Source organism: Haemaphysalis longicornis, unplaced genomic scaffold (genome assembly GCF_048455015.1).
Source record: "Haemaphysalis longicornis isolate Haplotype H1 unplaced genomic scaffold, Haemaphysalis longicornis Haplotype H1 scaffold_7, whole genome shotgun sequence".
Taxonomy (NCBI): Eukaryota; Metazoa; Arthropoda; class Arachnida; order Ixodida; family Ixodidae; genus Haemaphysalis; species Haemaphysalis longicornis.
Window position 1 is genome coordinate 97,024,125 of NW_027526422.1, and position 72,089 is coordinate 97,096,213.

Consider the following 72,089-nt stretch of genomic DNA (forward strand, 5'->3'; position numbering starts at 1 on the left):
GAGCTCAGAAATGTGTTCCTGAGTTTTTTATTGAAACGCTGGCCCCTCCATCGCTTCAAAAAATTGCGCCCACCTCCCCGCGAGGGGAACCCTGTTTAGATGCGACGCATCGTGGGGTTCACTTGGTGTTTCCGTTGGATTGATTCTGAAATCGCGTGAAACGTGTCGGGAACGCGTATGATTATGTTTTATGATTATTATTATGTTTTATTGGCCAATCTTGGTCACCAATTTTGGTCAATCTCTCTAAGTGATATGCTTGGGGCTTCGTTGTCGCAGCGACCTTTACTCCATCATTGTTGCTGTAAGTGGGAGCTTCTTTTCTTTTATTGCAAATGTTAATCATTGCCCGCTCATGCGTTGTATCAGTAGCATCTCGACGTAGTTTGAATGAGTCAAGGATATAAGGCGCGTTCGTAGCATTTGATTCTGTCTCGGTTTTGTGGGGCAGGGAAACTGGCCCGAATAGCTTAAAGTCCCACCCTAACTACAATAACGGTACATTCACTAATACATTTTAAAAGTCAGGCAGGCACACACACGCTTCAAGAAGATGCAACCAGTCCGGCGGCTGCGATTGCGCCGCATAGACACTGTACGCAAGCGCACATGTACCTCGCGTTCCTCCCACAGGGTCGTGGGATCGAAACCGGGCGCCGCTAACTATTATTTTTTTTATAGTGTAGGGGGAGGGGTGTGGACGGACAACAACGCCGAATGGAGGGACAAGGCGAGTGAATGAGATGCAGTCGCATCGAAAAGCCTCGCCGGGCTTCCTACATGTGCAGGAGGCGCGCGTCCGCGTTGGGAGTTCAAGTTGAAAGAAAGTGTTCGGTATGTAATTTAATGTCTTAGTTCAGTTGCTGGGTCCATTCTTGCAGTGTCAAAATGTTATTCTCAGATCTCTGGCTGCGTTCTTCGTGACATTTAGACCAATCCGCGACCTTTTCAGTGCCTGCAGTAGTTTTGAAATGCGTGCCTTAGATGTTGGTAGCTAGGATTGCCTGGTCACTTCCTTGATATTTTTGTAAGTTGGTACAGGAGGCTTGTGTGAAATTTATGGTACAGGTCAGATCAGGGTCGGTATCCCTCGCCGTGCTCGTACCTAATATGGTAGAACACAGGGGGATTGTGAGGATCGTAAGTTCGAGTTCCCCTTTGAGTTATACCGCATGTCGCCTCGAAGATTCGAGTATATGTACTCCCATAGCTGATATCCACATAAAAGCCTTCAGTGATGCGAAGAGGGTTAGCAGCCGTTTTGGAGGTAACCTGATCCATAACATTTTTTAGGGTTGCTTGACAACATCTTCGCCGGCAGTAGCTATTCAGATAGAAAATAAGTGTGCTTGCGACCTCCTGGTGTAATTTCATGCAGTATACCAATCTGTTCTGCTTGTTGGAGAGGGTGCGGTATGGTAGTCAGTCTTTGTCGACGAGCATAAGAAGGCTCGTGCGCGCGTCCGTGCTGTACTTGGTGTAACCTGGTAGGTGTGCCCTTGTGTTTGTTTCTTATATTTCTAAAATGTCAGGAGGGTTGGTGGATGAGGTGATACTTCGTGCAACGCAAGCGTACTTTAATTTAAACCCACTACAATCCAATTGCCAAATTGTGCTCGTCTAGTTATCTAGGTGGCCAGTGTCACATTGCTGAAGTTGGAAACCCATCTGGGCTACTGTCATTGCAAGGAGGTAGATCTTCTTAAAAGTAGTAGTGCATTTGATCACTGGTTAGTATGGCTGCGGCCTTCCAGGTGCTTTTCCGCTGCAGCCTCGAACACAGCTAACCTTACTCTATTTTAAGCCGTGATCTGCAAACACCACCGAGAACTGCTGCAGTTCACCCTTACCCTGTGTTGCAAACGGCCCTTGCTTGAGTGAAGTTAGCCTTACCTTTATTTTAACGCATTCGTCTGAAAACTCCACCGAAAACTGCTGCTGTTGAAAACTAGCCTGTGTTGTATACCGCAATGCTGGTCTTCTATACGGGAAGCGAGTTGGTCGAATTGCTACTGCAGTTGGGTGTGCATGGCTCCAAATTATTGCCGCATAATCTATTGAATCTCCTGAACTGCTGTCTTGAAAGTGTCGTCTACCGGTTGTATTGTAGCGTACTGTGAAAGGGGAGCGTTTTGTTCCGATTTAGAGATTGGTGTTGCAGTAGCGCCATTCACTGCAGGGTCAGTTGTGGATGCATCTGGTCTTTTCCTTTTGATCATGTGGGGCGCTTCCACATTTGTATTGGGTGTCTGGCCTACTTTGCGCGTTTCTTACTTGAATGATGTGAGGTCAGCCCGAATGCGAGTAATTTCTGTCTTCAGAGAGGCATTTTCCCCCTCAATTCCGGCTAGTTTGGTCTCGGTGCCTAACCTAAATGCGCGCTAGTGTGCTGATTGAGGGGATACAAGGGGGTTCCGAGATCCAGGATAGACGCACGGGTCCTATTTTGCGATGAAAACATTTTATGGAGCCATGCAGCAAAGAAAAGGTTAGGAAAGGCCCCGAGCCGGGGCATTACATCCGGTCGTCACCTCTATACTGAAGGCGGAAACGCGATGTTTGGATGTTTGGAGGTCGCCCTTTTAGTGCGTACCACTTACGCGTTCGCTACTGTGGTTTAATGGCATCGCCAACTTTGTAACCAAGCGAACTAAGGAAGCACAGAAGGCAGAAGTAAAACGGAGGGAGAAAGTGTGGCGAAAGTGTGAGGGACGGGCCGGTATGTCTCGGCGGCGAAGGCGACGCGCTACGAAATAACCGAGATAAAAAAAGGTGCAACCGAATATGAAGCCGCAGGAAACAAGAATGTGAGCCCGCAGCGCTACATAAGTCCTGCACGCGCTGCGTGATGCACGTGCATTGGTCCTTCCGCGTTCCCTTCGTTGCGTGCTCACCCGAATCACGTGACATTTGCGAAGGAGGTCCAAACAAGATTTATACGCGGCGACGTGCTGCGAGATAACGGCTAGTGGCTACCCGCTGGGCCGCGCAGTGACGTAAGGCTTTGGTGGACCGGCCTTCGGAGCCGTTACCGGGCGTGGTTGCCAGCGGCCTCCAGTGAGCGTGAAAAAAAGCATGCGACCTTCTGCACACTTCTCGCGAAGCGCCGGTGGCCGCAGATGCCTTTCCTAAGCTTTTCTTACCTCCGTGTATGGAGTGTATGGAGTCACCGGCGAACTGTTGCGAGTAGTGCCACCTGCAATGCTTTCAGCCCTTGTTTGGTAAACCGCGAAGTTATTGTTGGTGCTTTCTAAAACTTTACGTCATGCAATTTAGAAATATGGCAATATTTACGGCAATAGATGAAGATAAACTGTAACAAACAAAACTTGAAAGACTGACCGGTGAGCAGCGGCCGCCAGGGGCGCTCTCATGGTAGGTGTTCATGATCAGAAATGTTCTCCGAAAGATAGACCCCCTTCTGGCCCCTGACGACACACTTGTCTATTCAAGTACATGTGGTTTAATTAGGTACCAGTCGGACATGCTACCCGCGAGGCTTTATGGCACAGCAAATGCTGATATTGCGAAACTCAGAAACATAATTTTGAGGACGTAAGCCGTAAAAACAGAAAGCTTACCTCAGATTTGGGGGCTTGTCCATTCGAGTCGAAACAGCCAAGTCCGTTATTCAGGCATTTCTGTTTGTATCACGCATTCTGTTCGTACATGCGCGATTAGGAGGAAAACTCTGACGAGCCATAATCTATCCATCTATCTATCTATCTATCTATCTATCTATCTATCTATCTATCTATCTATCTATCTATCTATCTATCTATCTATCTATCTATCTATCTATCTATCTATCTATCTATCTATCTATCTATCTATCTATCTATCTATCTATCTATCTATCTATCTATCTATCTATCTATCTATCTATCCATTTATCTATCTATCTATCTATCTATCTATCTATCTATCTATCTATCTATCTATCTATCTATCTATCTATCTATCTATCTATCTATCTATCTATCTATCTATCTATCTATCTATCTATCTATCTATCTATCTATCTATCTCTTTCCCTCTCTTTCTCTAGTCAGGTAGCATAACACAAAAGATAAAACACAGGTCACTGCCGATGTGAAAAATAAAAATGACATTTCAACAGCACTAAAGCTCCCTTCTTCACAATAAAATTAGTCACTGGAATGCGCCGGTTTGAATCGCCCCCAGTAATCTTTTGAAACATTTGGCGTAGCCGGGATGCATGCAGCCGCCAGTCCTGTTAATTGTATGCAAACTCGTCTAGATATTGCGAATTCAGATTATATTATAGCGGTATGTAGAGCTTTCGAGTCACTTCACATGTTCCGCGATTGCATTGGAGACCGCGTTTTCTTTTAGAACATCGTGCTGATGTTGCTTCGGGCCTTTGCGAAAATTAGTGGATTCGCCTATGTATATTGTTTTTGTTTTCTATATCGTTCGCAGCTGGGGCTGTCCGTATTTGTCAAGGTAGTCTCCAGCATCTGCATCATTGTCTTCAGCAACTTCGTCAACTTGAGCCTCCCTGCCCGCCGGGACCTTCCAAAGAACGTCGCCAATACGACCTCCTAAGCTCGCCTATGCTACTGAGACTCGCAACCGTTTGTTGCAAAGGCCTTATACATCCAGTCGGCACATTTTCTTGCACGTTTCACACAATCGCCTGTCGCTCATCGTATGTGTTCGTACATAATTCTTACAGTGCGCTGGTAGATGCAGCGGAGGTCCGCTACATTAAAAATGGCATTCATTTATTGTTACGGCAGTGTCTAGTTCAGGAACCCCATACCCTAAACAAAAAGCATGACCCCGTTCATACGAGGAAGCTCCTCGGTGTGTGTGACATTATCTACATAATAAAGGTGTACATACAGTACGCATGTATACACAATACAGTAAAAGATAAGGGGAAACTTGTGGCGAGTGTCTTGTCTCTAGCGGCTCTTGTGGCAACTACATACGCGAGTAGCGAAGCTGTGCAAGATTTTGGATTCCGTAAGTGAGGAGTGATACTTATTTTGCAGTTGCAACAGACCTTTATTTTTTATAAATAAACGCATTTCTAATTTTGACGTGTCCATTCGCTTGCCTGGAACCTCTTGCATATACATTACCGCATGTTTTTCATTATTCCATGCGGAATAAAAATTATCTCAGTAGACAGATTTGTGATAGTTACATTTTTATTTTAGCCTTCACACATTTTAACAGCTAGACGTATGAGTAACAGAAAACGAGGACACCTCAGCTGTTGGTAGGCACATGCTGCCAGATAAACATTTCAACGCATGGTTCTCTCAATATCGCACCCTTTCACTTTTCCCATTTTCTTGCCTTGTTACCTTGACCCCTCTTACACTACCTTAACGGATGGTCATATCTACTCTCATGAAAGTGGGCATTGAATTTTATAGACTCCTTACGGCGTTTAGATAGGTTTAATAAAATGCCAGTACAAACTCAACTCTTGTCGACCGGGGTTTTTAGGAATTCAATAAACTCTGTATTGCGGAAACACCACAAGCATCCAATTGCCTTCAAGATAAAGAGTTTTAAGAGATTCCGTATGGCATTTCTATAGAGTGAACAAGGACTCCCAACTTATTCACAGCGGTTGTTGGAAAGTATATGAACCTTTTTTGTGAAAACACAACACGCATGCGATTGCTTTCAAGTTATCGGATTTTACTAGACCCCGTATTGCGCTTCTATGGCAGACAGACTACCAACTTATCAAATGGTCGCTAAAAAATCAACAAATTCTTTATTGCCAAATGGTAACAAGCAACCAAGTGTCTTGAAGACATTGAGTTGTAATGGATTCCATACTCCATTCATACAGAGTGAACTAAACTCAGAAGTTCTGGATCGACCACAATCAAACTATTGACTAGCCCTGTTAGCGCTAAAGTCAAAGGTGCTGCGCCCCCAGCTCCTCTCTGCGGGGCCCTCTTGAATTCTTCACTGTGACAGAATAACATTATCAACACAGGAAATAAAGGCTATTTTCCCTCTGGGGACTCGTCAGAATGTTACAGCAAAGCTGTAAATGGCTAGGATCCAGCAGATCGTCTCCGGTCCCAGAGCGATGTAGACAGGAATCGCTAGCGAGCGTAGCGCCACGTTGCGGAGCCCCCTCAAATCCCCGGAATCGTAAAACTGCGCGCCACACCCCCGGGGCATGGAAAAAATCATTGAAAATTAAAAAAAGGTCTTAGGGCCTTCATAGAGCATGCGCCGTGATTACCATACCCGTGCTATAAGAAATTTCTACCCGCGATTCCTGCGTGTTTTGTAGCGTAAGCTACACTGGCCGAGGTTGAGCAGTTTCGCGTGTGCCGTGAAGGACCGTTCTGCGCAAGCGCGAGGGGTATTGGATTGGATTGGATTCGATTCGATTGGATTGGCCTGGCTTGGCTTGGATTGGATTTAGATTGGATTGAAGTAGATTGTGTTGGATTGTGTTGCGTCATAGCCACGGGAGACGCACTGGCGCCGGCGCGTGCCCAGGTGTGCGCCTCAATTGCGCAGTAGCTAAGTTGGACGCTGCGTCGGAGCCGCTTGATAGCCGTTTCACGTGGCTCGTGAAGACCCGTGCTGAGCGCGAGAAGCAGTGACTGGACAGGACTGGACTTTCAGATTATAACCAGGAACAATGCTCAATCGCAAATTACAAACAAATTCCGAACAAACAAATTACAATTCGTGCACCCCTTGGACTACGACCCAGTTAAACCTCACGTTGAGGCTCGGCACCGCAGCTTTGCTGGCCATCCCTCTTCACGGGGTGGAAGGGCTCTGAATGTTTTTCTGAGAGATCTAAAATTATAAAATTTAAGCAAACCATTTGAAATAAAATATAGACACCCGTAAATGAACCAGACGTGTAGAGCGCAAAAGTTGGATAAAAGACGAACAAAGACGACAGGGGCTTCGGGGCTTCGGCTTCGGGGCTTCGGCTTCGGCTCTTGTCTGAGTTTCGTGGATCGCACGTCTCGATTAACGTTTCTATTGGCCTAAAAGTCTGTGCGTCGCGTACATACCTCGTCAGCATATCTGCGTACTTGGGCAAAACGCTGCCAGTTCTAACGTGCACGTGGAGTGGCTCCTCGAAACTACTGTAGTGTCTTATTTCTCAAGCTCTTGACATCTATAGGATCAGTGCTGCGCTCACTGCTATATGGTTTCAGCCGTGCAGTGTACGAAACTAAAAAATCCCGCCATCTCCACGAATTGAATGATGATGAGAGGGGCGAAGCTAAAATGCTTATCGGTAAAACCGTGAAACATTCGCCCACATATCATATAAAGACTCGACACGTCAAGCTTTCCACCGCTCCGTTGACAAGCCCGTCTACGACGTCGATGCTTGTGGTGATTATGTAGGGCTTGTTTAGGACGATGAGAATCTCCATGTGTAAGTTGGCGAATTCGGTGTGTGACATTTTAGCTACCTTGGCCGTCGCCTTCTGCAGAGCGTCTTGTGTCGCGTACCCCCGGTACGTGTCTCAAGCTCGCAGGCGACGTAGGACAACCTCTTCTTCTTCCTCTCATCCTTATTGGGTAGCAACGAACGCGTTGAACGTTTTGACCTCTTCGGCCAATCTTTGGTTGCCAATCCCTAGGGGGATCCTGCCACAATCATCATCATTCCGCCGTGTACGGCAGCAACGAGGGACGGGACAGGGCCCGAGCAAGTCTTGAGCTCGCAGGCGACGAACAACAACCTCTTCTTCTTCCTTTCCTCCTTGTTGGGTAGCAACGAACGCGTTGAATGTTATGACCTCTTCGGCCATTTTTTGGTTGGGAAATCCCTAGGGAGATCCTGCCACAATCATAATCAATGTGCCGTGTACAATGTGCCGTGTACGGCCGGGACAGGGCCCGAGCAAGAGGACCTTCGCCCCTAAAAGTTTCGCACTGCGTTGCCGCTGAGTGTACAAGCTCTGACAGAAATTTACAGGAGTTTAGGCCATTCTGCTCGGATATATTGTCTCTCACAATAACCTTGAAAACGACCGCAGCAACAACCTTTCGTCATCACTGACAAACCGTCACTTTCTGCTTAGCCCTGTTCTCATACGATAGCGATAGCTCGCTGGCACAGATGATTTTTGTAAGCTGGTGAACAGATAGAAGAACGTGTCAGTTTTCCTCCGCACCTCCCATTCAAGTGTCAGGAAAACTGTAGCATAATACTGCAGCATTATCCTTGCTGTTTTCATCTGGGTGTAAACATATTGTGTACAACACTATAAAAGGCTTCGCCCGGCGTTGTCGGTCAGCTTATCAGCTCTGACAGAGACATTTCTTAAGGCTACGCCAACACGCTCGGGCACATCAGCCCTCTCAAATTTGTTAAAAACGACCCCAGCAACATCCTTTCGTCATCGGTGCCAAACATTACTCCCTGGTGAGCCCTTTTGACATTATACAGCGATAGCTGAGCTGAGATATGTTTTTTTTAAGTCGGCATAGAGTACCGCGACCACTGTGCCACAATTTCTTTTTTCTCAAATCCACGAAATGTTCATACTTCCAGCGTTTCCGGCTGCTTAATCCGTTTGAGGAAGTCGTCAGAGGAACTGGCGTATCCACTCGACGAAGACGGCCACCTTGGTGTAGCCGCCGAAGTAGTTGGGCACCCCGCAGACACGGGGTCCCCCCCAGCTGACGATGCCCTCGAGCACCCAGACGCGCTGGCCGGTCACCGTCTCGGACATAAAGGCGAACGGGCCACCGCTGTCGCCCATGCACGCGTCCACGTGGCCGTTGACGTAGCCGCCGCAGAACATGTTGGGCGTCACCGTGACCGAGATGCGGCCCTCGCGGTAGGCGCGCTCGCACTCCTTCACCGATACCACGGGAATCACGGCCTGCCGGAGCACGTCCGCGAAGCTCTGGTTCTCCGTTAGGCCCCAGCCGGTTATCTGGCGTAGGAGAAAAATGTATCAGGCATTGAGATGACACGTGCAAAGTCGTCATCAAAGAAGTCGATGATACGACCTTTCGAGAAGAGATAGACCAGGTCGTCGTTTTTCTGGATCACATGTCCCCCCGAGGGCAAAACTCGGGATCCAGCACCTAATAACGGACAATGCATTGTGTTTTATACCTTATATATAGCTCATTGTCGACCCATCCACCACTACAGTCTTGGGTGGAACGAGATCATGCTCGTATCGAATATATGCCGATCACTCTCTACCGCCTATTCCCAGAAAAGAAATTTTAGTCCCGCTCATACCCGCTTTTGCGATGACAACGCAGACGACTGTACGTTTGACGTCTGCACGCACGGAAATCCAAGTTTCGCTTTGAGCCAGGCATGCATGCCAATTCTCATGATCAAAGCAGTGCCCATGATCCAAGGGTGTATGCCGTCTCAAATGGACGGTTTCAAGATGGGCGATTGGTGCATGCCTCAATGAGACAGTGCAAAGATGGGATATGTTGAAGAAGTAAGTCGGAGATACTCCTAAGGGGAGATTATGATTGCAACATAGCAGGAAGGCACCGTGTATAGGCAACGCGGATTGCACGTATACAGCATGTACATGTGGGGAAAAAAACTAGGCCACTGAAGACCGAGAATCACATGTGTTGATCAATGTTAGCTTGGAAGGTGTGCTTATCTGATCACTGTAGCGCAGTGATACAAACTACGCCCATAAACTGTGTGGTGTTTTATGCGACAAACAACTTTCGCGTGCAAACCTGTTTACACTAATTCTGGACGCAGTGAGAGTCCATGCGTGTAGGTTGGTTGGTTGAACTTTATTTGAGCCCATAAAGGGGTCACCATCAAGGTGGCCAATGGGGCGGTCCCCTATTCTCGGGGCCCGTATGCTTCCAGCACCTCCACGCCCCGAGCCACGAGGGCTATGTGGGTCGGCACGGTAGGGCTGGACCGCAAGATCTCCCATCGCTCTTTGGGTGAAGGGTTGGGTGAGGTGAGGGAGGTGGGTGGTGATGGGGGTAGAATCTGTGGGATGGGGCTCTTGAGGGACGTGCACTCTGCAATGACGTGACGCAGAGTGCCTCTTTCTTGTTTGCAGAATGGGCATGTGTCATCATACCGATTTGGAAACATCTTATGTAGCATTGTTGGATGTACTAATGACCCTGCCTGTATTCTTCGTAGTATTGTTTGCTCTTTTCGTGTTAGTGAACGGTGAGGCTCTGGTAGTGTACACCGATCCTCTCTGTACATCTGTGTTATGTCTGTGTAGCTCGTGACCGGGATCGGGTCGTCCTCCCCTCCGCTTGACTCCTCGTGTGCCCGGCGTGTCATCTCTCGGGCATGGTAGTCAGCGATGGTGTTGCCAACTAGTGAGGAGTGAGCCGGGGTCCACACGAGCTCGACGGCTTGTCCCGGTGGCTCTTTCTTGTTTACGATCGCTAGTGCCGAGGAGGAGATGGAGCCCCTTCGGTAGCTGCTATATGCTTTCTTGCTATCCGTCACCACAACCTTGACGCCGGGTTGAACGAGCGCCAAGGCTATGGCCACTTCTTCCGCAGTCGTGGATTCCCTGGTCCTCGTCGAAGCCGAGACGACCAGTCGGTCTCTCGTTGTCACAACCGCTGCCGCCCGGTCGCTGCCCTTTTGAAGGGAAGCGTCTGCGTAGAGGACGCGGGAGTTTCCCCCCAATCTTCGCGCTAGAGCTGTTGTCCTGGCTTTTCGTCTGTCATCGTCTATTCCCGGTGCCATGTTTCTTGGGAGCGGCTTCGATGTGAGCGCTTCCCGCCATTTTTCTGGTAGTTTACTTGTCGTTAGTGTGGGTTCGACTGTCCATCCCAACTTCTGGAGTACCTGTCTTCCGTGCTCGGTCTGACTAAGCCGTACTCTCTGACTAGAAAGGTGGGCCTCCACAAGTTCGTCGATGGTGTTGTGGACCCCCATCTGATACAAGCGTGGGCAGCTAGACATTCGCTGACTCGCAGATGGAAACGCCAGCGAAGAAACAGGAAGCTAGCACGACGCATTGCTCTCCTGAACAAGCAGATTGCTGAATACGCAGCGAAGCTCTGTAGAGAGAACTGGCACAAGATGTGCGAAAGACTACAGGGACAGCTATCGGCGGGAAAGACGTGGAAGCTACTACGCCACCTTATAGACCCGGCACAGAGCAAGACGGCTGCCAACCGAAACCTTACCAAGGTACTCAACACGTACGACGGTAACGAAAGCGAACTCTTCAGGGCACTCAAGAAGAGATACCTGCAGACTGAAAAAGGAGTTCACCCAATACCCGAACAGTATGAGGGACCGGAAAACGGCGAGCTAGACAGACCCTTCACCATGGCGGAGCTCTGGTCGGCAATAGATGAAAGCAACAAGAAGAGCGCACCAGGGACGGACAACATAACGTACAAGCATCTTTCCAACATGTGCGGCAAGACAGCGAGCGAACTCCTTAGGTATATCAACAATGCCTGGGAGACCTCAAAGCTACCACACAAATGGAAAGAGGCGGAAATAAGATTCATACCGAAGCCAGGGAAGCCCCCGTCAGTAGACAACCTGCGCCCGATATCGCTGACCTCCTGCGTCGGAAAGGTTATGGAGCGAATGGTGCTACGGCGGTTACAGGGATACCTGGAAGATACAGGACAAATTCCAGCTACAATGTTTGGCTTCCGAAAACACCTTGGAACGCAGGACGTCATGGTGCAGCTCCACGAGTTGGTAGTCAAGCAAGCCACGAAGAACGGACCAAGAGCCATCCTAGCCTTAGACCTCAAAGGAGCGTTCGACAATGTGACGCACACCAGCGTGTTGCGAAACCTCAACAAGACGGGGTGCGGGCGCAGAACATTCAAATACATTCAAGACTTCCTCACGGACAGGACTGCGACAATAGCCATCGGCGGGACGAAATCAGACCCCATAACACTAGGGGAAAGAGGCACTCCTCAAGGGCCTGTGATTTCACCCTTGCTTTTCAACCTGGCCCTCTTACCCCTGCCAGGGCTATTAGAGCAAATAGAAGGAATAGACCACGCCTTCTACGCAGATGACATTACGGTATGGACGACAAGAGCCGGATCTGAAGGGTGGATGGAGGAAACACTACAACAAACAGCCATGACGGTACACCAATATGCCAAATCGTGTGGCCTGAGCTGCGCACCGCAGAAGTCCGAGCTCTTGCTCGTCCAACCAGGTGTCAACAACAAGATAAGATGCAGTATCACTGTCCAAATCGATGGAGTTGAAGTCAAGCCAACCCAACAGTGTCGTATACTGGGATTGATGCTACGGAACGATGGGAAAGCAGACGCAGCGATCGCTAAGGTCCGAACAACGACCGAGCAAGTGCTGGGTATGCTCCGGCGAGTAGCAAACCGCAACCGTGGCATCAAGGAAGACGACGCCATCCGTCTAGTACGGGCCTTCGTCATCTCGCGGATTACGTATTCAGCACCGTACCTGCAGATGACGAGGACACAGCGAGAGGCACTAAACGTACTAATACGAAAGGCAATGAAACAGGCTCTGGGACTCCCCATATATATATATATATATATATATATATATATATATATATATATATATATATATATCCATGCGTGTAACACTTCACTAAAGTATATTGTGAAGTGTTTTATAGGAAATGACACTCTTCTGTAGGGGTATGCAGCAAAGATCGAGGGCGAGGAAGAAAAAACGAAATCATCGTCTTCAGACAGCGCGGGCTGGTGCCTGGCTCTCGCTGCTCGAGCGCTTTGAGGCTAAAGCCTTCACCGTCGCTCTTGGTGCTTTCAGTGTAATTGAACTACAAGTCCACCACCCACACCCCGGAGCACTTATTTGCTGTACGCTACACTGGTGGTGGTGCGAGGTAACTACACCTAATGTCCAGGACCCCTCCTGGCAGCCTGGTACGGCCACCCTTTGTTGACACCCCGGTTCATCGGAGTAGCCACCGCGAACTCGGCCTGTCTCCTGGGTGCGGCCTTATTTCCAGTGACGCGCCAAGACGCCGAGTGCTTCAACCTCAATTAATGGCGCAAACAGTAGCCTCTCAAGTTACATTTCATCAGCCACGCACTCCGGCCACCTTCCACGGCGATGTGTTCGAAGACGTCGAGGACTGGCTGGAGCAGCTTGAACGCGTCGCCTCGTTTATCCAGGGGGACCCTGAACAAAAACTTAGGAATGCGTACTACTCGCTGGACGACGGCGCCAGAACCTGGTACGAGAACCGGGTGGACAGCTTGTTAGCATCAGATAAACTTCGGCCGCAGCTTCAGGAGAGGTTTGCCAGCACAGATCACCTGGACCGCGCTCAGTGGCTTCTGTAAACCCTAATTCAAAAGCCCAACCAGTCGCCGGTGGCAAAGTTCACTGTCCGGATCAGCATAGCAGACGCTACTTTCGTCGGCACTTCCGTGGTCCTCGCGCACTGCTGTCGCGAGCTCATTTTACGAATGAATTTTTACGAGAGTATAACGCTGGAATCGATGTGCGCGAGCGCTTAATCGCCTTCTGGTTGTGCCACCGACAGCCAGAACGCCCAGAGTGTCGCTCATCATTAAGGGTTATCAACGACGACGTCAACTTACCGCCGCGGTCCTGCATGCTCGTTTTCGTCAACTGCGATATGCGCTGCACTGTCGACGACATCGCAGAACATATCCATGTGCTTTTATTCGGTCGCGGCACTGCACTTGCCCGAGGTGTCCTGCACTTAGTCGACAGCAATCCAGAATTATTGCTGACAAATTTCAGTAATGAGCGCCGACACCTCACCAAAGGTACAGGAGTCACCTATTTCGAGGACATTGCTGGTGACGAAGACTGCTTCGCCTTACAAGGCGGCCCGCCTCGAGAGAGCGTCCCTTTACCGGAATCTGTCCCCTCGAGCTTGTCGCTCACAGAATGCCCAGCACCTCTCGAACTGCAAATGAAGTTTAGGGATTTCTTCTCTTCGACATCTGCTGTGCGACCGACGCCACTCACAATGCATCGCACCATCACTGATGACGCTGTAAGACGTCTCGCCAGAACTGTCATCGTGTGTCTACCAAGAAACGTCGAGCACTTCGTAGCCAAGTGAAGCAAATGTTGCGAGCCGATGTCATTCAGCCATTTCGAAGTCCGTGGACGTCGTCCATCGTTTTGGTTAAAAAGGAGGACGGCGCTTTAAAGTTTTAAGTAGATTTCAGTAAGGTGAACCAAGTGACTAAAAAATACGTGCATCCATTGCCCCGAATTGACGACCTGCTTCGCCATGCCCGTAACATTTTCTCCATCAATTTGAAGACGGGTAGTGAAAGATCGACGTAGATGAGTGCTATTGCGAGAAGACCGCCTTCATAACACTAGATAGACCTTACGAGTTTAAAGTCGTACCCTTTGGTTTGGGTTCGGCGCTGGCATGGACACCGTCTTGTCCGGCCTGAAGTGGCAGGAATGCATTGTGTACCTGGACCATGTCATCGTTTTCTCAACATTTGCAGAACACCTGAAAGGACTCTCGTCAGTTATTCGTGCCGTACGAGCCGCCGGTCTCACCATGGAAGCAGAAAAGTGCCATTCCGGTTATGAAAAGTTCCGTTACCTCGACCACGCTGTCAGTCATGCCGGAGTCAGACCGATCCTAAAAAGGTAGCCGCTATCTCCGATTTCCCGACGCCCAAGCACAAAAGTGCCTTTCGACGATTTCTAGGCCTGTGTTTTTGTTACCGGCGCTTCATAGCGAACTTCTCACACATCGCGGCTCTACTAAACTGGCTTACCCGTAACGATGTCCATTTCGCATGGACCAATGCGAGCAAGGTTCTTTCGAGGACCGGCAGCAGCGTTTGCAAGAGCCACCTGTACTCGCCAATTTTGATGAAGACGCTGCAACCACAATTCATACTGATGCCAGCAATGTCGGCCCAGGTACCGTTCTCACCCAATGGCAAGACTGTGCTGAAAGAGTTGTTGCTTATACAAGCAGGACATTGTCCCGCGCAGAGACCAAGTGTTCGGCCATTGAAAAGGAATGTCTGCCTGTTGTACGAGCAGTCTTGAAATTGAACCCGTACCTGTACGGCCGTCCGTTCAAGGTAGGGAGCGACCACCACTCACTCGGTTGGTTGGAAAATTCAAAACACCCTACTGGCCGCCTGGCCCGCTGAACCTGCGACTTCAAGGGATCGACCTGGCTTTTCTTGGAGCAATCTATGCCCCAACATTGTCTACACAAAAGAGGGAATACGCCCAGCTGCAACCACTTGTGCACTTTTTGGAAGGATGCTCTGCACAGACGCCGGCGCTCTTCGCGCGCGGGCGTTTGTTGCTTTTGCTTATGGAACAACATCCTTTACAAACAAAGCTTTGGTCCAAACGGCAGAGGCGACATTTTAGTTGCCCCTGCGTGTCTTCAGCACGAAATACTGCGGCCCTGTTATGACCAGCTGACTGCGGGTCACCTTGGGTATGCGCGTACCACTTCCCAAATCAAGCAAAACTACTACTACTCGCGACAGAGACACAGTACATTAGTTCCTGCCAGGAATGTTAGCGACAGAAAACATCGCATGGCCGGCCAGCTGGTTTTCAACCTGTACAGACACAAACACACCTTTTTAACAATCCGCTAGACTTTTTGAGCCCCTTCCCATTCCCCCATTCGTGAAATAAGGGCATCATCGTCACGACCGATCACCTTATCCGAAATTTCCAAACAAAAGCTCTTCAGCATTGCACTGCTATCGAAATGGTTCCTTTTTACATGAACGATATTTTGCTGCGCCATGGAGCAGCAGAAATTTTGATTACAGACAGGGGAACCGCATTGAACTCGGCGTTACTATACGCCATCATATACCTCACCGATAATTCACTCCGAAATTCTACGGCCTACCGCCCACAAACCAACCGCCTGACCACACGCGTAAACAAAACTATTGCAGACATGCTAAGCATGTACGTCGACTTAGAACACTAATATTGGGACGCAATGCTTCGATACGTGACGTTTGCCAGAAACAACGCCCGGAACGAAGCCACGCCCATGACGCCATTCCCTCTCCTGTATGGACGCGAGGCAGCAACCATGCTGGATGCCATGCCCCGTGACGACAATAGTTATGCCGACGAAACTCCGCCAGTGACAGCTCAGCGCTGCAAAGAGGCGCGGCAGCTCACTCGGTACCACATCAGAGAACAGCAGATGCACGATTGGTCTCTTTACAATGGCCGTCACAGGCACGCTTCCTTCGAGCCTGGCTACCATTTATTTGTATGGACCCCAATCCGACATCGAGGGCTGAGCGAGAAACATATGAAACGCTATTATGGACCCTACAGAGTTCTGAAACACCTGAGTGTGATGTCATATACGAAGCTATTCTGGAAGACTGTGTTTCAACCAGGCGTCGCCATCTCCGATCAGAAGTTGCCCCGTTTCGCGAAGAAACTCAAGGAGGGAGCGATAATGGGGTCCCCAAATCGCTGGATTTGGGGACCCCATCATCGCTCCCTCCTTGAGTTTCTTCGCGAAACGGGGGTTAATCTATACCTGTGACGCAGTATCTATGCCAACAGGCATACTATCGCAATAAAAAAAAACGTAGAGCCTTTCTTTGCAACGACGTGACGCGCAAAAACTGGCTCGCTGTTTCACCACACTTTCACCCAAGCATCGCGATTATGTTTTTCCTGGAGGGGGAAGTAAGCTACCGTGTGTTTTCTAAGATACAACACTTGTGTAGGGAATACGCAACGATGATCGACAGCTAGGAAGAAGAAACGAAATCATCGTTTTCGATCGCGCGCGCCGGTGCCTTGCTCGCGCTGCTGAAGCGCTTTTAGGTTAGAGCCTTAACCGTCATTATTGGTTTTTCAGTTTCATTAAACCACAAGGCCACCAGTCACCCCCCAGGGCAAATATTTTCCGTAGGTACAGTGTATAGATTCAATTCCAAATTTTATAGTCCGTTCTGCCTCGGGGGGAAGGGGGTGGGCGCAAAGCTGCAAAGCTCTGATTCGGAACAGGCAAGTGTCTGACGCAGACGAGGTGTTTCGTAACGCCAGTCCCGTGTAAGGGCCTGCAGAATGTACTCATTTGGAACACGCTGCTTCTTGAAGTCGGAAAAAGGATGCTAGTTGCTCCAGTGTCTCTTAATCTTTATAGTAGGGGGAGCAGCTATTCTCAAACGTCAGCTGAGGTGCGTCGAACATTTGAAACGTGACAGTGGTGCACGTCGAATGGTATTTCAGAGAATATGACCTTTCCCTTTCATTACCTCCCAAGACCAATGAGAATCAGCACTGAGTTGCTTAAACCTGGATCTCCAGAAAGTGCTCACCGATCCGGCAGCCATAGTTAGCAAAGTGTTACGAACTTCGGCCACGAAGCTGCAGTAACCCTTTGTTAAATAGTTTTATATCTTTCTCTCTTTCTTTTTCTCCCTCTCTCTTTATCAGAGCAGCCTCTTTGGAGGTCGTTTACGTGAGGCGTTATATGTATGGAGTCACATTTCTTCAACCAAAGTGGACAACTCACCACACCGAGGTTACCATGGACAATGTTGAGCTGCGAGGTTCTCTTGCTGGGCAGGCAAATGGGCTGCACGCGACTGGTCAGCTCCACCGGCCGGTCAAGCAGCACCATGGCAATGTCGGCGTCGTACGTCACCGGGTCGTAGTCTTCGTGCACGTGGATCTCCTGCGGCTGCATGGGCGACCACAGTTATGAATGAGTATGCGTGTTTCCTTCACGTCACCTCATTCGCCTAGACATTGTATAGGGGAGTGCTTTACGAAACAGTAGTGAGTGAATAGGTGAGAGAAATTCGGCTCAATGAATCGATAGGTAGCTTACATTTTTCTGCAGCCTTCGACTTCAGCGCACCTCCTCCCCCACGTGTTGCCACAGAGCCAAAAAGCCCAATTATTTGTGGATAGGAGCTGCCTCGACATATAGTACATGGTGTACCAGCTATCATGCACCAAGATTAAAAAAAAGGGTAATGGCGTAACTCGAATAAAACCTAATGCATAATGTTTGTAGTACTGTGGAGAAGCGGGTAGCATTTTTTCGTTATGAGACTTAACTAAATAATTGTAATTAATTATCTCGCTCGCGAAGTACTGTCCTAATCACTCAAGTGTCGATGGGGCACTTGTAGGTACCCACGAGGGGCATCTAACTGCGGTATTTTCAGCGACGAACTAATTGCGTACTCATTTATTCTGACTGATAAAGAAAACCCGCGAAATATAAAAGATACCAAGTGACGGCGCCTCCGCGCGTACCGTAATGCAACGCCCTCAAACAGGCTGCCTCTGAGTTAGCCAGAATGAAATAAACAAAAGAAAGGGAGAAGAAATCGCGACCGAGTTTGTGCCTTATCTGCACACGCGCCCCGTGAATCTTGCTGTTGCGGCTCCTTCCATGCATGCCATTATCAAGGTGATGCGCTGTCTCTTCGGGCGGGTTACACTTGAAGAAGTACTTTCAATCAGCTTATTTGGGTACGCTGGTTTACAATGCGCGCAGAAGCGCTGTCACGTGGTTTTTTTTTTTCATATTTTGCGGGTTTTCTTTATCAGTCAGAATAAATGAGTAGGCAATTGGTTCGTCGCTGAAAATACCGCAGTTAGATGCCCCTTGTCGGTACCTACAAGTTTCTCAGTCACACTTCACTGATTAGGACAGTAATTCTCGACTTAGGTAATTAATTACAATTAATTAGTTAAGTCTCATTAACGAAAAAATTACTGTCCGCTTCTCCACAGTACTACAAACATTATGCACTAGGTTTGCTTCGAGTAACGCCATTCCTCTTTTTTTAAGTCTTGGTGCATGATAGCTGGGACACCCTGTATAGCCATCAAACCAGTAGCCAGTGACTTCCCATATTAGCAATCTAGTCGACAAAGTCAAACATATTTCCATTTCCTCATTGGCACATCTTTGACGTGGCCGCTACTTTGACTCCAGCCACTACGAAGCCCACCACCAACATGCAACTTTTGAAGCCGTCGACATTCTGACAGCAGATACCAACGACAGTGCTTCCGCACCTCGGTGAAGAATAACCTCTTGCAAGTGATTACGCTCACCGTCCGGATTTGAACGAAGGCGTCGTCGAGCGCGTCGTCCCGGTAGTATTTGCCGAAGTAGAAGCGCAAGGCGCTGGAAGCCACTAGTTTCCTGCCCCTTCTTTTGGTCACGCAGTGGGCGGCCGTGACCACCCAGCTCTCAGAGAGCAGCGTTCCTCCGCACTTTACCCTCCAGGCCTGCTCGCCCTCGAACCTGATGAAGAGCGCCACCTGCCAGGGCCACTGGCCGATCTCTTTCACGTTGCCATGGTAGATTAACGACGTCCGGGGTGAGTTGGACCGGCCGCACACTGCAACACAAAGAGCGAGCACATGTGACTCACCGGCCGTCGTGGACGAGCAACCGCCGCTCTTCGGGCGGATCGCAAACATTCTCCTACTGGAAGATACAGCTGAGTGGTCCAGCAGGATTTGTTGTCTGCATCGCTGACCACGTTCCTATTCAGGCCGTAAATATCCTCCAGTGCTATTGTTGCATTGTCTGTAAAAATATTGTTACGCACATCGCCGTATCTTCGCCGATGCGTCCATGACATCTGAATGATCAACCGCCTGAACAAGCTGAACGAAAGAAGGAAAGAACAAGATTGCGCTTCGTCTCGGCACTATCATCCACGGACCGCTCTACCATCTACGCTCGTCCTACACCTTCCAACCTCGCTGTAAATCAATCCATCTCGTAACAGTTCGGGGAAGGTGCTGGGTACGCAACGCCGGACCTCCAGGATTTCCGCCGTAGCCGACGTATCGTGGGTCTGCGACCGCTGTCTCCTACGATTCATCAAGGTGGGAACACTGTGGCAGCCCCCACGCCCGGTTGGCATCCCCCGTGAGAGCCCCGAATGTTCACTGAGAACGCCTATGAAGACGTTGAGGAATGCCTGACGCATTATCGACGTGTGAGCCGGTGCAACTCTGGGATACCGCTGCACCTTAAGCGCCCTATATTCGCCGATACGTCCATGACATCTCAATGGTCAACCGTCTGAACAAGCTGAACGGAAGGAGGAGGGAAACGAGATTGCGCTTCTTTGCTTCGTTGGACGTAGTTTCGCCCTAGAGGTTCGGTGCTTCAGGTGATCGGCCAACGGTCAGGCGGTTGTCGTTTCTTTGTTCTTCGTTTGGCGCTTCTCTTTATTTCTTTCTAGGTGCACTTAGCTGCGCCCGGATGTCTCGTGACTCGCCGGGCCGGGTGAGTTCCACCTAGGCGGCCTCCCTTCGACCTCAGGACATGCCGGTGGAGGTTTTAGAGCGCAGGGGAGTGACCTGCATCCCGGTAGCTCTGGTCCCAGTGAGGGGCGGAGCCATCCCGTTAAAGAACCCCCAGGATTGTGCAGGCGGCGCTTCAAGCTACTACAGAAAGGTTTGAACAAATATCCGAGGTTCGGCCGTTTGGAAAAGGCGGCGTCCTTTGTAATTCGTCAGATGAAACCTATGTGGCAGACCTCCTCAGATGCACACCATTCGCTTCTCACCTGGTGAGTGCATTTGTTCCCCCCTCCCATCTGGCATGCGTGAAGGGCATTATTCGCGGTGTCGATGTTCAGATGACTCCGCACGACATTCTCGATGAGTTTGTGGTGGCAGGAGTGACATGTGTGTACCGCTGCTGCCGCGTTGTGGAGAGCAACAGGGTCCCAACAGAGTCCGTGATCGCCACATTTGTGGGCTCCTCATGCCCTACTGAGATTAAAGTTTGGCCTCTGGTTTACCGAGTCAAGCGTCTCTCTCCTTGGCCTCTTCAGTGTCTCAGTTGTTGGCGTTTTGGCCACACAGCAAAGGCGTGCAAATCGTCTCCACGCTGTCGTTCGTGCGCTGACAGCCATTCTGCCGACTCGTGTTCCACTAATGCTGTTCTTACGGCGCGGGTCATCCAGCACATTACTCTAATTGCCCTATCAGGGCGCAAAAAGCCCAAGTGCTTGACATCATAGAAAAGCGCGGCGGCTCACGTAAGGAAACGTTCAGTATTATTAAAGAAAGGGCGCATGGTTACGCGAGAGTAGCCGCCAAGCAGCCTTTATCGCTGACCGAGCCAGCTGTGTTGAACGCAATCGTCGCGGCAGTTGAAAAAGCTGTGTCCACGGTTCAACAGCCTTCCCTAGCTGACCCAGCTTTTGCTTCGCTTATAGCGGCGGCTGTGGAGAAAGTGTCCTCAGTGGTGACTCAGTTAACAGCTAGCATTACGGAGTGTGTGTCCCGGACGGTAGTGGCTCAGATAGCGCCATTCCTGGCGCTGGCTCTGGCCACATACAACTCTCCTCCAAGTATCATTCCACAGGTGTCCTCTACTGCGGACAGTTCGTTACCCCCGGCAGAGTGTACTGCCCCCAGTTCCGCTAACAAAGCACCGGTTGTCACACGTCCAAGAGATGAACCTGAGCAGCTTCCTTGTTCAGATGCAGGCTCCTCGTCTTATCCCAAAACTGGTTCGGAGTGCTTACAGCCTGGTTCCCCCTCTTCATACTCTGACATGAAATTTCAAAGCTGGCCTCTTGGTTCAGTCTCTCACTCCAGTACACGCTCTGGGATATCCAGGTACTGGGTCCCTAGATACTGAACCGAAACAAAGAACAAGAAAAATAAACCGCGGACAGTGATCAAAGAAAGCATATTAGACGCTGCAGTTGCAGCAGCGGGTCTCTCCGAGACATAGGGTCCCTTAAAGTCCTCCAATGGAATTGTAGATCTGTTACAGACGGGTTCGCGGACTAGCTTTGTCTAAGCTCCCAGTGCATTCCAGATGTAGTTTTGCTTCAGGAAACCTGGCTCAATAGCAATCAAAGCTTTAGTTTGTTTTTACCACGCGTTCAGACTAGACAGACTTTCATGAGGGGGTGGCCTCTTGATTTTAGTTTTAACGAAATTCGCTCATAAGGCCAAAGTATCCCTCCAGCTTCGAAGATCAAATTGTGAAATTTTGGTATTGGAGATCAGACTTCCTGGTTGTCTTCCTTCCTCTTTGGCGAACGTTTACTTTCCACTTGGGGTAATTGATTCAGAACCCCTAGATCTCGCTCTTGTTTCGGCTGTGCTTCCCGTTGTTGTTGTTGCGGGAGACTTTAATTCCCACCATAATTCTTGGGGCTACCGAACGAATTCCAGAGGTCTTCGCTATTTAGATTGGATTACGGACAACAATTTGACATGTATAAATTCGATTTCTCCTACCTATTTACAGGGACTAACTCGATCTGTTTAAGATTTCACTATTTGTTCTAGGGGTGTTGAAGTTTCTTCATGGTCTACTGTTGACAGCGGGACTAGCAGTGACCCCATTCCAATATTGTTTGATATTCAGTGCCCTTGTCGCTCTCTCGTCCGCCGAAGTTGTGCTTTTGTGGATTATAAGAAATTCCAAATCTTTCTGAAGGATGCCATATCTTCTCTGCCCGTAGAAGACATAACTGAGTGGACGACGGGTCTTTGTGCTGCCCTGACCACTTCGGCGCAGTCCTCGTTATTTGAAGTACGGTCTAAGGGAGCAGTGTCACCTAGCCTCTGGTGGAACGAAGAATGTACACGCAGCTTTAGACGCATGAAGGCAGCCCGGAAGAATCTTTGGTATAACCATTGCCCGCTGAACTGGAACAATTATAAGTATCATTCCCCAATGTTCAAACGAGCAGTTTCTAATGCCAAACATGCCTATGACTGTCGCCGCTGCTCAATTCTTTCTGAACCCACTAATAGGCGGGCCCTTTTTAGATTTCTTCGTTCTAGGAAAGCGGTCCCCCAACCTGACAATACAGACTCTATAGTGTTATCTCCCAGTGAAATCTCCGAGTCTCTAGAGTTGTTTGCTAGGGGTCTGCAAATTTGTTTTTCGTCTTCTCTAGCTACCCTGTCTCCTCCATCTATAGTGGTAGAGGACTTCGTAAAAATTATGCATACGGAGATTTTTGATGCTATGTCGAAAATGACAGCTGCGGCCCGTGGTCCTGATGACATTACTACTGAAATGTTAAAACTACTATACGATCAGGCACCGGACGACTTGCTGAGTATGATCAATTATTCTCTCAGGAATGCATGGGTACCCCATGTGTGGCAGATAGCCAAAATACTTCCTATACCGAAGAATGTTGGTCAGGGCCTCGCCGTTGATTCTATCAGGCCTATCTCTCTGACTTCGAACATAGTAAAACTAATTGAGAGGATTTTGCTTCACCGAATAATGGAATTTTTGTCTAGGTATAATATCCTCAGCCCAAGTCAAATTAGATTTCGCCCAGGTTGTTCTATTTGGAGTGCCCACATCAACCGTGAAAGTCACATAAAACTTGCCTGTCGATATAAACAGGTTGCGGCTCTAGTGACCTTGGATATTGCAAAACAATACGACAGCGTGGAGCAATTTGTGTTAATGTCTCGCTTACAGAAATAAATTTCCCTAGATATATTATAGCATGGTTGTGTGAATTCTAAAGGACAGGCATTTCTGGTGTGTGAGGGGCAACATTTGTTCCTCTCAGCACTCGCAGAAAAGAGATGTGCCACAGGGAGCTGTCCTTTCGCCGATTCTTTTTAATATCCTGTTAAGTTCGGTCCCTGTGGTTTCCGGTGTCCATACTTACGTCTATGCCGACAATATCGCGCTTTTCGCGTCAGCTTCTGACATACACGAACTGTATGTATTAAGGCAGTCGTATCTGAATACTTTAGATTCCTGGTTAGAAAGTACATCTCTCACAATTATATTGCCAGCAAATGCTGTGCTCTAGCTTTTCAGTCCACGTTTTCCTTTAATATCACTCTCTGTTACCGTCAGCACATCATACCCCAGTTTGATTCTTTAAAATACCTTGGGGTAGTATACACCAGCCAACTTGACTGGAGTCCACATATAGAGCGTATAGCTACTAAGCGCGCACGTGCTGTTGGCATGTTGAGGCGCCTCAGCCATAGAAAGAGGGGAATGCGCCGTGATTCTATCTGATGGTATACCGTATGTACGTGCGCCCTATTTTAAGAGTTCGGGTGTGTTCTATTCTCGCGGTCTGCAACGTATAAGCTCCATCGTCTAGTTCTTCTGGAACGCCAGGCTCTACTCTGCTGTTTAGGGCTTCCTAAAAATGCAGCTAATGCGATACTTTATTTGGAAGCCCAAGTTCCCCCTCTGTTACACCGATTTCGAATACTCACTGTGGATACTTTTCTGAGAGCCTATGGCACGGGGGTTCACAGGGCACAATTTATCTTCGTGGCTGAGCCAGCTGTGTTCCTTGTGCCCCAGTGGCCTGGGTCCTATCGGCCGCAAGTTACTCTAGCACAAAGCTTGCTGTCTCCATTAGGGTTTGCGCTCAATAACGTACTTCCATCTCTCGGTAGGGGTAATAAGTTAATGGTGAACTTCCGGAACATCTTTCCCCAAAATGCTAAAATGCTACCTGCCCGACTGCTCAATGGCATCCTACAAGATCATTTGGCCTCAATTCAGCAAGGTACTATCATATATCCAGATGCTTCTCAACGAGATGAAAAATCCGGAGTAGGTATAGTTTCACCTTCCCTAAATTGGACCTTTTCGGTTTGTCTGGTGGATTTTATGCCTATATTCTATGCGGAATTCTTGGCAATTGTCTTGGCACTACGAAAGCTTCACATATCGATATCGTCTCCACTCATAATTACAGATTCCCTATCCGTAGGCTCAGCCCTTTCTTCTCCTAAAGACTAACCTCTTCTACGGTCGTTTCGATCAATCCCCCACCTCACATTACTGAATTTGACTTTCTTTGGGTCCCTGGCCATGCGGGAATCACCTTTAATGAAACCACAGATTCACTGGCATGGGTAGCTCTCTAAGGGCCTGATTTCGATGTCATTGAGACAACGCCTTTATTAGCCGCCGCAAGGTTCCGTACATTGTTTAAGCTGCAAGGGCAGCACGAATCAGTCTTATTGTCGTTGAGGGATTTTTGTCATCGAAAATTCTCCTGGAAACCAAATTGGTGCCCTTCACGCGACTTGCAGGTGATTGTAACCAACCTTCGAGGTCGTGTGCCCCAGTTGAATAGATAACTCCACAGGTCTCGTCTGGCGCAGTCTGCTATGTGCAGTTACTGTAATGAAGAAGAGTCTGTCGACCATTTCCTTTTGTCCTGTCCACGATTTTTAAGCCTCAGACGTCAGCTCCTTGAGGGGCCGCTTCATGGCCTGGGATTGACATTAATAGTGCCGGCTATATTATCATTTGGGGCTTCAGAAACGGGATATTGCCGCCGAGATGTTTGTTCAGCTCTTCTGCGCTTCATAGAGGATTCCAAAAGATTCACAACGTAATTCGATTCTTATTCTGGCACCTCACTAAAGCCCTCCAAGAGCCTTCATTTGTGAGTATTTTTCTAATATTCTTCTCCCTCCTCCCCCTTCTTCTCCTTCTTCTTCTTCTTCTTCTTCTTTATTTATTTCTTTCTTTTTCTTGTTTTATTTTAATATTAACTAATTTCCAAACTCGATTCCTGAAACACAAGAAGAAATAAGCTTCCAAATTTTTCTAATTTTCCGCGAGTAATCTACCCAGGTAGTTATATCTTTCGGTTCAATGACTGATGTTTGGCCGATCCCCTGATTGGGTGTGCGCCAATAATTTCAAGGAACAAACCCAACAACAACAATAATCTTGGCCCCATCATCTACGGACCGCTCTACCATCTTCGCTCGTCCTCACCTTCCAACCTCACTCAAAATAAATCCATTTCGTAACAATATTATACCCTGACCTCTGTGTTATCATACGTGTCACCTACCTATGCTTTCTCTCTCTTTTGCATCCCTCACGCATAGTAGAAGGCCAGAGCCTATACGATCAGGTCGACCTGTCTACGTTTGGAGTAGTGGAAGACTCTTTTTGGGTGGAGAAAGGTGTTTGTTTGCAAAGCGCGGTGGTGGTGTCCCCCAGCTGCCCCTTTTGTGGAACAGACTGCACTCTTTTCCACACGGTTGGTGGATGCCCCTCCTCCTCTCCCCAAACCGAATCCGTTTAACTATCTTGAGCTCTGCAGGCACGCCCTGTCCAGCTCATACTTGTGCGACCAGCTTCGGCGGGTGGAGCGGGCTGTATCGGCAAGCAAGGCAAATGCGGTCCTGTACTGAATACTTCACCTTTTGAAGAGTACATGCAAATTTTGCCAATAATAAAGATGTTTATGTTACTGTCAGTGTTTTCCTTCCATTCAACAAACTAATCTCTCTCTCTCTCTCTCTCTCTCTCTCTCTCTCTCTGTCTGTCTCCGCGACAATAACGCTTATCGCTTGATATTCATTTATCCTAATCCACTGTGACCATCGATTGCCACTCCAGACGCCAAATAAAAACTTCGAAGTAGCATCACAGATAGGGAACACATGAACGACACGCTTTCGGTTATGTTTGTGTCAGGCATTTCAAAGGAACGTTGCTTTCTGAGCTTTGAGGAAATCCGTGCACTGCCTCTGTCAGAACATTGCGGCCTAGTGCACTGGATACTTCTTGCTAAGGAAAATCATCTCCAAGATAACTCCATTCAAACGTTCCCTTGAATTCCTCCCCGCTGAGAAGATTACGGGTAGTCTTTATGTTCCACTTACTGTTCAGGAGAATCGCAAGCATTTGTCTCTCGTGCTGCTATAGTCCCTTCACCCACCTGGGATGCACGTGGCCGTTCTGCCGGTCCAGCTTCCGTCAGGCAAGCACCTCCGTACTTCCGACCCTACTAGCCTGTAGAAGCGGTTGGCGCATGAGAAAGTGGCAAGAGTTCCCACGCGGAAGTGACCCGGAGGCAGGGCGGCTCGTAAAGGCGTATCCAGTGCAGCCAACGACCGCCGAAGCTTTTGGCGTCCCGTCCTGCAACGTAAAGACCGCAAAGACTGGGTGAACATTCACGGCCATTCCCTCCAGCGAAGGTGGATGTCCAGCGGACCTGCAAACGTCGTGAGAAAAAGGAACTTGTTGTAAAGAGCTTATCGCGCCACTCATTGTCACTTGTTACAGGAAGTCACAATGACAACATTGCTGCTATGATGTTTACTGGCCAGCATACCTCTACTGCAGTCGCAAGCCAAATGTGTGCAGCACAAAATGCGTAAACCACTCCCAGTAATTTCATCCACATTGAAATCACCGACAACGACCACAGGGGTACTGTCACGCAACTAACCCCAGGCAAAATCACTCGCCTTTCGACGCCGTCGTAGCGCTTCGTAAGCGAGCCGTTCTTATACATCATTGCACTAAACGCCAATTGCTGTGTATTACGGTGGTTTCCTAGCTTCCCTCTTGCTAGGCCAGGGGTCAGCTGGTTTCTTTGTTTACTGGTTCACTCCGCGTCCCATAGGTGGCGACGTCTTTGAGCCAAAAAGCCTCCGCAGTTTTTTTTATTCGGATACGAAATATTTTTGGAAACTTGCCCATACACATCAACTGACTGAATGGTCTAGGTGAGAAATAACAATTTTCTCAAACAAATCTTTCAACAATAAAGAAAGAACTTCTAAAAACAGGATGGCTCCACAAGTAATTATTGAACTCCTTGCTCCGCCAATCTCACTTTGAGATAAAGAAATAACTTTAATGGTATACAGAAGTCACCCTAGCAGCGAGTTTGGCTTGCTACTCTATGTGGAAGTAACAATGGGGAAACTAGATTGAACGGGCGAGCACATAAAATATATACAAAACTCTACAAAACTCAGGAGTTCCACTTGTTTTTCAATCAGCCAATCCCGGCTACCCCATTTATCGTGCGTAGCTTCTTCACGCCGCGCAGTGCAGCATCCAACGAGGTTCCGCTCGGATTATACGTCTATGTTTGATTATATCGTTACAAATTAATACTGCGAGCCAATAAGATATTGATGCTCCGACTCACTTAAGTCCCCCACCACTTTCCTCCTGGTATTCCACTTTTCCATGGGAGGGAACAGGTGGTTCTTGACAAGTTGTCCCTGTAAAAGAATTGTTTTATTATTAATCAGATAATTAAAATAATTTCCTTGCCTTAACAAAGCACAGAAAAACGGGCCACCTCCGAGGCATGCAGTGTATAAGTGTAGTCGATGATTGTAAATCTTTCTCTTGCCATACGGCGCCCGCTGATCGGGCGCCGGGGAAGCGCTGGTGGGAGGAGCTATCATGCACTTGCTGTGGTGATGGCGCCCTCTCTTGCGTTGAACCAGAGTTAAGCAATTTGCATGCGTCATCTGCCCCAGTTTGGGGTTGTAGCTAGGGTAAACGCGAGGACAATGCAATATCCGTTCCTCGCCCAAAGGGCCTAGTCCTCGGTGATCAACGAGTTCGCTGCACCAAGTATGTCTTCTCTTGCTCCGACCCACCACCCGACCCAATCAGTCCTAACGCCGAGGGCCGTTGAGCCGGTGGCTGCTTGAATGTAACACAAATAATAACACGTCTACAAACAGCTTCCGCTTGTGCTCGACGATTTCTGAAGCGGACAGGTAGTGTTCCATATATTCTTAAACCATGTTAGTTTATTTTGAACCGGTTTTATCCGTTATACACTTTTCCTTGAGTAGGCGTTACGTTCTCGCTGGAGGCGTTGGAAAACGCCTGTCCCGGTGTTTTCGTACGGTGACTACTTGAGGCGACGACGACATAAGACGCCGATAACCTGAGTCACTGAGGTTCTTCGCCCCTAAAACGCTGCAGCACGCCAACAACCACAAAAGAAACTCGCGGATAGCGCGTGATAAATGCAAATATCATGCGTCACTGATAAGGCACGTACACGGGTGCAAAGTAGTAAAGATGGTCAATTAAGTTATTAGTCGACCACCAGTCAGAACATGGGTGTGTGCTTGTTTTTACACCTGAGCGGATACGTCTGAAGATTCGCATCGTCGGTAAGTGAAGCTCGCTGATTTCGGACGCACTCGATTAGAAAAGCCGAGAAACAGCGTTAATTGCAAGGTAACGCCGCCGTATCCGGATGTGAAGCTTCCCAAACAAGGTGATAAAGGGGCCCAATTTCACGAGAGCAAGCAAACAGGAACGGACACGCACATTCACGCAATAACACACGAATAAAAAAGGAGATAATTTTCCACCGGCAATTTTGGCAGTGCTACCTGAAAAGAACACATCAGGCTATTCGTTGACGAAGCAGGAGACAACTAGTTACGATAAAAAAACAGGCGAAAAGGAACCGTTTTTAAGTCACAGGATGAGGTGATAGTCCTAGTTTCTTATACTTCATTCCCAAAACATGCTGCGTTAAACTGAAACAACACCGCGCCACAACATCCAGCCCGGCCATGCGCTAGGCGTTTTACTTGGAATTACTTGCACTGAATAGGGCTGACCGAACCCACAACTTGTCAGCTAGTAAGTCATAGCCCTCCCTGTGAATTATCACAGTCGAGCATAGAAATCACGGAGGAAACGTACAGATTAAACATGCCTTAGTAAGTTTACGCTGCTCAACAGAAGCAAAGTGGGAAGTGCAAACTGAGGGTGCTCACTCTTCATACCGCGTGGTTTCAGTGCTGCCCAGGTGCCTGTTTTCTAATTATTTTTTTTTCTACTGACCACGCACCCCCGGTCTATGCACCAACGGTGGTCAAGCAGAGCACCCCACGACCTCCTGCCCGGCTAGAGCTGCGAAATGCAACTACTGCGGTTGTTCGTTCCGGACATTTTACAGTGGTGTGTCGGAAAAAGGCTGCAGGCAACCGAAAGCAGGTAAAACTTTGTTCTCCCCATATGGACAAGAGGGCGTATTTGTGCGGTGCACGGGGGGCAGATTCTCGGTATGCCCAGGTCATCATTAACGGCACTCCGTTGTTCCCTAAACTAGACTCGGGTGCAGAAGTTTCCGTTGTACAGTCAATTAGACACAAGTGCAGAAGTTTACGTTGTACCGTCAATGTTTCCTGGGTTACCTACCAGCTGGACAAGTGCGACGTAACCTTAAAAGGCCCCGCAAATGAGGCACTGCATGTTCTCGGAAAGTTTCTTTAGAATATCTAGTGCAAACGACGCACTGTCCGAGAAACGGTGTACGTGGTCTCGCCCTTACGCTCCATAATTTTGAGTCTCCCAGCGCTGGAAGCTCATGAACTTTTTAAGTTCGTTGACTCGGTAGGTTGCGCGTCAGCCATCGTAGCTTTTCGGTACTGTGGGAGCTATGGAAGGAGAATACAATATCAGACTGAAGTAACTGGATTCTTTTTTCAATTTATGTTGTTGGCCGTCGCATTGCCTTACCTTTGCGGAATTAAGTCAAGCAGGAGCTGGAGCGTATGCAGCGAGATGACATAATCCGCGAAGTTGACGAACCAACAGAATGGTGCGCAGGTATTGTACCCGTACTTAAACCTCCTGAATATGTTCGTATTTGCGTTGTCTTCATGCAGCTAAAAAAGAACGTACTCGCGAGCGCTATGTCTTGCCAACGGTGGAGGATAGGCTTAGTCTGTTAAGTGGGGCATCTGTGTTTTCGAAGCTTGATGCTAACTCAGGTTTTTATCAGATCAAGTTGTTGCCCAAAAGTCAGTTGTTAAGTACCTTCATAACGCCATTTGGGCGATAGTGTTTTCAGAGACTACCGTTCGGGATAACGTCAGCACCTGAGTTCTTTCAAAAGAAAATCTCGCAAATTCTCTAAGGAATCCCAGGTGTTGTAAACATGATGGATGATGTGCTCATTTATGGCTGCGACAAGGCTCAGCATTGCGACCGTCTGCGTCTCACTTTAGACCGTCTCGCGAGTGCTTGCGTTACACTAAACAAAGAAAAGTGTTGTTTTCGAGTACCATAAAGTTTCTTGGCTGTGTGCTTAGTTGAGACGGGATAAAGCCGGACCTTGAAGAGGTTCGGGCCATCAAAGAACTGGCGACGCCAACTAACGTGTCTGACGTTCGACGGCTGCTCGGTATGACTAATCATCTGGCAAGGTTTATACCAAATTTGTCTTCAAAAACAGCGGCGTTACGTCGCTTGCTTTGGAAGGGTTATGAATAGACGTGGGGACCAGCCCAACAGCAAGCGCTGTCATACGTCAAAGGTGTTATCGGTTCGGCGCGCGTCATGACTAACTACGATGCAAAGTACCCTACGGTTGTTTCCTCTGACGCGTCATCATTCGGTTTCGGAGCAGTGCTTATGCAAATTCAGCCAAAACAAAGAAAAACGACCAGTTGACTTTGCCTCGGGCTCGTTGACGCCTGCCGGAACCAAGTATTCCCAGATTGAAAAGGAAGCATTGGCAATGACGTGGGCAGCACATAGATTGGAAGGGTACATTAAAGGGCCTGAAATTGTGTGTGAAGCCGACCACAAACCCCTTGCATCTTTTTTGGAAAAATCTCCTTTAGATCTTTTACTGCCTCGCATTCAGCGTTTTCGCATGAGGCTCATTGGATTCATGAGGTTGTGCATGTCCCGGGTAAGAGCCTTGTTACTTCAGATGTGTTATCTAGAGTCCCGATTCGGGGAAAACATATTGACCATCTACTGTGTGTTGGTGACGTCAGCAGGCACGTTTCTAACTGCTTCTCAAACGCCGTGGAAGCCAACCTTTTTTGAAAAGTGAAAGCACGACAATCCGCTGACGGAGTCTGTCAAGCACTCAAGACATTCAGCCGGAAGGGGTGGCCAAAGTTCTCGTCGCTTTCGACGGTTTACCGTCCTTACTGGCAGGAAAGAGCCACGTTGACAGTCGCCGAAGATGGGCTACTGAAAGGTGTACGGCTTGTACCCCCCGCAGAAATTGCGCGCTGAGGTATTGATACGCTTGCATGAGAGTCACCAGGGAATCGAGAAATGCAGAGCTCAAGCCAGAGAGTCGGTATGGTGGCCTGGGCTGAGTTGTCAGCTGATAGCTTTGGTTACCGATTGCCGCGTATGCGCTGTGCAGAGACAGCAAACGAAGGAACCAATAACCCCGACAACCACTCCACAGCGTCCTTGGCAAAAGCTAAGCGCTGATCTCTGCCATATTCAATGAAAATGCTATTTGGTGGTCGTGGATTATTTTTCTAGATACCCATAGATTTCCTTGCTATCTTCTACAACAAGTGCCACTGTAATCATGCATCTTAAAAGTTTCTTTGCAAGACATGGCATACCGGAGGTCGTTATGTCTGATAACGGAGCGCAATTTGTGTCGCAAATACGGTTTTCGAGCTGTGACGTCGAGCCCAAGATACCCCCAATCAAACGGGGAACTAGAGAGAATGGTCCAAGCAGTTAAAGGCCTGATTACAAAAGTGAAGGACCCATATATTTCTATCCTAGCGTACAGGGACACTCCGGGGCCACTGGGAAAAAGCCCTGCAGAACATCTAATGGTCAGGCGGCTACGCACAAAGGTACCTGACATCCAAGGAGCCTTCTGCCTCAGAGGGTGAGGCTGAGCAGGTTCAGAAACCGCGATACAAACCGACAGCGGCAGCGTACATACTTCAACCGCCGTCATAGGGCTACATTGTTGCCAGAGCGCGAACAGGGCGCGAAAGCGCGTATCTTGCGTCCTGCTCAGCGGCCGAGGTCGTATGTGGTTAGATATTCCAGCGACGTAGTTCTGGCGAGAAACAGGAAGTTCCTGGTTCATTTTGTTTTACAGCCGAATGACTGTGACGACAACGGAGGTAGCTACGATTTTCCTCATGCAGATGGTCGGGTAGAAATAAAACAAGGATCTATGCCTGTTACACAAAGCCAGGTACCTGACGATTCATCTAGCCCCTCATTGCAATTGCAGCGAGCTGACCCCCCGGAATACAGAACGCGAGCCGGCCGTCTTGTGCGAAAGCCAGACTGCTATGGGTTCAGTAATTGAGTGTTATTGCATTGTGTTCATTGTTGCTTTCTGTTATGAGTGCTCCTATTTCACTGGCGGCGCTGCTAAGTTTCGTTCCGACTGTCAGCGTATTCCTAAAGAAGGGGAGAAGTGGTGAGAGCGCCTATTCCGCGTGTAGTGTGTATGCATTATCGGTGTTTTCGCCCTGAATTGTGCTTTATATATATATATATATAAATGTTGCCACATGTGTGCTTGATATATATGTATGCCGGTGGCATGGAATATAGGTTGTCATTATCTCTCCCACAACGTCGGCGGCTCAGTCCCCTTTCCCGGTTCGTGCGCCAGCCCCGCTGCGATCGGCCTACTTCTATGCCGCAACACGATAAGAACAACATTAATTACCGCATTATAGTTACCTCACCCTATTGATAACGCAATGCAATGTCCCTTAATAGGCTTTTTCAAGGGCTCTTGCGGGCCTTTTCAAGGGCTCTTTCGCCCTCTTTCGAGTACATTCGGTATCAGTGGCAAGCTGATACTGAAACTAGCCAATAGGGGCGCCAAAGCCCCTTTGGCGAATCACTGCTTCGCACTTGACAGCTTTCACGTTGAGCAAAACTGTATTTTTATCTATGGAGTACGTTAGGACCACACAATGTCCGTCTGCGTCCGTGCGCATAGCATGTACAATCGCAAAAGATCATGCAGGCACCGGCAGGATTCGAGCCTGTGCTCGTCGACCAGAGATAGAGTTAGTGTCAGTCGTCTTACCCATCGGGCTACGACCGTGAATTAGAAACCGATAGTCAAACGGCTTACTCCCTCGCCTGTAACGGTGCGAAGTGCCTTAGGACCTCTCAATATCCGTCCGGGGCCATCCATCCGCACACCACCATCAAGCGAAAATCAAGCGAAATTCGATTTGAGCCGTGAGTTGCAGTTAAATTAGGCAATAATCAAGGTAAAACTCACGGATCAAATCGAATGATGGTCGGGGCGGAAATCGGATGTCACTCGAGGCGTAACTTGGATGACATTTCGAGTCCCCGTACTCCGCACCCTCGCCATCATCCACGGAGTGGAGATGCTGCCATTTTTAAGTACAGCTTTCCCTAAATGTTCTCCAGGTGTTTAGGGGGATTCTGCTGCTGTTGCATTCTTTCTGGATGCGCCGCAAGGCTTTATCCTCCACCATATAACACTGCCGCTCCCCTACAGTTACCGAGGGTCCCGCAGGCCAGCTACTTGAGCGGGAGGGGCCGCCACGGGAAGCTCCAGTTTATGCCTGCATCCCTCTTCCTGCTCTGGAAGCTGGTAGCGTCTTCGCTAGGGAGATTGCAACTTTGGATGTTTCTTGTTGTGTCTCTTATTTGTTAAAGCACTCGCCACCGCTCACTGTTTTGAAAAAAAAAAAAAAGAAAACAGCGACTACGCTACGCAAAACAACACTCTAATGAAACGGGCTGCAGCGAGTATTAAAAGTCTCGTTCTTCCCCATCGCTGCTGAGCACGAGGTCGCGGGTTCGATTCCCGGCCGCGGCGGCCGCTTTTCTGATGGAGGCGAAAAGCAAAAACGCCCGTGTGTACGAGATTTCGGCGCACGATAAAGATCCCCAGGTGGTCAAAATTAATCCGGAGCCCTCCACTACGGCGCGCCTCATCGCCTGCGTTGCGTCGGCGCGTTAAACCCCCGAATCAATCAATCGTTCTTCCCCATAAAACCAGGATGTAGTACATTGTCTTCCCTGTCACGTTAAAGTTGATTGATTGTGGGGTTTAACGGGCCGACGCAACGCAGGCGATGGGGCGCGCCGTAGTGGAGGGCGCCGGATTAATTTTGGCCACCTGGGGATCTTTAACGTGCGCCGAAATATCGTACGCACGGGCGTTTTTGCTTTTCGCCTCCATCCCGTTAAAGTTGTCTTGGAAGGAACCACAGCGTCGCTCTTCACAACGCAGCCCTGTAACGTCGCAAAAGATTTTGCCCTGGCAGCGTCTGTAACCCTACGGCCTACAGAAAGCGTTTTGTGAAGCATCGCGCTAGTCGAGAGTGGCAGACGTTTGAGGCCTGAAAGAAGAATGGCTCACCTGAGAACTTCTCGCAGTGCGTGCCGGTGAAAGGGGCCGCGCAGGCACAAGCTCCCGTTTTAGGGTCGCACGTTCCTCCGTTATGACACTGGCAACCTGGGCACAGGATGCGTGCAGTTCAGCTCATCCCCTCACGGGATCATAGAGCTGCAGTGAATAGCCACGTGAATTCGTACTCACCTGCCCCTTCTTCCTACTTCGTTGCACATCGATAACGCGCTTGGTAGATATAAAAAATTCACGCCTTCAACAAAGGCACACGCATACGTATTATTGCTGCAAGTTGCATTTCAGCGTGCCTCACTGGTAACATATATGGGTGTCGAATATTATTTTGTCATTTACCTCGCTTCCAAAGTGTGCAACCTACAATTCACATCATACCAGGGAAAATAACGATAATGGTCCTGAAATGCCTTCCGCCGATGCATGGATGTACATGTAACCAAATAAAGCAATGTATTAGCAATCTCCTCCTGCAAGAATTTTGTTAAAGCGATGAGTATTAGCTGAGCAATCGTAAATCAAAAACCGCGAATTATCGTCGCGCCGTATTTCCTCCTCCTTTCAACTGTTTCTTCGCTGTTGGCCTCCCCTCCCATCAGCGGTGACGTACTTCCGCTATTGCGCTCCCACAGACTGCCGTCTGCTACGGGCCAGCTCTTTCGGCTTTTTCATCTCTGTAGACACCATGGACACAGGCTGGAAAAGCGAACGAATGACCTGGCCGCATGTGTGCGGCCTGGCCTTGCCCTTTCGCGGAGTACGTAGCTGCAGGGCTGCAGTTGGTATCGGCGGCGAACTCGCAGCCGCGTGGGGAGAATCGTGCGCTCGTTCCCTTTAATGCACCGCGCACTGTTTATCCAAAAAGCGCGGTCTCAGATGTGGCCCCGCTGGTGCCGGGTGTTATTTTGCGGTGGTTGTAATTCCTACTACCGGCGGCATGTGAAAAAAGACATTTTCAACCGACACAGAACCCGTGCACAAAACGCGCCGGATCGGATCGCTTTATCAGCGGCGATGAACGTGAAGGCGAAGAGCAAACCAACGCTGCACTCGATCAGCGAGAACCCGTGTTCTGACAAGCTGCACCCATGTGTTGCATTCAACACTGACGGGAAAGCGTTTGTTTGCACTTGTTTGGATAGTCGTAAAATGTCCAAACACTCCGGCACTCCGCTAGCAGATCAGCCGGCGAGACATTTCGGAAAACATTTGACAGATGGCGCCGTATGCATTAGTGTGTCGCTACGCAAAACTGATGAGACGCTCTACTAAAACTCCCATCGCGGTGTCACGTAGCGGGACGCAAAAATTTAGCGTTTAGCGTATGCAAAGGCCACAAACGCTGTACTAAAACTCTATTAGCAGCAAAATAGCGTGCGTATGTGAAACCGCTTGCGTTTACAAAGCTGCACGCCGAGCGCGTACGTTTCAAACCTAGTGACATCGTTTAAATACACTGGCAAGCACAGTGTAACGTAGTCAGATATCAACCGTATGCTCAGGCGACAAGCAAGAGCTTGTTTTATGTGGGGCGGAGATTGCGCATAAAGGCCCGTTCGCACTTACGACGAAAGCGAGTGAGAGCGGCAGGAATTCCGTCGCTTTGTCGCGCGACGATCGTTTTTGTCGAATGGTCGGGACAAATTTTGGTTGCGCGACAGAATTCCCGTCGCTTTCGCTCGCTTTCGTCGCAAGCGGGAATGGAAAGTTCTGCCGCTGCCGTCTGCTACGCAGCTCGGAGGTAACCGCGCGATCTGCTCGGGCCGGATGAACGCGCACACTCCCGCACGGCAGCGCCCCAAGCGGCAGACGGCCGCGTACATCGCTCCCGGCGCCCGCCTGGAGCCCGCCCTCGGCACACTAGCCAGTATATTTCAGGCACTATAATGGAGGAAAGATTTTTTGCTTCCGATGAACCTAGTTCTTTGCCCCTGTGTTTTTAAATACGTGAAGTGGTTAGCACGTCGTCCTCACGCAGCTCTGTATCGTCGTAGCATCGCTGATTGTCCGAACGAAGCTTGCAGCTAAGCCAATGCAGCGACCGAAGCTGTGTGTGTGTGTGTGCATCGCCTCCTGTGTGTTGTGGACGCGTTCGTTTCGCGATGAAATGCGACATTGTACTTCTGCGGGTGGATAGTGCTTCCCATGGTCTGGATTATCTTTCTCGAACGACGTACCACTCAACCTCGCATTTGGTATGTGCAGTGTGCCTGGCTAAAAGCCTTCTCGCTTGCGCGCCAGAGTTGTGACTTGCTGCTCGTCCCCGCAAACCGGGTGTGAGGTGAGTGCCGTATTTACGACGGGCAGGAGGAGGCAACTCATCGTCTGTCAATCGCGGTTCAGACTTGCAACGCATGTTGTGACGTAGCGTTCGTTCGAAACGCATCTCTGGATCGTTTTGAAGTTGAATAAAATGTACGCGTCAAACCCGGGCATTCGGCTCAGGGCGTTCTGTGCGATTGAACCAAAGAAGTGCCACGGGACTTTCTTTATGGTACGTACTCACGTAAGATAAAATCCACGTCGTGTTATGGCCGTGTTGCATTCAATAAAAACGGTTAAGCGTTTGTTTACACTTGTTTCGTTTGCCGTAAAATGTCCAAGCACTCCGGCACTCCGCTGGCAGATCAGCCGGCGAGCCGACGCTGAGCAGACGACTCATCTCTTTGCCGGAAGTGCGTGAAAAAGCCGCCCAATAGCAGGATGTCTAGCTCATGACGAACATCTGGGAATCGATGATGTAGACATGTGAAGATGGCGGCGTCCAAAAACACGAAGGAAAGGGTGAGAAAAAAGCGACAAACTTTGCAACAAAAGTGTGAGCTTTCCGCTGCGCGTAAAAGAGTAATATTTGGCACAGGTGACGTTGGCGACCCAGTCTAGCGATTGCGCTAGTTCATTTAGTGTGCTCAAAATGCCTTTCAGGGCCCCTTTAATGCAGACCACCGTAGTGGACACCAGGCTGTTCTTGGCTTCACTGCCATGCAGACTTAAGCAATCGCAGCTCTCGGCCTGCTGCTGCAGAAACTATACGTTCGCGAGCTTCAGGAAAGTGGAATCCTGCTTAGGCCCACGCGATGTATTAGTCGATTGCTTATCAACGCAGCAACAATGCTAACCGCGCCTGACACCTTTCTCAGGGCCGGTACTGTATCTATCTGCCGAGTTCAACACGCCGCCTTCTTCATCAACGGAGAAATGCGTGGAAGCCGAGTTGTTTTGCGAGCCCGACGTGGTACCTCCAAGCTTTGATGCCGTGTTATAGTTGCAACTCTGTGTGTTCCGTACAGACCAGCATCTGTGAAAACCGGAAACTACCTAATCTGATTTTCTTTCAAATATAGAAAACGTTGGTTCACTGGAATCAAGTGCCTCGTCACTGCAGGGTTCGGCCTGTAGAAAACCATTTCATTTGTAAATCCTATTCTGTGGAGAGTTTTTTTCTGCTGACGTTCTCCTTGGCAGTTCCTGGGGAACACTCAGCATAAAACAGACACCTTTGAGAAAAGCGCCCACTGATTTTCTTGACACACCATCTCGAACCAGAATGTTGTACGTGATTTTTTTTACCACTGTTCTATCTAAGCAGCACAATCATTTACCAAACACATATATCCTATCACATGTCCCCTTTCTCGTTCCAACAATGTCCGCATCATTTTACAATATATGAGACTGGCCTTATTTTTACTTTTACTTAATGCATTCCTTTGGCAATGTTGTTTGTTATGTGTCCGTTGGGAGGTACGACAGTCACGATTCGTTGTACGAAATAATTATAATTTTAACATTGTCGGCGTGCCGTTGCTTTACGAAGTAAGACCTCATAAACACCGATTTATTTTAGGCAATAAAATTTTGTACCAAAAAGCGTCGATTTCAAGCAGAAAAAAAAATTACTGAGAGCATGTACCCCTCTGTTGCCCCGCTGTCCATAACGATGCAGGCGATGCATAGCTATTGGCCAAGATTTGATTACTTTTGCAAATATATTACACGCTGGTTGCATGGCCATGTGCTATTTCCGTGTTTTCATGCACTTAGGATCGAAGAAATACCTTCCTGCATAAGAAACAAAAAGCTTGCGTCCCCCGTCTGGGGGTTCAGGGTGGGCAAATGCCGGACGGTCACTCACGCTTCTCGCACCAGTGGCCGTATCGACCCGGCGGACAGGAGCGGCAACCCTTGCCCTCGCTGTCGCATTCTTTGCAGTGCTTGAGCTTGGGGCAGACTTCATTCTTCTTGAGGTTGTTGCACGGCAGGCATTTGACCTTCCACCGGTGGATGTAGAGACACCTGCGTATAGAGAACGGGGGACGGCATCATCGGCAATTCCCCCAATCGCATTCGATTGCAAAGACACGCCGTGAAATCGTACGAAAACATGGAAGCAAGGTGCGAGGAATTGTCGCGATTGTGAACCAGCTGCGGTGCCCACCACGAACGGAAAATAAATGGGGACACCAGTTAGCGTTCACGGCGCTAACTTTCACGGTGTTCGGACATGTCCCGTTTCATCTCCTCTTGACAATCGCCACAAAATAATGCCTGGAAGCCGCCTTCTTGCCGATCCCTAGTAGGAGGGAAAAGTGGCCGATCAGGGACGGAGTGCGCCGAAGAGGCACGATCTCTCCAAAATTGAATGGCCCAGATTACTAGTACAAGCATTAAAGCGCAGTGGCATCCAAAGTAGTGTATTTTTTAGAAGTCCTTGCTTCCATGAACAGGGCTTGAACCTACGCTTGCTTGAACATTGTTTAAAGATTCCGCTCTATGCTCAGCTCACCAGGAGCCTCACTGTGACACCAACACTACAGGAGACGAGACACCACACCTATCAAGCAAGAACAGACACACACAATCCGCTGTGAGATGACAGACCGGTACATCAGCAATTTCAAAGGTACGCCTCACTGACAATTTTGTGGTCACCATCACCATAAACTTCAACTCCAGCCTGTTTCGTGAAGAGGAATCACTCGGTTAATAATCACTACAATGCGCACATTCGAGTGACCAATCCGTGCCGCCAAGAAAGTTAATTCGGCATATTCTGCAAAGCAGAACGCCGTGCTTGCCTTGCGTGATGTCACTGCGCAGATGGAACTCGTGCGTTTAATACCTTCATTCTGCGGAATTTCATTGTCGGCGGTATAGGTTGGTCAATCGAGTTCATTGTGTCGAAGCTTAACCACGGAATCGCCTCGTAGTTAACTGAAGGACAAAGAGTTCTCCGAAAAGCTTCGACCCACCTCTGGCGTGAGTTCGTTGAGCGAGTTTGAGGTACCTACTGGCCCAGACAACCTGCATATCGAATCTCAAAGTGATCAATGTTTCCGCACTACCTCCCGCAATCCCTCCTTTTCCCTGAAATTCCCTACGTCTGCGGCAGCTGGACCACTCCCAGGAAAGACCAGCCACTTCTCCTGCAATAGATCCCGGCAATCTTGGAGCTCCGCAAATTTTTATGCTATTCAACCGTCAGAGTAGCTGCAGACCACAAGTGACCGCACAGCTCAAAGTGGAGTCCTTAGAGTGAGGTCTTCTTTCCCTCTCCCTCTTCCTCTCTTTCCAAAATTTTTCACAGCCTGTTTGGAGGAAGCCCGGTTGGGAAAATTCAGGGGTACAAGTGAATGGAGGAATTTGCAGACTGACGTATTTTTCTCAGTTAATCAGGAGAACAAACACAGAAAAATGATAAAGGAGCTGCACTCAGAAATTTTATAAGATTTGATTTGATGTGATTTTTTATTTCTTGGCAAAAACCAAGGGGAGGCTGAGACTAAAGGCGAACGTGGCCTGACAGAGGCCTCCGCCACCCTATTTACAGCGTACATAACAACACGTCTGTTCACAAATTTAAGCATGATAGCACAATCGTAATAGCGAAATAGCACAAAGCGAAGTCATTACTACACTTCTTATGTATTATACAAAGCATAGGTCTCAAATTCACAAAGGGATCACAATGTACACATAAACGCAATAAATCGTACGCATGAACTTTCATGAGTTACACTACTATGCCACAATTACGTATTAATATATTTTTGTTTGTAATTGTTTTTAATTTCTACCTTTAGGGGAACATGTAGACATTTACTTCGAACCCTTAATTATATAACAGTATTGCGAGGGTTTTGCTTAAGTAACACTTCTTTTACCAGTTTTTTAAACGTAAGTTCACTGGCGTCCAAGTTTAGTTTTTCTCCTAATTTATTTAATATTTCAGTTGACTGGTACAGGAAAGATTGCTCACCATAGTTGGTTCTTACTTTTGGAGTGTGCCGTATTGTATGCCTGAGTTGGTAGCCAGAAGATTTATTGTTAACTTGATTGTGGGTCTTTTGCTTATAAATGGTGTGCAGAACCTTCATGTAATAGATTTGGTCAGCTCGAAGCATTGAATATTCAGTAAATAAAGGACTTGTCCTCAAATCTGCGTAACAGCCACGAAAATCTAAATATATGCACAAAGTTCTTTTGTGCAATACAATGAGCCTGTTATAATTAGTTTTAGTTGCGGTGCCCCACACCAAAATCCCGTAGCATAGTTTCGAATAAATGAGAGCATTGTATACGTTTTGTTTCAACCATAGTGGTATCAAATGGCCGATTCTATATATGAGACCTATACTTTTAAAGAGTTCGGAGGACAGGTGAGCAATATGCGTATTCCCCGAAAGTTGTTCTTGATACCAAACACCTAAGAACTTCTGTTCTGTCACTCGGTTTACCTTGGTTCCGTTGAATATAATGGGGATTTCTTTCTCGACATTTTTATTGTACGGCTTAAATATCATGTAAGTTGTCTTTGTAGCGTTAAGTTGCCATTTATTATCTCATATCCAATGTGATAATTGTTCCAAGTAAACATTTACCATTGAGTGAAGTTTAATTATGTTATCAGATGTGAAGAAAACGTTCGGGTCATCCGCATACATTACAAGTTCTTGCGGACCTTCTCTATTTATGATGTCATTTACATAAACTATAAACAGTAATGGGCCTAACTTGGAGCCTCGCGGGACACCTTGTTTTAGCTCTAATATGTCTGATGCAATGAAATTCAGTTGAACAAACTGCTTTCTTTGAGTCAAGTAGCTTTTTAAAAGGTTACCTGCCACGCCACGTATTCCATACCCTCTCCAATTTATTTAGCCAAATATTATGTTCTATCGAATCAAATGCTTTTTTAAGGTCTAAAAACAGTCCAATTGTGAACTGCCTGTTTTCAATGTTTGCAATTATTCTATCTTTAATGTACAGTAATGCTTGCTCTGTTGATTTAGATTTTTGGAAACCATATTGGTACTTGGAAATTACATTGTGTTTAAGAAAGAAAGTCGATAGTCTATTATAGATTACTCCCTCAAATACCTTGGGAAAAAAAGATGAAAGTTGAATACGAAAAAATCAAAGTTAATACTGCAAACACGAGCAGAAACTGTTACCTCCAGCTTAAGTAATAAAATGCCACGTGAGGGCGTGAATACAACTATATTGAACAGGTCTTCAGTGTTTACACGGACCCCGGGAAAGAAATGTCAGTATGGATTGAGAAGGCTCTTGAGAAGCACGTTAAACTATTGAGCAGTAGGCTACCTCCACCACGTTATTACGACACCATATACGAGCAATGCATGTGCCGATAGATCGCTTATGGGTCAGAACCTAGGCGCTTCACTTACTGTTTCACGGGCAAGTGCAGCGTGTAACCGGGCGTGCCACATTGGCAGCTGAAGGAGGAGTGCCTGCACACACCACGATTGTAGTGCTTGCTTGGTGCAGCCACGGACAGCCAAGAGGCCACGAAAAGCGCCGATAGCAAGTGTCTCCTCATGGCTTAAGCCTGTAGACGACACAGTGCCACCTGTAAGGAAGCGTGAAAGGAAATCCGACGGCGCGTCCGTAGAACGCCCAGGAGCATTCTGTTGACCCTAGGCACGCGTAGTTAGATTAACGCTGGTCTAAGCTAGCAGCAAAAACGAAGCTCACTTCTCTTAATTAAGCAGAAGACTCCATAATGGTAATCTACGGCCAGATTTTGCCGGTAAATAATGCCGATCATGTTTGATTGATTGATTGATTGATTGATTGATTGATTGATTGATTGATTGATTGATTGATTGATTGATTGATTGATTGGCTGGTTGGTTGATTTATCGATTTATTGATTGTCTGGCTGGTTGATTGATTGATTGATTGATTGATTGATTGATTGATTGATTGATTGATTGATTGATTGATTGATTGATTGATTGATTGATTGATTGATTGATTGATTGATTGATTGATTGATTGATTGATTGATTGATTGATTGATTGATAAGAGGAGGCGTATGAAGCGTCAAGACTGAAGTGAGGCTGGGAGAGAAAGGGCAGCGCAGAATTCTTGCTTCTGGAGTGAAAGCTGCCCTACCTCACTGTGCGCACCACACTCTGGTAAGAGAGATTAACATGTGGGTATGGGAGAGCACCAATGGCACAGACGCTGCTGAAACCTTTCCTGCTCTACGTAGAGTTGCCGGCTGCTGCCTTGGTACCGCCTGCAGCCCATGCGTAGTTACCTCTTGCCTCATCGCCCAAAGCAACTGTTCTTCCTCCCGTCATCCTGCCATCTACGGGCCACGAGCATGCACTCGCAGTATCTTCGCTGGCGCAACAGGGAACTTAACCACCGCCAGCATCCAGCGCAACAACTATAATTAGGCGGATGCTGCTCCTTGTCGTCAGTGGGCATGGGAAGGCAGCAATGGCACAGACGCTGCTTAAACCTTTCCTGTTCTATGTACAGGTTGGTCCTGCTTCCTCACTTTTTTGTAAAAAGAACAGTAACAGGTGCTTGGTGCTCATCTCATGCCCACATACTATGTGACTGTTGGTTACCGATTGTGTGCTTGTACCAAAATTGTTGTTTATGTCTGGTGACATTGAGTTAAACCCCGGACATATGAAGGAAGTGCTAGCTGCAATACACTCTCTAGAGCAAAAAAATGAAAACTAGGCAAACAGAAGTTATGGCAACACTAAACTAAGTCAAATGCAGGCAAAATGTATTGGAAGAAAAAGTGCAAGATATCAACTTACGCTTTGCAGCGACCCGCCGCGGTGGCTCAGTGGCTAAGGCGTTGCGCTGCTGAGCACAAGGTCGCGGGTTCGATTCCCAGCCGCGGCGGCCGCTTTTCTGATGGAGGCGAAAAGCAAAAACGCCCGTGTGTACGAGATTTCGGCGCACGATAAAGATCCCCAGGTGGTCAAAATTAATCCGGAGCCCTCCACTACGGCGCGCCTCATCGCCTGCGTTGCGTCGGCGCGTTAAACCCTACAATCAATCATCAATCAACGCTTGGCAGAGGTTGAAAAAAAGTCGCCCCGCTTGAAGCTAACAACACTCTAGCAATCGAGCACCTTATGTCTGAGGCAGTAAAAGGTGAAAACCCGCCACGGTGTCTCTCTGGCTAAAGCTGTGCTACTGAGCACAAGGTCGCGGGTTCGATTCCCGGCCGCAGCGGCCCCTTTTCTAATGGAGGCGAAAAGTAAAAACGCCCGTGTGCACGACATTTCGTCGCACGTTAAAGATCCCCCGGTTGTCAAAATTAATCCCGAGCCCATCCACTACGGCTCGCCTCATCGCCTGCGTTGCGTCGGCGCGTTAAACCCTACAATCAATCAATCAATCAATCAATCAATCAATCAATCAATCAATCAATCAATCAATTAATAAAAGGTGAGAGCGTTTCACCACAATCTCGACTAGACGACAATGAAGACGGTTTTCGTAGAGATAATCTAATTTTTCACGGGATCGATGATAACCTACAGGAAATATGGGCACAATCTGAAGAAAAAGTACTGTGCCTTTTGTTGGAGCACTTTTCCTTGGAACTACCGGATGAAGCAATTCCTCGGGCCCATCGGTTCGGCAGTTTTGTTTCTAACTAAAACCGCTCGATTGTTGTTATAATCAGTTCCTTTAAAAACAGAAAAAAGTTCCTCTCACAGAAATTAAAACATAAAAATACGAGCGTTTACGTACAAGCTTTTTGTAAGGAGACACGGCTAATAAGAAAATCTTTTGGATTTTGGAAATGCATCTGGGCAATCCTACAGCTTCGCTTCAAGAGATTCCTTGTGCATAAGAAATGCTACATGTGTTGCCGTCAAACTGATGGAGTGTGTGAAGTTGAAACGTTTAAAGCGCATTTTTCTGATAGCGGCGCACTCTCGCCCACAACCACTTGCTGCTACCACATTGGCATGCGCGGCCGTCCAGGCACAAAAACAGCGATGCTGCAATTGTCAGTTTACAAATATCAGGAGCATCAGTATAAACGAGATGAATTATCAGCTTTCATCGACACGGGTGACTCGGACACCATTGTTCTGACGGAAACTTGGTTATCCGCACAAGTAAACAACCGCGAGCTATTTGCGTGCAAGAACGAGTACAGCATCTATCGATGTGACCGCGGAACACGCATAGGGGCTGCCGTGTGGATAACTGTACATAGAAGGATAGAATCATACATTTTTGCAATTTCATCACCTTTTGAATTTCTATGCATTCCAATACGTATTAACCATAGCGTTACAATATTCTGTGTGTGCTATCGGCCACCTTACGCTGGGGATTCTTCTTGTTATGATTTTCACGACGCTTAAGCAACGTCACTGGTAGGTTTTCGAGAGCCTCAGTATTTCTTCTATGCGATTTTAATTTTCCCTGTATTTTGTGGCACGATTCCAGCAGCATCGTCACAACTGGGTCAGCCGAATGCCCTTTTCTTGATGTAAGCTCAACTTTCAACTTGTCTCAACTCGTTAAAGAACCCAGTAGTATAACCAGCTTTACAGCCAGCATTGTCGACCTAGTATTAATAACACGACCTGAATCTGTTTCGTCACTAAATGTTCTTCCCGGTCTAAGCGATCACTCTGCTGTTCATTTCACAATGTCATCTCGCCTAACCGCAATCTTAAGCAGTACAAATTTATAAGAAACTGCAAAAATTAAAAAAAAACGAATTTTGAGGCCATTAATAATGAACTAACTTCTTTTTCAGATGAATTTTTCTTTCCTTTTGGGACCGCTCTCTTGACGACAATTGGACGCTCTTCAAAACAGAAGTTCAGGCACTTCTGGGCAAATATATTCCCCTAGTTTTGGTGACATTCAAGAGAGCACCCTATTTCAATATTTTCTTGCAAAGTTTGTTGAACAAGAAGAACGCATCTTTCGTAAATGTACACAACCCACCTTGCGTGAAAGATGCACGTTTTATCAATCAGCCGCTAATGAATACCGGCGTGCTCTCATTGCAGGAAAACAAACCGTTTTCAGAACAGGCTTCCCTCACTCTTAGCAACCAATCCAACCAAATTCTCACGAGTCTTCAAGAAAAAGACCACACGCGATATTAGTTAAAAAATGGCAGCATCTCCACTCCGTGGATGATGGCGACAGTGCGGAGTACGGGGACTCGAAATGACATCCAAGTTACGCCCCGAGTGGCATCCGATTTTCTCCCCGACCGTCATTTAATTTGAACCGTGAGTTACACCTTTATTATTCCCTAAATGAAACTGCAACTCACGCACAAATCGAATTTCGCTTGATGGTGGTGTGCGCACGGATGGACGCGGACGGACATTGGGAGGTCCTAAGGTACACCGTTTGACTCTCGGGTACACACTCATGGTCATAGCCCAATGAGTAAGACGACAGACCCTAACTCTGTCTGGTCTACCAGATACAGGCTCGAAATCTGCTGGGGCCTGTGTGATTTTTTGCGATTGCAAATGCTATGCTCCCGGACGCGGACGGAGTTTGTGCGGTCCTAAGATACTCCGCACCTAAAAACTGATGCAGGTTGTCTAATACCACACCAAAAGTGTTGCGTACATTTAAATAACACCTTCTCGTTATCTTTGATTAATTCAGCTTCTACTGTCCTCACGGATTTCCGTAGTTTCCTTTACCCACGTATATATTCTAGTATCATCGACTGGGCGCTCATTACTAAATTTATAAAGCCAAGGCCAAAGTTTCATCCTGAGAGGGCGTAGATGGTATTAACTACAAATTTTTGAACAGCACGCTAGTGTACTCCTCCTTAATCTTGTCCTATAACTTTTCGCAATCATTGCTGTGTACCGCGGTGCCTATCGATTGGAAGGTTGGGAAGGTTGTTCCAGTCCACAAGGTCGGTGATACTTACTGCCCTCGGTATTACAGGCCAAGTTCCCTAACCTCGATCCCTTGTAAAATTCCACAACATATCATTTATGCTAATCTGGTAGACTTCTTGGAGACTAACTCTGTTTTCACCCAATAACAGCACGGTTTTAGAGGAGGAGGAGGAAGTGATCGTTGGGGATGGGTGAAGGGGAGATAGGGTTTTCGTAAACACTGCTCATTCGAAACTCAACTGCTAGCACTTACTAATGACTTGTTTTCTGCTCTCGGTCGTTCATCACTAATTGACTGCATTTTCATTGACATTGCGAAACCATTTGACACTTTTCCTTACCATTTACTTCTCCTGAAACTAAGTAAACTTAACATTGCAAGCAATGTCCCAAAATGCTTAGAACACTTCTAAATAATCGAACCCAGTGCGTGACAGCTAATGGCTACGATTCGGATCTTTCCCCAGTAGAGTCGGGTGTCCCGCACGGCTCGGTACTCGCACCTCTCTCTCCTTTTCCTGATGTATATTAATGACCTTCCTGAGTCCGTGAATTCGCATATAAGGCTTTTCGCCGATGATTGCGTGGTCTACCGAGAAATTTGTATCTTTTCTAATATTTCTGCCCTTCAGTATGATCTTAATTACGTATCTAATTTATGTGACACTTGTTTATTGCAACTTAACAATGGTAAATGCAAATCTATGAGAATAACGCGAAAAAATATCACAACAGCCATCACGTACTTTCTTAACACAGTGCCCCTAGTTTTGAGTGCACAGCTACAAATACCTTGGCGTCCATATTACTAACAACCTCTCCTCGCAAACGCACGTTCATCATATAACTAGGAAAGCAAATCGCATGCTTCGTTTTCGTCGCTGGAACGTCTCACTCGCACCCAGCTCACTAAATCTGCTCCTCTACAAAACACTTGTTCGGTCCAACTTATAGTATGCCTCATCTGTGTGGGACTCGCAAACTGCCTTATTAATACAAAACCTCGACGCTGTACAGAAATGCGGCGCACGAACGGTCTATCGAACTATGCCCGAACAGCTAGCACATCACTAGTGAAAAAAACTTTAAATCTTCCATTTTTATCTACTCGGTGCCGCATTTCACGATTGTGACTCTTTCACAAAATGTTTTACAACAGCGAAATTCTAAAACAATCTTTTTTCCCTTCCCTTGTACATTTCTTCCGGCCTTGGTCAATATTTAAAAGCAGGTGAGCCAAGCGCCAACAGCAACATTTATTTTGGCTCATTCCTCCTGAAAACCAATGTGGGCTGTTACAGCCTTCCTGCCGGCATCGTGTCTACAAAAGAGCTGGAAAAATTCAAGTCTGCACTGGCCAATCTTTTTATTTACCCCTCTATTGTTTTTATGTTGTTTTTTTTTTTTGCTTTTATTTTACCCCACTCCTCTCTGTAACGCCTGAACGGCCCTGAGAGTAAACTTGGGTGAAAGTTCTCGTTTCATTAGTTTTCTTCTCGCGTCTCGCGTGTCCTTTCATGTGCCGCATAGAAACAGTACTACCAAGAAAAGAAAACGAACGTAGAATACAGTAGTCTTCGGTTATGAGTACGAATCGGCACGGGAAAATGTGTCTTGGGCTTATGAGCAGTGGCGTACGCAGGATTTTGCTTCAAGAGGGTAGTGGGTAGGGGGGATGGGGGGGGGGGGGCTTAAAATTTGAGAAATTAATAACAACCAAAAATACCTAATAACGTGAGTAACATACAAACAAAATTCCTAACGAATGACGAAAATAACAAAAACAAACAAATCGAAAACAAAAAATGGCTCGTGGTTGATGCAACCCTGAAGGGCCGCGGCCCCCTCGCCAACCCTCCCCCTATTTCTGCGTACGCCAATGCTTATGAGTACGGAGCTTTAGAAAACGGGACAGGAATAGCGGGACTTCCAGTGGAGGGCAACTAAGATGGTGTTTCTTCAAATCGTGGGCTTTTGTGCACCATCCATACAAATAATAGTGAAGAATAAACAACTGAGGGCACCACAGCTTGTACATGTGGAAAAGTAACTCAGTACAAATTAGCTTCAGCCTAACGACACTTCCAACACGACTAAGCGTCAAAACTGAATGCCTGCCCATTTTTAACAATTATGCCGTATTGTATTTTCAACCCCCGCTTCGTTTTCTGTTTTCTTTTCTCTTTTGTTGATTGCTGCGTGAGCTAGATGAAATTATAAAAGATACGATGCTTGCAAATCACATGTAAACGACTTCACCCACTCCACTCCAAGCTCATTTTTATTACGTCGGCCGGATTTATCGCAACTATTTACCACCATAGGCATACGTTTAATAAATTTAAGTGTTTTTTAAAGCATGCTGTTGCCTTTTTTCTAAACAATTTAAAATTTCTCTGCTACGTTGTAACTAAAATACCTTACTCGATGCCATATTCTAAGTCTTCAGAATGACGGTATACGAGTCCAGCGCAAAGCGGGGTCAACAGTCTCTCACAAACATCGTCCAAACCCGATTGCGTGTGGCACTAAAGGTGAGAGCAGCCTTAAAAGACCATAAAGCGCGCAATATGTGCAAGCCATAAAGTTTCCGATTTCACGCTCAGGTTAGAAAAATGCGTAATAAAAGAAAATTGTAAAGGCACGTGTCAGAGTATAGTCAAAATGACACTGCCTTGGTGCAGCGCAGATACGAAGTGCTATTGCACTCCCCACGACTCCGACTGAACGGCCAATGACTGACTGTTTTTGCAGTGAGCTACCTCCGCAGGCATGACGCACTTTCAAGTCGCAGGGACTTGCTCAAAAGTTAAGGTTCAAAGCGAGGTCAGAGGTGGGTCCAGAGGGGTGCTTTGAAGGGCGGCCGAATATGCGACACCTTGCAGGGAGGAAAGGAAAGGAGGACGGGTGGTAGGCGCTGTAGGCTTTGTAGTAAAAGTTTCGACGGCTCTTCAGGGAGAGGGAGATCGCCACAAACCAAGGTCTGAGCCTAAATTCTCGGTAACTCCAAACATTATTACGCCGGGAAAATTCTGTCACACCTTACGAAGACTGTTAGTGTCGAGTAAATTTTTCGACGACAGTAAGTATTATAGAAAACTACAGAAAAAATACTGTTATAAAAACTCGCTTAATAGTAGGTCTTTAGTAGCACGCAGAGTGATCGTATTTTGGAAATGCACGCGGGAGTTCAACTAAGACTTGAACGAACGCAGTATAGCCGTACATGCGGAGAGATTTGGCCTCAGGTTCGTCACCAAGTGTTCCTCCGCGTGAGATCTACATTGATAAAAGGATGCGCAAAGAAGCTACCCCTCTACACGACTGTAGCACTTGTTTACTCATTTTTGACAACTATACACGGTCGACTTGACCATATAAATAAGCGTCCACTCGCCCCGTTCCAAAGAATAGCGTCCGAACAATCCGAAAATCAAATTCTTGTATTGATTGGTTACGCGCATTTTGACAAAATCATATTAGTGGGGAATATTTTACCCGCGGCATGCAAACGGTTGCTTAAGCGGTTACAGCAAGCTTCCCCAAGCGTACGAGCAGCGTCATCTGGTGCGCTAAATAATCAAGCCAAAATGGTTCAACCCTTACGAATGATACGGAACACTACGTTTCTAAGCAAAGACGAGCTATATTTATCTGACTATTGTAGTTAGCTTAAATTGTTTGCAGATTACCAAATTGCCCGTCGTGGTGGCTCAGTGGCTAACGCGTTGTGCTGCTGAGCCCAAGGTCATGGGTTCCATTCGAGGCAACGGCGACCGTTTTTCCAATGGAGGTGAACAGCGAAACCACCCGTCTGTTCGAGATTTCAGTGCACGTTAAAGATCCACAGGTGGTCAAAACTCATCTGGGACCCTCCATTACGGCGCACTTCATAGTCCGTGTAGCGCCGGTGCGTTGAATCACATAATCAATAAATCGGTCACTCAATAAATCAACCAATCAATCAAATCAATTAATCACAAATTATACACTACCCTGCCGATGCAGCTTGTCCAGTGGAAGAAGGTCTCGTCAAAGCCGGTCGTATTCCAAAAGCACCACACAAAACCTCCAAGCTAGAGCACCGGCTTTTAAAGTCACCTACAGAAGCGGAACGCGAGTAGAAATTTATCAAGGCGGACATTGCGTGAGGAAAACACGGCGTGTAAAAGGAAACCGGAATTTGCTGCGTTCGAGGATCCGGTTTGCGTATAACACACCACCTATCGCACCACCTATCGCACGACGCTTTCGTTGTCGTTGCCCACTAAGGCTTGCCTTGGCCTAACGTCGAAGCGCTCAGGGAGGGGTTCGACGGAAAGGGTGGTCTTTCACCGTTCCGATGTCCGTCACCCCAAAAAGAGAAAGGCAACACGATGATACAGCATGCAAAACTTCCTCGTCTCACGAAGACTGACAGCTTGGGTGCGCGCCAAAGCTTTCCCACGACTTAGCGGGTGGACGGTGAATCGCTAATCGGGGTCTCCCGTTTCCAAGTTAGTCATCGGCATTAGCCCATCTAAGCCCACTGCAGGTCAAAGGCCTCTCCCATAGATCTCCAACTATCCTGGTCCTGTGCTGACTGCGACCCATTTATCCCCGCAAACGTCTTAATCTCATCTGCCCATCTAACATTCTGTCACCCCGTACCACGCTTGCCTTCTCTAGGGATCCACTCTGTTACACTTAATGACCAACGGTTATCTTGCCTTTGAATTACATGCCCTACTCATACCCATTTAATCTCCTTTTTTCTACTAACATGTCCTTAACACGCGTTTGTTCTCTGACCCAATCCACTCTCTTACTCGCCGAGCTGATGGTAAAATATTGTATAAAGCCACTGAACGACAGCAGTGTTACGTGCCTGAAAAACGCAGCAATCAGCAGCTGCATTGATATTTCGTTACTGTCGAGTCATTTCGTACGAAAATTAGCTTGGAGAACAGATTTAGAAACGAGAGTGAGCGATCACTATCCCGTTCTCATATCTTATCCCAGTATGGCTGTGCGTCGAGGCGGAAGGAGGATTAAACTCACAGACTGGGAAGCTTACAAAGACGGCGTAAATTTCAGAATCCCGGTGGCAACTCCAGACGAAGACCTTATTCAAACCATGACTAACTGCCTTCAGAAGTCCTCCCGATCCACGATCAAGCATCTCAACGTGAAGACAGCCCCTGACTATGAAAGATTACGACCCCTTCGCAGGCGTGCGGAACGAAAGGCACGACGCACTAAGAAATCACAAGACGTTGGAGAATCTCGCAGAATGCAGATGAAGGTAAGACGCCACATGCAAAAGTAGACGAGACAGCGATGGCGGGACTTCCGCTCAAAACTAGACGGTCGCAAGCCTCTATCACGAATTTGTCGCGTCGTTAAGGGAATTCGCTGAAACGCTCAGCAGCTGTACCCATTTCGAGCGCTATCGTTGCACGACGGCATTTCACTGAAAGAAGCGGCTGGAGAGTATTATAGGGTTATTGTCTACGAGATCAGTACCACCGACACACCCCACAAGTGCGCCCTCGAAGTCCCGCTTGCACCTTGCCCAGCCATCGACCTTTCTTTTTCCATACACGAACTCAACGGAGCCATTTGTCGTGCCAACAAACGCTCTTCACCGGGTCATGACGAAGTAACCGACGAGGCCATTTCTCACCTGTTCCACCACTCTCGATTGCGTCTCTAAGAATATTACAATTCAATCTGGCTCTGTGACACAGTACCTTCCCAATGGAAACTCGCTAAGCTAGTGGCCATCCTAAAACCTGGTAAACCACCAATGACGTATGACTCTTTCTGACCAATAGCTTTGCTATGTTGTGTAGGCAAAATTATGGAGACAATAACATTCAGAAGAATTGCCTGTACCTCGAGAGCAGAAAACTCTATCCGCCTCAGATGAACGGCTTTCGCGAAAACACAACAGCCATTGACAACGTGATTACACTAGTTTAATCTCAGGGAAAATATTTGCATAATGGATACGTTCCCATTGCCGTATATTTACACATTAAATGGGCATTTGATTCAGTTTTTCATGATGCCATTCTTACATTCCTTGCTGCTCTCGGTATTAGTGGAAAAGTTTACGTTTTGATCTCAAGTTACCTACAAGGACGACAACTTTTCATGGGATTTTCATTGAGGCTTTCCACTCCCCTTCCCTCATCTTCCAATAACCCCCCAGGGCCTCAGGCCTATTTCTAAATAATGTCGTGCACTCATTCATGCCCACACGGGAAACCCCAACTTCCTACTATACTATACAAAAAAAATGGCACCATCTCCACTCCGTACGTGATGGCGAGGTTGCGGAGTACGAGGACATGAAATGACATCTAGGTTGCGCCCCGAGTTGCACTTTGATTATCCCCTAAATGAAACTGCAACTCATCGCTCAAATCGAATTTCTCTTGATTTTCGTCTGGTGTGCGTACGAATGGATGCAGACAGACATCACAAGGTTCTAAGGTACTCCGCACCGTTACTGGTGAGGGAGTAGGCTGTTTGACTCTCGGGTGCTAACTCACGGCCCTCGCCCAATGGGTAAGACGACTGCCACTAACTATGTCTGGTCAACCAGACACAGGCTCGAATCCTGCCTGAGCCTGTGTGATTTTTTGCGATTGTAACGGGGACGGACATTGTGCACGGACATTGTGCGGTCCTAAGGTACTCCGCACCACAAATGAGTACCTCTAGGAGCCGTCGTGAACCTTATTCATTTAAAGCGAGTACTCCCAGTTGGCGTCCACGTCACACTTTATCCGGACGATATCTGCATCTTGAGTGCGTCGCGATCGCGTCGTACCTCGCAGCAAAGGCTACAGAAAGCTCTCGCACATCTGCGTATCTGGATATCTTTCACCCCAGAAGACTCCATCTATCTTCCGAGAAAAGTGTCGCCATTGCTTTTACTTGCAAGCACATGTAGCGGTATCCACTGGTTCTCAGAGGCCGCACCTTACAATATTTGCGAACCCAACGATTCCTCGGAAATAAAGCTGCAGCTTTCTGGGTTATCTCCGGCAAAATCACCGTGAAAAGGCATTCGTGGTACGCAGCAAACGGCCAGAATCACCTAATATGACAATTCCGTCGAGCAAGTTCAAAGGCAACGCCAGAGTAAAAATTTAATCCTAAGCTGTCCATGAAAGCGCTCCATACTCTTCTTTGGTAGATTAGTGGGACCATCCAGACAAAATACGAGCTTGTTTTATTCGATATATTTGGGGTTTTATAGTGCCCCCAGCGCTTTTCCGGCAGCAAGTGATGGTTTAGTCACTGAAAAATTACTCAATTTAAGTTAAAAGTTTGATTCTCCCGCCAAATCGTGTGTTTCGTGACATCTGCCGCGACGTCACATGTACGGGTCTTCAAGCGAACTTTCAGTGAGCTTCTCAGCCCATAGAGTTTCTTAGTAAGTATACTAGAGAGGAAACTGCGCCTCGTAAGCCATGTCGTCGTGGGGGTTCATGGAAAGACGTCCTTTTTGGCTTTGGCTTGGCATGACAACTGTATTATAGTGTACTAGAATTCTAGTACACTATACTGTATTCTTAAGCGGTTTTGGGGATTTGCTTTCTTCACTATGCATTCACACGTTTACGAGCTACAAGGAAGCCGAAATCATCCCGTTTCAGTGGTAGCCTTATTCAGCGAAACAGCACGCAATGCGTGATCGCACCTGACGTTGCTCATGCCGGAATCGAAGGACTGAGCGCGTAATATGCCGCCGCGAAATTTGTAGCAGACGAAAAGAAGATACAAAAGGTACTTCGACGAAGACAAGATACGGCAGATACGGGCGCTTGTATGAGTCCTATCTTGTCATCGTCCACGGCTGTTTAACGCCACGTTTTCATTTTTCTTGTTATACTAGCTGGCGGTCGCGGTGCACCGGTTCACCACGGAGGCAACGTTTTCATTGGCACGCTCAAAAAACTTTCGAAACTCTTCAAACAACTTATTTTTTGAAAAAATGGTAAAATAATGCAATTACATTCTATAATGATTTACCCCCCAAATAATAACATTGTTCGTAACTACAACCTTGGCCTGCGGAATAGCAGGCACAACCATTCCGGCAAAAGTACGCTTTACTTCTTTTTTTCTTAGTTTTAAAACAGCCTGTTTTAATTTTCCACTTTCATAATTGCACACTATTCTTCGCGTTTTTGTGGCCGTTTGTTTAAATTTGCGGTCACTAAAACGTTTCAATCTAAGCCAATGATGAAACTAAGGCGAGCGCGATGTATAATGGCGGCCCATGACGACACAGACGACCTTGATGTGAGCCGCATAGACGCTAGCGTATACTCTCTAGTGTATACTGTAAGAAACTCTATACGTCTCAGCCTGCAGCGGACTGCAAGGCCTTGTTTGGTGTCATTCTTCCTAGATGGCGCCACCATACTGTTCTGCACCGCTGTTCGCCTTTGCTTTGTTTTTGACCGTATTTTCCCCGGGCTTGTTTTTGTTACGGAAGGTAATAATTATTTCGTGAAACAGGGTATATATTCAACCAATAAGGTCGCGTTACACGCTGTCGCTCACGCCCATCGGCAAGTAGTGTCCTCTGAGACAACCCCAAAGCACCGCAGTGCTCTTCAGCTATAACAAGCATAGGGCGCGCAGTACTAGCAGCAACATGGACTTGTACTTTTTTGCTTACGGGTACTTTACTAACTTGCATTCTTTCACCCCATCATTCTTACTGCTGCAAAATTATCTTGCATTATATTTAAGCAAAAACAACTCGTTCAGCAAGCTTACAAGACCTGCCCAACTTGCATTTGCTTTCGCCTGCCTCAGCCAATCGCACGGCTATGTTTATGACGTCATGTGTTCTAGTGCGGAAAATAAGCTAGTCAGTCGCACGGCCATTTTGTAGGGTAACCCTAAGTAGTATGCGAAGCAGCCATGGGGTGGACTGAAGTTGCCATTAGTTTCCAGTTCGTCGTTTCCGTTGACGTTCAGCTTCGCGTGCCTTCGTTGTATCAGTAGCTTCTTGACGTAGTTTGAATGAGTGAAGGACATAAGGAGCGTTCGTAGCACATGCTCCGGTCTCGGTTTGTAGCGCAGTTGAAAGAGCGCCACGTACATCCGGTTGCGGCCAGAGAGTCGTGGGATCGAAACCTGGCGCCACCTAACTTCATTTTATAGTGGACTGCGCTGACGGGGCTGAAGAGACGCGCATGCGCAGTAGAGTGTGGACGGCGGACAACGGCAACGAGGGAGGGAGGGACACAGCCCCGAGCATGAGATGCTTCGCATCTAAAAACACAGCCCAAGTGCTCTTCTTGCTGTCTTGAGATTTTCCTGCAAGAACTAACTACTCAAACGACCGACACTCACGCATTCTTAAGACATTTGTCTCGTATTGAACCATGCCGAACTCACCATTAAAACTGGAATGTTTAACCCACCAAAAGTACAGTTCGGCCCTGTTAGTACATACATGAAGGTAAATCATATGTACGTCTTTTAGATCTACCAATGCCGTATTGCATTGACTTTTTTATGCTGTATTGTGCCGCAACTTTGCAAAAAGAATCAAATTGACACAATTAAGCTAAGATAGGTAATTTTTCAACCAAACTGCTGTAACAAGCTCTACGGATACTCTAACTCGCACTTTTAAGAGGCTTGTTGTAAAGAATAGAAGGGGCGCCAAGCTGACGAAGACGAAGTAGAAACACACACCACATACAGGCGCCAACTTCCAACTCAGGTTGGTGTTGGAATTTGGCGCCTGTATGTGGTGTGTGTTTCTACTTTGTCTTCGTCTGCTTGGCGCCCCTTGTATTTTTTCCACTAAGTAAGAACCAACTAGCTCAACAAAAAGTTTTGTTAATTCACTATTCAAGAGGCATATTCCCGAAAAAACAACGCACTTTCAAGAAACACAAGGAAAAAACGCACTCTCAAGAAAAAAATAGAGTAATATTTGAACAAATAATTTTTAAGCAACGATGTTCGGATTACTAAATGATTATTTTATTAGCACACGCTTTAATGCAATTGAAAGTCATTAGGCAATTCACGCATGACCTTCCAAATCAGCCTTCGCACCCTATTTGTTGTGATTTCTAGTTGACAATCTTTTCATTACCCTGAAATTGGCCCGTTCAGCGCCTTCATTCCTCATCGAAGCTGCACTGTTGTCCCACAAGGGCTTGTGCCTTGGAAGCTCCGTCGTCGTTTCGAGCGGTCAGTCGTTCCGTTTGGGTTAGTGCAGCTACCTTTAAAGGAAATGACGTCAATCTTGCCCGAAGACGTAGCAAACAACTCCTTCTAACTTTATAAGATCACATAGGCAAAGTAAGTGCTAATTCGGTGGGCCTTTTCAACCCGGTGCCATTTTTTTACAGGGTTTGAGAAAAGATGGAAAAAATAATGCGAAACACAGTACGTCGGAGGGACACAAATAAATTGATCGGGAAATGGATGGAAGGCACAAATCGCAGAATGATGCATATTTAGCAACCTTTTTGGGGCAGCGAGACAGCAGCAACGAATTATATGGCGCAGTCAAGGACGAGGAAACCTTCTACGGAAACTACTGCGAACAGAGAAACACCGTACCTACGAAAATATTAAGCTTCTCGCCGAGTAGTCGAAGCAATGCACGAGCTCATGTTTCGGGTCGTACTTTATCCACGCGTAGCTGTAACCAACATCTACAAGACGTCCTTTCTCGTGTATAGTTCGCAGGCTCACGAATTGTTTCTCCTCCTCCCTGGTCAACAAGTGCACAGCACCTCGTGGAAAACTGTCCCTTGCTTCCTTCGCCCATCTCCGCTTCCGGTCCGTGTGCCCTCCTTGTGTTAATAAAAAAGTCACTCCCTCACTCCTCTTGTCGAGCGTAATGACTGAGTGACCCCGAAAGCTTTCTTCCTGAAAGATGGTCGGAACAGGAACCCCAAATAAAAACATTTTTGTTGATTCCAAAGCATCGACGTTCACCCCGTTTGTGGCTTCTCACTTCCGCTTCTACGCTTACAGCGGTAAGACGAGCATTCCGAGTAGTTTTCAGTTGCACAGGCAATTAAAATAGGGAAGATGTTGGAATTCTTTAATGTCCTTAATGTGTATAACATGGTGACGTCTGCCATCGCTCAACTCGAGTTCAAAATTCTGCCTCGAAAATAAGTAATAACGCAGTTTCCTGCAACCTTCTCATCAAAGTACTGATAATATCTCGCAGCGCCTTCTGTTGCCTAAAATACGCACGAACTCCAGACAAAAACACTAGAATTCAGGGAAGCAACTTGCTAAAATACACTGTAAAATAAATGGCCAATTTTACGGAGAAATCCGCTGGTAAAATGTTGCCGGACACGTTTCCGTAATTTAGACAACGGAGAATTTTAAGAACGGACATTCCGTAGTACGGAAAGGCCGTAACAAAACAAACGCTCCGTTTCAAAATGCACGTCTTTCCGTTATTGATAGAACCTTCAGAAAAGAAAAAAATACATCGACGAGGAATCGAACCCGCGACGTTGATCGAATGGGCACGACGCTCGAGACCACTGCACCACCGCACAAACGCTGCACTTCTGCCGAACAACCTGTATACTACATGGATGCCCACCCTGCGTGTGCCATACATCGGTGTTTACTAGCTGGCTTAGAGATTTACTGGCTGATAAAGTGCGATTTCTTAAATAGCGGTTGCGCAGTAAGGTTCCGCGAAGCCCCCACAATAGTTGATCGCCATCAACTCCGCTGTTTAGAGAAGGCGCTCACAAAAATGTGCGTGACTGGCTGCGACTGCGATTTTGGACTGCATGAATAGTGCTTGCTTTGCTTTGGTTTTAAGCTTTAGGCTAAATACTTCGGCCGAAATTGATTCTTAAGAACTATATTACCTTCCGCAACTCTGCTTCTGCACGCAAATGACCTTATATTCTCTACAGGTGTGCTGGTCACACATGCATGTGCAGTTTGCAGGTGCGGGAAAGCGACGTCGCCGGATCGTCGTAAAGACAAGGTACAGCGCTCGTGTTGAGCGGTATGGGCCTCATGGTCCTCACTAAGTTTACTACACTTTAGACACTAACGAAAGAGAGCCGCATTCATTACGCCGCGAATGTTGTCGGGGCGCAGTTTTCGCTTCTCGATCGATTCCCGACGATCGATACGACAATATATTTCGTGCAGTTATTAATAAACTGATCTGTTTCTGTTCTACATCATACATAGGAAACGCCCGTATTTTGCAAAGCAAAAAAAGATTCCGTTTGACGTGTAACGGAGAGAGCATCCGTATATAATGTGGGAGGGAGCGCACTTCCGTTAAATTACGGGTGTTTTCTTTGTTCTGCATGAAACGGAACACGGCTCTGTTTTATCACGGCCATCTGGTCCGTAATTTGTCCGTAAAATTACGGATTTTTTTTACAGTGAACGTGTCAATTAACATCGTATGTCTTGAAATTAAGTGTGATAGCGTAATCTTTGTTTTCGTTTTTCTTGCTTTTTTGCCGCAATTGCCACTGCCACGTTGTTGTAATAGTGTAGTATTATTTGGTCGGGAACCTTTGGTAACATTGTTGGGTCCCTGCGTACATTGTATGTGCATCTTTTTTCGGTTTAAATAGATAAAGACTTCAACTTCCCTTCAGTAACCTTTCACCATAATGCGCCACTGATAGCGTACTTTCCCGCTGAAGTGTGCATGCTATACCTCAGCTGGAACGGGTAGCTGGCGTAGACGCGGACAATGAAGGCCCCAGGACACCGCGAATCCAAGGTGGCGGGGATGACCACGCAGTGCCCGGACGCAGCTCGAAGTGGACGAAAACCTCTCGGCAGTTGATGTATGCCCGGAGTTAGCCACGTCCGGTGTGCGAGCGAAGTGGTACAGAGGAAGGCGCCGGAACTAGTCTGTCGCCTGCGTATACAGGAACTCTGGCGACACTTCGTCTGCAAGGTACACCTGCCTGGATTACCGGCGCCTTTACTCTTCAAACCTTTACGCATCGGGTATTGCACTGGTACCACGAGCAACTACGATGCGGAATTGTGATTCCTGAATACAGGACCTGTACGCGACGAATAATAATAGAATAATTATTTGTCGCGATATGCCATGTGATACTCCCGCTTTATTCCAGGATCTCGCTTTTGAGAATTTATGAATGGCATCGAACACCGTTATTATTATTATTATTCATTAGAAAATCGCTGCTTAAAACTGATCACAGAATAAATCTTAATGCGCCTTATTCCAAATGGGGTTACCCCATATCAAGTCCCCGTGACAGGCGTGTGCAGGACGCGTTTGCGAACGCGTCCTTCGTGCTGCTCAACCAGCCTGGCGCAGCGATATGTCCGGTGCAGTGTTCTCGCGGGGCGTCCTAAGCACCAGATCTTATCTGGTGTTTTGGGACAGGCCCTCCTTTATGGAACCTGGAGCCCGATTGCTGGGGAAGTGATCACCATCCCATCATCATAGGGCTACACCCGTCGCGAGCTCACCGACTGCGTCGCAAGTGCTGTGTCGGGAGTTGGAACAGCTTTCGGTCTAATCTGGCTGCCCAGTCTGCGGATGCGGCAACAGACCTTGTCGACAGGATACGAAGCGCGCTCAGTTGTGCTACCACTACCACATGGGTGGACGCGGATCGGCCTGCGCCGGATATCGGCCTCCTTAATCTATGGGCTGCTCGCAGGCAAGCAGATCTTGCAGCCTCTCGTGATCCTGTTTCGCCACACGCCCGCGCGCGCTTGCAGTTCCTAGCAGCAAAGGCACGCCGATACGAAAAGGACCTGTCGCATCTTCAGTGGCACACTTGGTGCGAGGGGTTTTCCTCGAAGACCTCCAATGCCTCACTCTGGCGAACATTCCGGGCGATGGAACGTGGGCGGCGACCTACGGATTCGCCTGCTTCCGCTTGCTTTTCTGCTAGGCTAGATCCCGAAGATTTCGCCAAGGAAGTGGCCAGAGAGTTTTTTTCGTTCTATGACGTGGCGCCTGTCCGAAATCTCCTGCCTTGCCCAAGATTCCTCCCTGCACATGTGGACAAACCTCCTTTGCCTTCTTACGTCGAGGGTATTGGCACGGCTTTTACGATGGCAGAATAGGTTGCGGCAATAGACTGTGCTAAGCGGAAAACTGCGCCTGGTCCAGACGCTATACCCTACGAAGCCTTCAAGAATTTGAACAATGATGTGCTTGCTCAGCTCCTCGATTCAATCAACGAGGTATGGCTTAGGGGCGTCGTTCCTGGCAGCTGGAAGGCAGCGCATGCCGTTCCTATACCAAAACCGGGCAAGCCAGTGATGGTACTAGAAAACCTTCGGCCAATATCACTTACGGCGACGATTTGCAAGCTTGTAGAGAAAATGCTAGCCACTCGCTTGTCGTGGTGGCTTGAACGGCATGAGTATTACCACCCCGCGCCAATCGGCTTTCGCCCATCACTTGGCACGGAGAACGGGCTTAGTGTTTTATCAGCGTCAAAATTGGCATCAACCCGCAGTCATGGTGTACGAACCATCCTGCCAATGGACATCAAAAAGCCTGTGACAACATCAGTCATGCTGCTATCCTGGACAAAATTGATATGCTCCACCTTCCCATGCGGGTGCGGCAGTTCGTCCAGTCATTTTTTCAAGACAGAACATTTGCCATACGCCTTCACAGGAGAAGCTGGGTCCTTTATTCCAGTACGTGGTGTGCCCCAGTATTGGCTCCGACCTTGTTTAATATGGCGTTGATTCCACTGGCATGGCACCTTCACAATGTACCGGATGTTACATTTCTCATTTACGGCGATGACATCACCGTGTGGAGCACTCACCATGACCTGGAAACTCAAGCGAGTTGCCTGCAATCAGCCTTAGATGTGACCGCAGCCTTTGCCTCTTCGGTGGGCCCTTCAGCTTTCACCAAGTATGACAACATACACATCTGTGGCAAACTGCTGGGGCCGCCGAAGGCTAGCTGCTTGTCCCATCCACCTTCAACTGGCTGTGCAACCACTGCAAGAGAGCCCAACAGTCGAAGTCCTGGGGTTGATGATACACCAGTGAGGAGCGGCGACAGCTTGGCTAGCTCAGGCTAAACACCGAGCTGCTCAAACGCTAGCACTAATACGCGGTATCGCTACCTAAGCTGCTGGAGCAGCTCACACGTGGCGCGACAAATAGTAAGAGTAGTATTACAACCGTGCTTGGTCTAATCTGCTCAGTTCCAGCATTTTACGGCAGCGCAGTGGGATCGACTGGAAGCATTTAACAGAGAGGCTACGAGAGCACTTACTGCGCTCCGACGCATCACCCCTATATTTTGCCTCCAGGAACACGCCCGATTTAACACGTTGGATGAACTTGTTCATCCACGTCGCAAAGCTCGAGAACTGAAGGCTTCATTGTGTGATTCTGCGCGAGCATTAATAGCTTACGCAGTCTCGCATAAGCTGCCAGCCCTACCACAGCGAGTGCTTCCCCGGTGGCAGTTCGTACAATTGAGCTGCAACAAGCCAACTGACCTTCGTCGCCCACGTCGAACAATTCGGCGACTGCCCTTCAACAACGCATCACCGACATGGATAGCCGCCTTCCACTCGGCTCCACCATATTATATACAGATGCCGGTATTGAAGCCATTGTGATTGCCACTGTCATCTATTGCACTAGCCACCCAGCCCTCCGCAAGACATCCAGGTCCTGCAACCTCCAGCATCGTTCTGTGCGGAACTTGTAGCCATTAGAAAGGCTCTCCTGGCTGTAACCGGACTCTCTTTGCGGCCCGGGGCTTGCATCGTAATTCGCACCGATGCCCTTCAAGCAGTCCGCTTACTACTGTTAGTGAGCCTAGCCCTATGCTGGCCCGGAGTATTCACCACCTTGCGGCACTAATTCCTCACAAGATACTGATTGAATGGGTTCCGCGTGATCTACTGACGGCCTACTGCAAGGCAGACGCAGCAGCCCGGCTAGCAGTCTCCATTCTATCTTAGACTTTCCCGTTAAAGCTGGATAATGCGACTCTCCTGCTGACTAGAAAGGAACACCTCCGGCGCCGCACACGTACCCTAATTCCACCGTGTGCTGCCACCCTCCCCCCGGGTCTTACCCGTGCCGAGGCGGTTGCGCTGAGGAGGATCCGGGTGGGGTTGGCCTTAAAGGGACACTGAAGTGATTTGTAAACATTGCGGGATTACTAGCGTAAATTGTAGTCCGGATTCCATAGGCCATGTTTCGACCCCTCTGAGCGCATTTACACGAATTTATTTAGTAGAAAAATCAATTCGAAAATGCTGTCCTCCTCTATGCACGCTCGCCTGTTTTCTGTGGCGTTTTCGTGTGACGTCAAGAGGAGATGAGCTGACAATTGGCTGCGCTACTGCACGGCTCGCCGACCTTCCGACAGAGTCAGTCGGCCCAGCGTTTAGACCGACGGCCGCCGACAGGTCATCGCAATTCGCTCGCTCAGTTGGAGCTAAGCCACAACACGTTTGTGAATAGAAGAATGTGCCTTTCTTTACTTTGTTAGTTTGTACACTGTATCAAACTCCGAGTCCGGGTCGCTCCACACAAGCGCTGCACAAGTGCACATGCGACGCTTCGCTGACTGGTAAGCTAGTATGAAAACCTAAGGCCACTTGAAGGCGGGAGAGGAGTCAGCGAAGTGAATATAGGTACTAAGGAAATAAAATCAACTGAAAGTTTTACCGTACAGCATGGAGCAGGAAGCACTTTTTTGCGTTGGGTGAACAGGCACAGCGGTCAGCAGCACGACCACACTTTCGCGAACGCTTTTCCGTCTAAGAAATGCAATTGCTAGACGTGAGATATTGCGAAAGTTGGGGGGACGCTTACTGCACGAGCGCTATACAACAAATAGTCGCCTAAGGTACTTGAAATGCTAAAACTAAATAAAAGTGTAAACTGGGTATACATTATATACCTCATATATCCAGCCTCGGCAGCGCTGGCTCGTGGCTGAGTGGTCTGAAGCGCTAGCGTTACTGTTTTGCAAGTCGCAAGTTCGAATCCCCGAGGGTGCACGCTTTTTTTTGTAAGTTGATTGTTTCATTTGCGTCCGATGGTTTCTAAACTGAGTTCACAATTTTTGGGTCGTAACGTTCAGGGCTCCACGAGCGAGTTCCCACGACGCGCGCAGACTGACACTGACGCGCTGGCGAGTTCTCGTTGGCGTGCTGCTGCCACAAGCTCCGACTACTTGCGGGCAGTGGGCACAGGCCAGAATCAGCAGACGCTTGGCCTGGTGCGAACACGCTTTTTACGATACACGCATGAGTGAGGCAAACTCCGAATATGCGGGAAAAGCGCATGGCATTTGAGCGTCTGCGGTGACGCGGAGGGCGTTCATCCACTGCGTAGGCCTCGGCTAATGATTGCTACGATTCCAAGCCGTCCTGTGAGGCTTATCTTAGGCATTTTACAGCCGACAAAATGGCAGAAGCGCAGTACGACGATTACTGAGACATCGAGAATGCCCATCCAACGATGCCGTCGGTTGTCAAGCATGTTTTTTTGCAGAACCGGAACCGAAACTTGTTTGAATGATAACCTTGGACATCGTCCAATCAAGGGGCATCTCATCCTGTCGTGCGGCGATGCAATACCCGACATACGCCACTTGCTGTGGTCTTGCCTCGCTTTGCGTCGTACGAGTCTGAGACATCTTGCGGCGACGGGCCTCCGCGTAGACGACGCATCCGCATACAACCCATGGATATATGGGCCCCATCATCGTTCCCTCCTAGACTTTATACGCGAAGCGAACATTCTCATGTTCATCTAACAAACCTTCCTCATCATCAACTCATTCCACTTATCTAGTCCCTGTGGCAAAATAAACGCTAAAAAAAAGCTTTTTCTCTTCAATTGTAGCTGGGCGACGTTTTTAGAGCTCTCAAGCTTTTTTACACTATTACTGCGTTCGCTATTCCAATATTTATGTTTTGGTTTCATCACAGACCATCATACTTGACCTAGGCCGGTGAATCTGTCATTACCGTGTTTCCCGCGGTCAGGCAACTATTGACCCATGCCGACGTTACTATATGGGTCACGAGTACCCACCTCGTAGATGACGATTCCAATGTGGCGCATATGTAGACGGTGTCGCGTCACGATGGCGTTATACGGCGGGTGCCCCTGCATCAGCACCACCACGACGCTCATCGTGGCCTTGGCGTCGGCCGTAACTGCTGTACCTCGTGCGCCCGCACGGGATAATCGGGTTAGCTTTAGCACTCGCCGACTACGCCTTAAATCTTATACGGGTACTCTGAGGCTTCCTCACCGTACAAACATTTCCCCTCTGCTATCAACTTTTGCTGTCATGTATATTTTACATGACGGCGTACCAGCAAGAGGATAGAAGTTGACAAACTAGTCACACTTCATGACGCGTTTTCAACTCCGGTGATGACATAAGGAGCTGAACCTTGGCGTCTTACTAAACAACTAGAAAGCAAACTTATGTCGGCTGAACAGGCCATGGAACAAATAATCATCGAGTAACACTTCGAGACAGGAAACGAGCTTCCTTGATCAGAGAACGAACTAGGGCACAAGATATCATAGTTCAAAAAAAGAAAAATAAATGAACTTTCGCTTGCAACGTATACGTTGCAAGCGAAAGTTCGTTTTTTTTTTTTACGACTATATTTTTTCCGACTATATTTTATTTTTCCGACAATAGTCAGGGGGAAGGACAATCAGTGGACTACCATGGCGACAGAATGGACACCTAGAGACGGGTCTACATAAAGACGAAAGCCAATTACTCGGTGAAGAGACGAAACAGAGTCGTTGAAAAGACGAATGACACTTTGGCGCAGCCAGTATCATTCGTAGAGCCCGAGTGCACTTGGCGTAAGTGCATTTAAATAGGCACGTTTGACAGGAGTATTACAGTTACGCCTCGGAGCTAAACTTTGCTAATGAAGATAAATTTGCACCATATAATAAGCACCGTAGGAAGGGTCTCGGTATGAAAGGGAGCCTGATATATGTCTTTTAAACGGTGCAATATACTCCCGGTACAGTGTGTGCGTTCCACACGTCAAACAAACAGGAGAGGTTGCGTCGTGGTGTCAACCGGAGTTTTCACACAGGAAGCACACCACGCCTTAACAGTGGGAAATAATTCCGCAATACGCGACCGCAAAGAAAACGTCGGAATGCTGAACTCACAACAGGAACCCCGTTCCTGCAATGGCGCAGGAAACGGGCTGCAGGCAGACACTGTCGTTGACGAAACCGCATCGTTGCCTGATTCGGGAGCGAAAGTATTGCTTTATCGCCCAGTTACGCCCTTGGTGCTAAAATTCACAACAAAACGGGCGTTGCTTCCTCTTAGTTGGCAGGAGTATCTCGACAGTGCTGCATATTACTTGTTCATTTTCGATCGCTGGAAGCGGGACGGGCACTTCGGAGGGTGGCGTTTCGTTCGCTTCCGCGGGACCTAGGAAACAATAGAAATAGCTTATAAGACATGAGCTACAAAAGGTAAAATTTACGTTATAATGCTGGCCTTCCCTCTCACTACCGAAGGACACCTGTCGGAGAAGACCCGGTGTAGAAAAATGGTTGGCATATGGCCCACGTAACCTTTGCGTCCACTCACGTTGAAATCGGCTCCACATACCCTGCTCTGCTCGGACGGCCCCCACAAGGCGAATCGGCCATCCCGAAACTGGCGATTTTTCCGGCAAACCCATTCCTTTTTAAGTTTCTTGTCCTTGGGAAACTTGTGGAATGAAACATGCCGGTCTCGTAGCGTATTGTAGTCACAACCGGGAACAGAGTACGTTTGTCCGTCTCCTGGCTTCCTTGGCGCCATATCGTCAGTGGTGGTGAAACGTTTTATTGAGGTGGAACGGAGGTAGTTGGGCCGTTCCTCTCTTGCGGAGGGCGTCCTCAGTCCAGGTGTCCTTGGAAACTGCAGCCAGTTGCGCCCGGGATATCAGCTCTAGCTGGTCACCCAGGTCACCGCTAGCAAGCTGGCCCTCCCACTGCTAGGGGTTGGGTTGGGAAGGGGGATTAGAATTAGGGTTATGTGGCACTCCCACGCCATGTGGTACTGGGTGCATGGGGAGGGGCAGGGTTTGCATTTTGGAGAGTACTGTGCCGGATAGTGTGCCTTAGGGAAAGGTGTTGGTTTGCCACCGCGGTAAGATGCACTCGTCGGTTTGACAACAGGGCGGTGCTGGGCCTCGACCTACAGAGCGCCTTCGACAAGGTGCGCCACTCCGCCATCTTGGCGCAGGTCTCGCGGCTGGGCATGGGCAGGAGAACGTACAACTACATCCGGGACTTCTTATCGGAGAGGACCGTAATCATCCAGGCCGGAGACCTGGAACTACCGCTGAAAAAGACGGGCAGCGTCGGGACCCCCCAAGGCTCGGTGATCTCGCCGTTGCTGTTCAACATCGTCATGATCGGGGTGGCCAACCGGCTCTCGGAGATCCCGCAGGTCCGCTACACCATCTACGCGGACGACATCACCCTGTGGGTCCCCGGGGGCAGCGACGGCCACATCGAGTCGGCTCTGCAGACGGCGGTGGAAGCTATCGAAGATCACCTGGGGGACACTGGCCTCGCGTGCTCCCCGCAGAAGTCCGAACTACTGATCATCCCCCCGCCAGGCGCGTACCGCAAGAGGGCGGAAGAAGACTCCGCAGCAATCACGGTGCGGACGAAAGACGGCACGATCATCCCCAAAGTGAAGGCGCTCCGGGTACTCGGCATGATCATCGAGGGGAACCGGTACAACGGTGCCATGGTCGACCGATCGATCACAAAGCTCGGAGCCGCCACCCGCCTCATCAAGCGAGTGGCGACAAGGCACAACGGGATGAAGGAGGCGAGCCTGCTGAGGCTAGTCCAATCATTCGCCATCAGCCACGTGGCATACGTGGGGGCGTTCCATTTCTGGAAGACGCAAGAACGAGACAGGATAAATGCAGCCATACGGAAGACCTACAAGGCAGCGCTGGGCCTCCTGAACAGCGCCAGTACCGAGCGGCTACTGGAGCTCGGCATTCACAACACCCTAGAGGAGATCGGCGAGGCCCAGCGCGCGGCCCAGCTCGAGCGCCTCTCGACCACGAAGACCGGCCGTCACATCCTCGAACGGCTGGGACCCGGGGAACGGGCGGCTGCGGCGGCCGACTCGCGAAGCCTGCCGGCCGAAACCTTGCGAAGACTGAAGATCCCCCCGCTACCTCGGAACGTGAATCCGGAGCGAAACCAAGAACGCCGGGCCGCCCGGGCCAGGGTCCTCACGGAAACATACGCCGACGACACCGGCGCCCTGTTCGTGGACGCGGCCAGATACCCGGACAGACCCAACACCTACGCTGCGGTGGTGGTGAAAGCCACTAACGGCGAAGTGCACAGTGCGTGCAGCGTCCGCGCGCCGTCCGCGCGGCACGCGGAAGAAGTCGCGATCGCGCTCGCGCTAACGAACCCGCAATGCACAACGATACTGAGCGACTCCCGCTCGGCCATCATGAACTTCACCCGCAACAGAGTGTGTACCAGTGCAGTGCGCGTGGTGCAGTGTAGTGCAGTGAGAGACTCGGTGCCGGCCACCCACCTGAGGTGGTTCCCGGCGCACACGGACACGCGGGAAGCAGGCAGCAGCAACAACGGCAGCGGCCACCCCAACCGCAACGAGACGGCGGACGCCGCCGCGCGCGCGCTCACCAACCGCGCGGCGGCTCGCCCGGTGGCCCCCTCCACCACCACCGGGATCCCCCCCGGCTCAGCGGCACCGAGGGACGGAGAACCGCAAGGCGATGACGGCTGCCAGGACATCGAACAGCAGGAGCCCCTCGTCGAGTATGCCGAGGTCCTGCGCTGGTATCGGCTCAAACGTCGGACTATGCCGCAACCCCACCCGAGACTGACGAGGGCGCAGGCAGTGCTCTTCCGGCAGTTGCAGACCAGATCGGTAATCACGCCGGCGCTCGCGCGCCACGTGTGCCCAGACATTTATGAAAGTGACGTGTGCAGTGTGTGCGCGAGTGCCAGAGCAACTCTGACCCACATCCTATGGGACTGTTCTCGCTACCCAACGGAAGCGGCCGCGCCACAGGGGCGGCTGCCGGATCCCATCGCACGAGCGGTTGCATCGTCGGACCTGACGGAGCAGCTGCAAGCCGTCCAGCAGCTCGAGGCGGCTCTCGCCAGGCAGAAGCCCGGGGAGGCGCCGACGGAGGCCTCGAGGGGACATCCCCGAAGGCCCCTCGCGCGCCGAAGTGGCGGACGCCTGTGGGGCAATGCTTCGAGGACGCCCTAGGCAGCGTCGAGAGACGGGCTGGCTCCGCGGAGCCTTTGCTCGTCCCTCCTGCAGGCGAACATTCAATAAAGTCTTTTCTCTCTCTCTCTCTTGGGAAGGATCAGATTGGGTTCAGAGAAGTGCTGGCGTTGTCGGCGTAAATGGGTTAGGATGTCAGCATAGCAGAGGGGTATTAGCGGAGAAGCACTTGGGTCGTCAGCTTCCGAGGGTGCCCGGGGTACGATTACGCGGGGAGAGGCGTGGGCCGCCTCAATCCCACGGGGACCCGTGTGACCCGGTGTCCACACCATGCGGATATCGGGAATTGTCGTCGATCGTTGGGCAAGAATGCGAAGGGCGATGGCCGCGATTCCTCCAGCTTTGTAGTGGCAGAAAGCGGTCTGGGAGTCTGTCAGGATTGTCACGTACTCCAGATCGCTGTGGGCCTCCAAGGCGATTGCAATTTCTTCTGCTGTTGTGATGTTGTTTTGTAGGGTGTAGCTAAGTTGACAAGACGTCCCTTGGAGTCGACGACGGCCGACGGGTGGGCTGAGTGAGAGGAGTATGGAGAGGCATCCACGTATCCAGTGTCGTCCCGAGATCCGTACTTGTAGAGGTGGGCAGCCCCCGCTTTGCGGCGGCCATGGTTATGTTGGGTGCATGTGGCTGGGTATAGGGGAGGCAGTGATGTGACGGCGGATAGCTGGTGGATTGCGTTGAAGAGTATGTTCCGGGGGGGAGGCGAGCGGATAGCCGAGACGACTTAATATTGAGCGACCATCGGTTGTTAGGCGTAAGCGTTCTTTTTTGGCTGGTGAGGTGCGCCTTGATGAGGGCATTTAAGTTATTGCTTTCCGCAGGCTTTAGTGTGAGATACAGCATGCCGTATTTTATGCGACCTATTAGGAGAGCCTGTGCAAGATGTACAGTGCGCGTTCCTTAATGCTTTGACGGCGGTGAGTGATTCGTGGATTGAGGCTGCCTAGTTGCATGACGGTGGTTTGCAGTTGCGTGAGAGTTGCATGGCCAGCTCCATCTTGTTGAATTTGAAATCCCAGTACCCGAAGAACTATCACCTTGGGAACGGGTTTATCCTGTATGGTGAGTGAGGGATCAAGTGGTGGAGATGGTCGTATGCTACGAGAGCGGGCGCGGAGAACGAGTAGAGACGATTTTTTCCGCGGCGCAAGTAAGTCCGCAGGTTGTCAAATAAGTGAGAGTGGCATCGATAGCTTATTTGAGTGAGTCTTCCTGGTCGCCTACTGATCCACCGGTAGTCCAGATGGTGAGGTCGTCGGCGTAGAGTGCCTAGTGAATGTGAGAAAGAGTGTGAAGAGCTGGTGGCAACCCGAGAAGTGCGACGTTAAAGAGAAGTGGGGATATTACTGAGCCTTGAGGCGTGCCTTTGGGTGGTGGGTGGAAAGCAGAGCTACGGAGGTCACCGGTTCCGACCGTAGCTGTCAGGCCAGTTAAAAATTGGCATACCTAGTTGTAGGTGTAGAAGCCGCAATTGATGCTTTGGAAGTTCTTTAATATGGCAGCGTGGGAGACATTATCGAGCTCCTTTGTCATCTAGAGCCAGTATCGCGTAAAGTACAATGTTAAGGCAGGTCGGAAACGAGCGTAGCTTTATTCACGCCGAAATGCATCACTAATAACGTGTGCACGCGATATGAGCTTCTTCGTTTTCCCACTCTGCTCCCCGCGGGCTGCCGGAAGCAAGATAACTTGTAACGAGCGTGAATTAACGGGTACGGCGCAGGTGGAGCACTTCAATGAATATCTTGCCAACATTGTCGCTCGAGAATCTGATATTGTAGTGGTAGAGAAATCAGTCGGTAACATGCGCGAAAGTATGTTTTGGAGCGAACAGATGAATCTGAGATCTATGCAACATTAACGAATCTAAATAATACAAAGGCGTTGGATGTTATAACTTGCAAATAAAACCAATACGTGCCAGAATTTATTGTTCCCGTACTCGCACATATTTTCAGTTTAATACTCAAAACAAGCGTATTTTTACGCGCGCTATGAAAAATTCAAGAGCGAAAGAGAGAGAGAGAGAGAGAGAGAGAGAGAGAGAGAGAGAGAGATAGAGCGAGAATAAACGTTTAATACAACAAACGGTGGTGGTTAAGCCGTCGCTCGTTGGTGGGTTCGCCTCAGTCCAGGTACCCTTCAACCTTGGCTGCAGCCCTGCACGGGTGACCAGAAAGATCTGGTCAGCGCGACGGGAGTTGGTCAGCAGGTCACTGCTGGTCACTGCTCTGGGGGAAGGGTTGGGATTGGGGTAGGCGATGGGGTGTTTTGTCAGGCTCACACCATGTGGCAGGAAGTATTAAGAGAGGGGCAGATGTGACAGGTGAGAGTGTATTAGGTAGGAGAAATAGCGTGGAGAATGGATCCGTTGTAATAGGAGTTTGTTTGTAATCGACGTCATATGATTCCTTCCTCCTTGGTAAGTTGAAGGAGAGGTTGAGGCAAAGTGAGGTGAAGGTTGCGATAATCGTGCAGTATGTCGTGGTAGCGTGATGGAACAGCGGGAAGTGGAGGAGGCTGGACCATGGGTTCTGTATCTGAGGGAAATGCCCGTTGTGGAAGGGCGCGGGCAGCGGCCTGAGCAGCCTCATTCACCTCGAGGGGGTCCAGACGATGTACACCTCGGGGAGGGGATTGATTGATGCGAGTATGCATCATTTTAATA

At 48.5% G+C, this 72,089-nt stretch overlaps 1 protein-coding gene across 1 annotated transcript; it reads right to left on the reverse strand.

The window, feature by feature from the left end:
- Nucleotides 1–8,573: 8,573 nt before the first annotated feature.
- LOC144146423 (clotting factor C-like) lies at nucleotides 8,574–42,748 on the reverse strand. The gene is made up of 8 exons (XM_077678377.1): nucleotides 42,597–42,748; nucleotides 39,041–39,201; nucleotides 34,900–34,995; nucleotides 27,916–27,991; nucleotides 26,692–26,891; nucleotides 19,064–19,353; nucleotides 17,502–17,669; nucleotides 8,574–8,927 (listed from the first exon to the last, which is right to left on the reverse strand). The coding sequence occupies exons 1-8, from the start codon at nucleotides 42,746–42,748 to the stop codon at nucleotides 8,574–8,576; spliced, it is 1,497 nt and encodes a 498-aa protein (XP_077534503.1).
- Between the last annotated feature and the right edge of the window lie 29,341 nt (nucleotides 42,749–72,089).

Coding starts and splice junctions, on each gene's coding strand:
- LOC144146423 (XM_077678377.1), bottom strand. CDS start 42,748: ATGAGGAGACACTTGCTATCGGCGCTTTTCGTGGCCTCTTGGCTGTCC. Junction 34,996..39,040: donor CGGCCACTGGTGCGAGAAGC/GTGAGTGACCGT, acceptor TCCTGTGCCCAG/GTTGCCAGTGTCATAACGGA. Junction 19,354..26,691: donor AACGGCCACGTGCATCCCAG/GTGGGTGAAGGG, acceptor TTTGTGTTGCAG/TGTGCGGCCGGTCCAACTCA.